The sequence below is a fragment of the Gymnoscopelus microlampas genome, assembly GCF_963454915.1.
Source record: "Gymnoscopelus microlampas genome assembly, chromosome: 5".
Classification (NCBI taxonomy): domain Eukaryota; kingdom Metazoa; phylum Chordata; class Actinopteri; order Myctophiformes; family Myctophidae; genus Gymnoscopelus; species Gymnoscopelus microlampas.
This window is the reverse complement of record NC_139942.1, coordinates 5453594-5518306: the sequence shown is the minus strand read 5'-3', so window position 1 is coordinate 5518306 and position 64713 is coordinate 5453594. Positions and strand designations below refer to the sequence as shown.

At 40.7% G+C, this 64713-nt stretch overlaps 2 protein-coding genes across 2 annotated transcripts; one reads left to right on the top strand and one right to left on the bottom strand.

Annotated features, from left to right (window-relative positions):
- Positions 1 to 3541: 3541 nt before the first annotated feature.
- Positions 3542 to 4652, bottom strand: LOC311044858 (uncharacterized protein; the record flags this gene model as incomplete). The annotated part of the gene is made up of 2 exons (XM_084056673.1): positions 3542 to 4066; positions 4602 to 4652. 2 exons carry the CDS (start codon positions 4650 to 4652, stop codon positions 3542 to 3544), a joined length of 576 nt encoding a protein of 191 aa, XP_083912799.1.
- A 25258-nt stretch (positions 4653 to 29910) lies between these two features.
- Positions 29911 to 63883, top strand: LOC311044857 (extracellular calcium-sensing receptor-like; the record flags this gene model as incomplete). Its single annotated transcript, XM_084056672.1, has 13 exons — positions 29911 to 30192; positions 30630 to 30768; positions 30961 to 31075; positions 35667 to 35769; positions 38145 to 38258; positions 49261 to 49383; positions 52513 to 52599; positions 53207 to 53476; positions 53869 to 54075; positions 54145 to 54420; positions 61775 to 62002; positions 62093 to 62216; positions 62970 to 63883. 13 exons carry the CDS (start codon positions 29911 to 29913, stop codon positions 63881 to 63883), a joined length of 2982 nt encoding a protein of 993 aa, XP_083912798.1.
- Positions 63884 to 64713: the final 830 nt, after the last annotated feature.

The following is a 64713-nucleotide window of genomic DNA, read 5'->3' as shown; positions in this document are numbered from 1 at the left end:
AATCCGCCGAACGTAGCGAAGCAGGCTGGCACCCAGGCTAGAGTGTTGTGGCACTGCAGTCACATTGGTTGTCAACTCATGTGTGCATGTCTCTAAGAATTATAGTTCATCCAATCTGGAAAATACCTTTTTGAAACTAGCAGTGTAGAAAGACAGCATCTGAGTTTCTCCCTTTAAGTTATACAACACTGAGGCTAGTTTGAAGAATTGGAAAACAATGGACCTCATTCACAAAGCTCCTCTCGAAGACTGACGTGTGATTCATTAAGGGGTGTGGATCTCAGGTGTATCAGATGAAGAATTCCACCCGTTCTTTAATCAAATGTTTGGTCATGTGCGTCCCATTTGCAATGTTCCATACCCCTTTAACACCATAAAAGGCAACAGGAACATCCAACCTGAAACCCATGTCAACGTGGTGAGAACTCCATAGTACAAGTTCAACGGCGTCACTCATCAAAAAGAAAAGATCTGCAAGCTTACGATGCTTCACATCGCATGTTTGCAACACCTTGACAGCACAAGCTATTCTCTGACACGATGGTTCAGCTGAACGTTAATAAAGTAATGCTCTCCTGTGTAGATGAGAAGAACAAAGTGTAACGTCACAGGACCAAATAATAGGATATCAAATAATTTAAGGATATAATATAAGCCTTTTCTGCTGAACAATTGCTCACCTATATACTGGCATACTGGAACGGTGCTATCTGATAGAATATGGATCAGATCTTTATGGATTACCAACAGTGTTGTGCTAGTTACTGAAAACCAGTAACTAGTTACCATTACTAGTTACTTCATTTAAAAGTAACTCAGTTACTTTACTAGTTACTTACACCAAAAAGTAATGCGTTACTGTGAAAAGTAACTTTTTTGTTACTTTAAAAAAAAAAAAGGCTCCCATTAATGCCCTTATAGCCTTCATTTCAGTACCGTTATTGCATTGGAGAAGAATACAATCTGTTGATCAACTTGACATGCATTTGCATCACTGAACTCTGCTAAGCAATGTGGTCTATACAAACACAAACACAAAGATATGTTTTAAAGTGCCAATTTATTTCAGGTCAGAACAAACTGACATAACTGTTTAGTTGCCATCAATCTACAGGTCATAGTTGGGTATAGTCTGCCACAATGAACACACAACATAGCTGTAAACCTGTTATGGTGGATCTGAACACACTCAACAATATACAACATTCCCAAGATCAAGGAGGGGCGGACACACACACATTTTAATCATTTATGTATGTCCACATAAGAGATACAATACAAGGACACAAATATTACAAGGTGCTGTCAAAAATGTACAGTCAGCAAATCATGGACAAATACTCCCACACCTTTTAGGGGTAGCCTATAATAACAGCATCTTCGCCATATTTGGCGGCTACCAAGAGTAGAAGAGATTCCAAAGAATTTTGCAAGCCGTTTAGCTGCTTTTATTGGCATCCCAAGTTGTTGGAAGTCTCTTACAACTAACCTATGTACATGTCCTAGGCTGCCAAAGATAAACACAAATAGATTGCACCTATAACCTAGCTCTGTGATGGTATGGAGGAGCGGCTGGTATTTAATGACTTTGGTCATAAAAGCTTCCTCTAAGCTAGAATCAAAGGTGCAGGCCATTTCAAGAATGGAAACTGAGTTGTTTCCTTCGTTGACAACAACAACATCTGGTGTATTAGCAGAGAGATGTGCAAATATTTCAGGATTTTCAGTACAGAGTTGAAACATGGAAGGTTTGACACAGGAATGTTTGTACATTCTCACTGACGGTGTAAAATCACACACACACACACACACACACACACACACACACACACACACACACACACACACACACACACACACACACACACGCAAGGTAGAATGAGCACCACACGTTGTGTTTAGCCCCAAAACATTCCTTCATATCTAAAATCTAGCAAGCAATGAACAAAAAGGTATCCAAAAGGTATCCTGAATTAAATAACTGCAAACAAAAACAATCTGAATATATTATTCAGAATCAGAATCAACTTGGAAGAATGAAGGAACTTTCACTCAGCACCAAATGCTGGTATAGACAACTGAACCATAAATGCATTAAAACAAAAAACATCAGCTCCTCAAAAATCTACGAGCAATACCACAAAATAAGAGTTGTATGCCGGGTTTTCTGAAACTAATGGAGAGCAAGCTGAATATATTATTCAGAATCAAAGTGCAAAATTAAAGTGCTTTCAGCACTATATAGAGGCAACTGCTGTTGTAGTGAAACAATGCAAAACTAGAAAAAGTGCTCCTCGGAGCACAGGTCTCCGCCAGGTCAGGTAGGTTATTGTGGCCTCCTGGTGGCGCTATAATAGGCCAATGTGAAAAGGTAGCCATTTCTTCTTAGGCCTTGCACGGCAATCGGACACTGCATTCATGATTTGAGGCATTTTGTTCAAAACAATTGTTTTGCTAAAGTAGACCTGCTGGTGGCGCTATAATAGGCCAATGTTAAAAGGGTGGCATTTGCTCCTCAACACATTGTGAATGTGCGTGCAAAGTTTGTCTGCAATCGGATGCTGCGTTCATGATTTGCGGCATTTTCTTCAAAACAAGCCACTACTGCAAACTTTAGATGTAAATCTTAGCCAATCAGTATGGAATATGAAAAATCTAACACATCCGTCTTGATCACATGACTATAGAGATCATGTGTACCGATTTGCGCGAAATGTGGATAAAATCGGAAGGAGTAATATAAAAAAACATGTTTTACATAAGTCGGCCTCCTGGTGGCGCTATAAAAGGCAGATGTGAAAAATGCAGGTAAAAACACGAATCGGCCGGTTATAGCGCCACCATGAGGCTGATTTAAAAAAAATCAAATGGTAGTTCTTCCTCCGCCTAATGGGAATGTGCGTACAAAAATTCACGGAAATTGCATGCTGTGTTCATGATTTGAGGCATTTTGTTCAAAACAGAGCACTCCTGCAAACTTTGGAAGCCAATCTTAGGCAACCAGGATGGAATATGGGAAATTGGATAAATCCGTGTTGATCACATGACTATAGAGATATTGTGTACCGATTTGTGTGATGTTTGGACAAAATCTGTAGGAGTAGTATCAATAAATGTGTTTTGCACATATCGGCCTCCTGGTGGCGCTATAACCGGCCAATTTGAAAAATTAAGGCCAGAGGTTCTGAATTAGCATCCAGGGAGTGTGCGTGCACAGTTTCGCAGCGACCGGGCCAACGGTGCCAGAGATTAGCTGCTAACGGACAGGACGGACGGACAGACGGACGGACGGAGGGTAAAACATACTCTCTCGCCAAGCCTTTCGGCCTGGCGGAGACAATTAAAGTGCTTTCAGCACTATATAGAGGCAACTGCTGTTGTAGTGAAACAAAATAAGTACAAAAACAAGTCACAGTGTTTTTCTTTAGTTCAGTATGAAGTCCAGCAAGCATAAAATAACAAGTTAATCAAGTTAATCAAAACAAAAAGTCAACAAAAAGTGCTTATTGGCAAAGACCTGAATTAATGTTTGTACAGAGGTTTAGTCTTTGAACCAGTGGTTGTACCTCATGAGAAGCAGCTTCTCAAACCTTTGGTTAGACAGCCTGTTCCTCTTTGGAGAAAGTACCAGACTTCCCAGACTGAAGAGTCTCTCAACTGGTGCACTGGATGGGGTAGCTGCATTTTGCTTCAGACAAATTTCCTTTATTGTGGGAAAGTTTTGGAGAATCTCCATGGCTGTTTCGGCTGTTTTCAAGTAGGCCATTACCTCAGTTTCCACAGTGCTGAAGGTTTCATCCTCATCCTCAAAGCAAAAGAAGTCCTGCTCTTTGTCTTTGGAGGAGCCTGAGTCTGGTGGAGTTGTCGGAGACACAGGATTCGTGGCTGGTTGCTGCACAGGGCCAGGGACAAGGACAACCTTGTGACACTCTGCTGCCAGGATTCCCTTGATCATCTCTTTCTTCCTCTGGTCTCTCACCCACCGTAACTTGAACTTGGGAAGTGTGACGGCTGCCAGCATTGCATCGTTGCTGACCAAGACGGATGCGAATCGTTTTTTGATAGCCTGTAAAACATACACACAGTGACACAGACATTACAATAAGTGGGATTCCCTTTTATTTATTCATTTTATTTGTGTACATTTCCATGAAAGCTGCACACCACCAGATTTTTAACTATAGTTATTAAATAATTTAAACTAAAACTAAAGCTTTATTTAGTTTATTTTAAAAATATAAATTATTTGGCTAAATAATATAAAATATTATTTAGCCAAAAACATATTACTATTTATTTCTGTTGCACCCTGCAGTCGAGTTTATAAATATCAGTCAGTTTATGAATATGTTTTTCAAGACTTATTGTGTCCCTTAAATAGAATGCATTGAAAATAACTTTTTGCACATTTCATCCATTTTCTTAGTGCTCTCTCTCAGCTAACAATATTAATGACATCTATTCTATAGTTAAATTAAACTTCTCCTTTAGTAAACAATTATATCCCGTGTTCTGTAATAAAAATGTATTCACTGATTAAATGCAGTCTTTCTCTACAGTGAAACGAGATAATTACAAAAGTGTTGATGAATGTTTCTTACCTCCACTATAGCATCAGGTAGGCCAGTTGCCACAGTCACACTGGCCCTCATTAATCAACGCGGTGCAGCCCGAATAATGAGCGTACGGCGTAATCGCCGCACCTTTCGGCATTTATCAATATATCCTGACGTGGGCTTCATCCTACTTTACGCTGAGATCTCACGTCTGGTCGAGACCAGTTGTTGACGTTGGCTGCGCCCGTTTATTCCATTCTAGACCTGCGGAGCAGCATTGTCTGACGGTCTGACAGGCATCTGGACACATATATCCACTCCAAAATGTAAATCTACACTAATAAATAATCCCTGTGAAAATATAACATTTTATAAAGTAATTTAAACAAACTGCTTTAACAGTCATTCAGATAAGATTGTAGATCTGTCTGTATTGAAAATAGCAGATCTACAAGCTCACAAGCCAGCGACGCGTTGTGAGCTTGTAGATCTGCTATTTTCAAAATATAAGGGCGCTTTCTGCGAGAGCACTCTTCTGCGCGAGCACCGGTCTAACAGGCGGCGCTGCTGTTATATTTTCATGGCCACCGGGAGATCAGACATTTAACCCATGGTCCAACACACCAGCCTTCATTCATTAACGTTCTCTCCAGGGGTGTTCACTCTCCATTCCGACATCTCACCACTCCGACTAGTGGCTTCCGCGTGCGGTTAGGGTTAGGGTTAGGGTTAGGTATAGGGTTCGTCAACGTCGGAAAGGCGACATGTCGGAAAGGAGAAATGCACCCCTCTCCAGGCTATCTCTCATTAATGCGGAGCGGGACGGGACTCGCCCGTCCGACGGTCCGAGTCTCACTGGGAAATGGGAATAGCCTACATGACGGCTTTATTTTAGTAAACTCGAACGCGCACTGCTCGGTATGGGTTAAATACATTAATATACAAAAGTATTCCATTCATGCCGATGTGATTGGTATCATAATATGTCATTCATGTAGGCTACAAGCCTATGTGACAATACGCTACGGGCGTGTGTGTGTGTGTGTGTGTGTGTGTGTGTGTGTGTGTGTGTGTGAGAGAGAGAGAGAGAGAGGGGCGTGTGCGTGTGTGACGAGCGAGGGAAACTCTTTCCTATTGGCTTTTCATGATGTCTTCTTTGGTCGTATTCTGGTTCTTCAATCTTCATGTCGTAAAATCGGGGCGTTTTGAGAATATTTAAGGGCGTGTTATTTAAATGACGATCGTTTCAGCCGTCACATTTATCAAAGCTGGGACCAAGTGTACGCTCGGATCAGCTGTGTAGGATGCGTTGATAAATGTGACTTCGACGTTGGTGTACGGCCGAATATATGGAAAAATATACGCCGGTTTATACGCTGCGTTGATAAATGAGGGCCACTGTCTTTTATCTCCAGGGTCTTTGACATTAACGTTTCTAGAGTGGGCAGGAGGGTGCCAAAGTAACAGTTCTCCTCTCCTTGCAGGATGTCCTCTACTTGCAGGATGTCTAGCTTCTGTAGATTCATTTAGTCCCAGGATTTGAAAGGATCCACTTCAGCACGTCAGCGCATGAAATTAAGTTTAGTGTGTGAGATGCACATCTTTGGTGCGGAGGTAAAACAATCTCTTCATCTGCGGCGGTGTCGAGACTTTTGTTGACACTCCATACAAAGAGTGAATGTGGTCAATCTCACTAGCAATGACATCGTACGTGTGCCTACCCTTCATCCTTTTACAGGCCAGTGCTGCTTTCTGGCGTTGTAAATTATGCCGAGGAAGCTTCTGTTATGGACAGACCAAATGTCTGCGGTGGTCGAGATGTAGTCCAGCCCCTCAAATGTTTTCTTTAGTTCGCTTTCCATTTTTGTGTATTCTTTCTCCAGGTAGTTGGAAAAAGTTTTCCGTGCCATTTGTCGTGTGGCGCCCGGACATGGTATCATGCTTACTAGCTGCCTGAAAGCGGGTGACTCCACTGTAGAAATAGCCGGCATGTTTTCCACAACGTACCGTGCAATGGCTTTATCAACTTTTCCCTGGCTTACAGTCCCACTCCCTCGGTTAAAATCCAGCCGCTGTTGCTTAGGTGGAGGTGGAGTGGCGTCGGATGAGTCTGGGTCTGTAGTACTCTTAGCTACTAGCTTCGTCGCAGCATGTTTGTTCTCCAAGTGTTTAAACAGATTTGAATTGCTGTTGTGGGCAGTAGATAAGATCTTTGACCCGCCAGGACACAACTTACATTTAACTAAAACGTTCTTTTTTGTATGCTCAACAAAAGTAAAGTAGTGAGAATATCTCCAGGCGGGGAAACTCGACTTGGACTCCGCCGCCGCCATGACAGTCTTGTTAGTAAACACAAACACGCCCACAGGCACAGCGCGTCTCCACATGTGGTGTAAAGTAAATAAGTACATTTACTCAAGTACTGTACTTAAGTACAATTCTCAGTCTCTGTTTGCCTTGCGGTATATATAAATAATATATAAATATTATATAAAAAATAACGGAGTAACGCACCATGTAGTAACGGTAACTGAGTTACTGAATTAAAAAAAGAATGCGTTAGAGTATTAGTTACTGAAAAAAGTAACGGCGTTACAGTAACGCGTTAGTCCCAACACTGATTACCAAGGGCAAATCCTGGACACACTAATTAACATCCGCTGTCCTGTATTGGAATTGGGAACGGACTAATGGACACAGCTAGATTACATCCATAGTATACTATTATGTTATCAATATTAGATATAAATAACTAGTGCAACATTGGAGGTGTGTGTTGCCTCCTGCGACATTAAGGCATGAGGCCAAAATAACAAACCCACTGAGGGTCATCATCACTATGTTCAGCTCTAAACTGAAACATGAACTAGAAAAAGTGCTCCTCGGAACACAGGTCTCCGCCAGGTCAGGTAGGTTATTGTGGCCTCCTGGTGGCGCTATAATAGACCGATGTGAAAAGGGTGGCATTTCTTCCTCGGCCTACTGGGAATGTGCTTGCATTCATGATTTGAGGCATTTTGTTGCAAAAATGTGTTTTGCTAAATTAAACCTGCTGGTGGCGCTATAACAGGGTAAGGTGAAAAGGGTGGCATTTCTTCCTCGGACTATTGGGAATGTGCGTGCACATTTTCACAGAAAGCGCACGCTGCATGCATGATTTGAGACATTTTGTTCAAAATGGACCAATCCTGCAAACTTTGGAAGCCAAGACTGGCGGAGACAATTAAAACGGTTTGATTTAGCCTCATGTCTCTAAGAAACTTTACTTCAAAACAGACATTTATTTATTGTCTCCGCCAGGCCAAAAGGCATGGCGAGAGAGTATGTTTTTGCACCCTGTCAGTCCGTCCGTGTGTGTTTTCTGTGTGTGTGTGTGTGTGTGTGTGTGTGTGTGTGTGTGTGTGTGTGTGTGTGTGTGTGTGTGTGTGTGTGTTTGTGTGTGTGTGTGTGTGTGTGTGTGTGTGTGTGTGTGTGTGTGTGTGTGTGTGTGTGTGTGTGTCCGTCTGTGACCAGCTAATCTCCGGCACTGGTGGCTTGATCGCAGCGAAACTGTGCACACACACTCCCTGGATGCCAATTCAGAACCTCTGCCCCATATTTTCACCAGGAGGCCGCTTTTTGCAAAACAAATTTTTTTAACAGTACTCCTACAGACTTTGTCCAAACGTCAAGCAAATCGGTACACAGAATCTATAGTCATTAAACAAAACAGGTTTTTCAGATTTTTCATATTCCATCCTGATTTGCTAAGAATGGCTTCCAAGTTTGCAGGAGTGCTCCGTTTTCAACAAAATGCCTCAAATCCTGAACACAGCGTGCAATTTCCGTGACATTTTACACGTACATTCCCAGTAGGCCGAGGAAGAAAAGCCACTTTAAATTTCTCAACTCAGCCTCATGATGGCGCTATAACAGGTTTATATGTGTTTTTACCTATATCTGTAATGATCTGTGTAAAACTTTCTATGTGCACTCTAGAGGCCTGCATTTTTCACATCTGCCTTTTATAGCGCCACAAGGAGGCCGACATATATAAAACACATTTTTGGATATTACTCCTTCAGATTTTATCAAAATTGCATGCAAATAGGTACACATGATCTCTAGTCATGTGATCAAGACGGATCTGTTTGATTTTTCATATTCCATTCTGATTGGCTAAGATCGACATCTAAAGTTTGCAGGAGTGGCCCGTTTTGAACAAAATGCTGCAAATCATGAACGCAGCTTCCGATTGCGGTGAAACTTTGCACGCACATTCACACTAGGTTGAGGAACAAATGCCACCCTTTGAACATTGCCCTATTATAGCGCCACCAGAAATATTCTGTTTTATATTGTCTCTACAAATATTGTCCAAACATCGCGAAAATCTCTACATATTATCTCTTTAGTCAAGTGATCAAGACGGATCTGTCCTATCCGTCATATTTTTCACATTCCAGCCTGATTGGCTTGAATTCCGAACATTGCTGGCTCACACTAACCTACCTGACCTGTGCTCGGAGGAGCACTTTTTCTATTTGATTTAATTTGTAATGTTTTGACAAATGTTGTGCATGTAAACATTTTGTTTTAAGTTTGGCACCATTGTAATTTATTTTGCTTGAAGAATAGAGCATTCTAACTCGAAAAACTGCTCCTCGGAGCACAGGTCTTCACCAGGTCAGGTTGGTTAGTGTGGGCCAGCAATGTTCGGAATTTGCCAATCGTGCTGGAATGTGAAAAATTGGATCCGTCTTGAGCACTTGACTAAAGAGATAAATGTAACAATTTGCGTGATGGTTGGACAAAATTTGTGGTGCTATAATAGGGCAATGTTGCAAGGGTGGCATTAGTTCCTCAATGTAGTGCAAATGTGCTTGCAAAGTTTCACTGCAATCGGACGGATTTGTGGCATTTTGATCAAAACGGGCCACTCCTGCAAACTTTAGATGTCAATCTTAGCCAATCAGGATGGAATATGAAAAATCAAACAGATAAGTCTTGATCACATATTGAGCTCGTGTGCACCGATTAAAAAAAAAATTGAATAAAATCTGAAGGAGTAATATCGAAAAATGTGTTTTCCATAAAAGTCAGATGTGAAAAATGCAGTGCAAAGGTTTTTCCCTGGCCTCTAGGGAGTGTGCATACAAAGTTTTACACAGATCGGTGCAGTTATAGGTAAAAACACAAATAGGAAATTGCACGCTGTCTTCGTGATTTCAGGCATTTTGTTCAAAACAGAGCACTCATGCAAACTTTAGAAGCCATTCTTAGCCAATCAGGATGGAATATGAGAAATCTGAAAGATCTGTTTCGTTTAATGACTGTAGAGATACTGTCTACCGATTTGCCTGATGTTGGGACAAAATCTGTAGGAGTACTGTAAAAAAATGTGTTTTGAAAAAAAAACAGCCTCCTGGTGGCGCTATAACAGGCCAAGGTGAAAAAAAGGTTCTGTTCTGGCATCCAGAGAGTGTGCATGCACAGACGGACGGACGAATCAGTGGAGCTCCCTCTGGTGTTGTGCCCGTGGTCAGACAGGTACGTGGGCACTGGTCCCTTCAGTATCTTGAAGACATGGCCCTTTGCAAGTTGCAGCACTCGTAGCACCTCCGTCCTACTCCTCCCGCCCAACACTCCCCGCAGACCGGTAACTCCCCAGCTCAGGTTCGCTCCCCCAAAAAGGGCCAATTGTGTTCATTTAGATGCTCAACCAAAACCGTGTGTGTGTGTGTGTGTGTGTGTGTGTGTGTGTGTGTGTGTGTGTGTGTGTGCGTGTGTGCGTGCGTGCGTGCGTGCGTGTGTGCGTGTGTCAAAAGCCTGGAAGCAGCTTTTTGTATCAGCCAGTAAAATTGGTAAAACACGTGGTTGTTAGGGTAAAAAAGTGGTTCTCTAATATTGACCAGGGACCAAGGTATGCTGCCGTATCTTGCCAAAGCCAATTGATGCCCCTGCCCACTGATAGACAGGTAAGTCGTAATGTCTAGTTTCTCAGGAACATATCGCTGTATTGAAAGACTGCAAGGCCAATGGCCAAGAGTTTATTTGCAATTGCCCGTGTTGATGTTAGAGCTGAGGTGGCTGGGCGGTGTTGGAGTGGTTGTGGATGAGGAGCCCAATTTGGGCCTGACTGTGATGTGACTCATCACCACATGACAGGGGCCTGTCAGGTTCTGTACATAACCTCATTAAATGGTCCAGTACAATACCACCAACTAGTGGGCAAAATATTGTATTCCAGGGCTAAAATGTCTTAGATGCACAAACAGATAGAAACATTGGGCCTCATTCAGCAACGGTACTTAAGAGGAAATTTATTCTTAAACCCACTTAAGAAGTTTTTAAGAAGATTTTGGTATTTCCCAATGTTTTCTTAGCTGTGATCTGTTCTTAGGTAAGAACAGAATCTACGCACACTTTCTTAAGAGGATTTTTTTTCTTAGACCCATTTAAGAGGTTTTTAAGAAGATTTTGGTATACTCCAATGTTTTCTTAGCTGTGATCTGTTCTCAGGTAAGAACAGAATCTACACACACTGATGAGCACTCTTAGGCTGGCCTTTGAGTTCTTAAGTGTGACATATTTGTTAAAAAATAATGAATTCTCGAAGTTTCTTCAATTCTACAGTTGTATAATATAGGATTTAAATTACAATAATATTTTTATCATATCTTTAGAGCAGTGGTTCTCACAGTTTAATCACTTTAACCCTATTTTATACTTTGTTTGAAAATAGCCGATCTACAGGCTCACAACACGTCCCATTACTGGCCATGTTGAGCTTGTAGATCGGCTATTTTCGAGACATTTTGATAAATCTTGAAACATTTTCCCTGGCAGAAAATATTTTCAGGTGGGGGTCTGCAGCCAAATGCATGTCAATTTGGGGGTCCTTGACATGAAAATGTTTGAGACGGGTCTGAAATTACAATCTAACCCAAACGGACCCCGTTGAGTTGAAGCCCAAGCACCATACCTACCCCATAACCCCCCACCCAACCCACCCTCATCACCCCCATACCCCCACCCCCATCTCCCCGACATTCGCCACACCCCCATTTCCCAGTCCCCTTCCTACACCCGTCATATACCCACCCGTCATACCCATCCCCATACCCCCCACATAGCCCCCTACACCCCTCCTTGCACCACCATATCACCCACCACACCCCTATTTCCACCCCATTACATACCAAGCAGCTGCTACCTTAAAGACCCTCCATATCCACCCACCAGCTTTCAGTAATAAAATGTTTTATATCCACTACTAACGCTACTCCTGAACATGAAATATGGATAACATTTTTAACTGCTAATTTCAGCAAATGTACATTGATGTCTAGTGGTGATATGTTGATTAATGTGAGAGAAATAATAAAATACATTCATTAATTAAATAAAATAATTTGCTGTTCACTTCAGTAGTACCTCCACAGAACTATTCATTTATTTCTTTTTATGTTTGGAGTCTGCTGTTCCACCATCTGTAGACTTATACAGTAGTTTAGGTATTCTTTACTTAATTCTCTCAATTTTATTTCTGTGTGATTTCCTGTGATTTCTGTGTGCAGCAATCACACACAGGTGTGACTGCAGGCAGAGCCATGCAGTCATGCCTTATATGGGGATTGGTGGGGTGGCTCCCTATGGTAATTAGGATGAACTGGCACACCCCTTGAAGTTACGAGGATTGGGATTCATCATCATCAAGAACATAGTTACGAACAATTCTGCCTTTTAAGAACGTTTCATGAATCTGACTCAACTTCTCTTAGGAATTCACTTAGGAAGACATGTAAGAGGAAACATTAGGAACTTATTGCTGCATGAGGCCCATTGGGCCCGATTCATGAACCGTACTTACGAACAAATTTGTTCTTAAACCCACTTAAGAAGTTTTTAAAGAGATTTTGGCATTCACAAGTGTTTTCTTAGCTGTGATTTGTTCTTAAGTTAAGAAGAAATCTACGCATACTAGAGAGCACTCTTAGGCTGGCCTTTGAGTTCTCATTTATTTATTGTCTCCGCCAGGCCAAAAGGCATGGCGAGAGAGTATGTTTTTGCACCCTGTCAGTCCGTCCGTGTGTGTTTTCTGTGTGTGTGTGTGTGTGTGTGTGTGTGTGTGTGTGTGTGTGTGTGTGTGTGTGTGTGTGTGTGTGTGGATGTGTGTGTGTGTGTGTGTGTGTGTGTGTGTGTGTGTGGATGTGTGTGTGTGTGTGTGTGTGTGTGTGTGTGTGTGTGTGTGTGTGTGTGTGTGTGTGTGTGTGTGTGTGTGTGTCTGTGACCAGCTAATCTCCGGCACTGGTGGCTTGATCGCAGCGAAACTGTGCACACACACTCCCTGGATGCCAATTCAGAACCTCTGCCCCATATTTTCACCAGGAGGCCGCTTTTTGCAAAACACATTTTTTTAACAGTACTCCTACAGACTTTGTCCAAACGTCAAGCAAATCGGTACACAGAATCTATAGTCATTAAACAAAACAGGTTTTTCAGATTTTTCATATTCCATCCTGATTTGCTAAGAATGGCTTCCAAGTTTGCAGGAGTGCTCCGTTTTCAACAAAATGCCTCAAATCCTGAACACAGCGTGCAATTTCCGTGACATTTTACACGTACATTCCCAGTAGGCCGAGGAAGAAAAGCCACTTTAAATTTCTCAACTCAGCCTCATGATGGCGCTATAACAGGTTTATATGTGTTTTTACCTATATCTGTAATGATCTGTGTAAAACTTTCTATGTGCACTCTAGAGGCCTGCATTTTTCACATCTGCCTTTTATAGCGCCACAAGGAGGCCGACATATATAAAACACATTTTTGGATATTACTCCTTCAGATTTTATCAAAATTGCATGCAAATAGGTACACATGATCTCTAGTCATGTGATCAAGACGGATCTGTTTGATTTTTCATATTCCATTCTGATTGGCTAAGATCGACATCTAAAGTTTGCAGGAGTGGCCCGTTTTGAACAAAATGCTGCAAATCATGAACGCAGCTTCCGATTGCGGTGAAACTTTGCACGCACATTCACACTAGGTTGAGGAACAAATGCCACCCTTTGAACATTGCCCTATTATAGCGCCACCAGAAATATTCTGTTTTATATTGTCTCTACAAATATTGTCCAAACATCGCGAAAATCTCTACATATTATCTCTTTAGTCAAGTGATCAAGACGGATCTGTCCTATCCGTCATATTTTTCACATTCCAGCCTGATTGGCTGGAATTCCGAACATTGCTGGCTCACACTAACCTACCTGACCTGTGCTCGGAGGAGCACTTTTTCTATTTGATTTAATTTGTAACCCAGCTGGTACACGACGTCATTTGACGTTGGTATTTAGTTGAATTTAGGTTGCGACGTTGGTCAACCAAAATCCAACGTCAAAACAACGTCTGATATTGACGTCGTATTAACGTATTTATTTGACGTCAACTGACGTTGATATCTGGTTGATTTTAGGTTGTGTTGGTAAGTAACCAATTCTCAACGTCTGTTCAACGTATCAAGCTAACGTCACACTGACGTAAAATACTGACATGCTGTTGTCGGGTATTGTGACCAAAACCCAGTGTCTGCTCAACGTTATAATGCTAACGTCCACACAATGTTACATTCTAACATCATTAAACGTAGATATCTGGTTGATTTTAGGTTGTGTTGCTAAGTAACCAATTCTCAACGTCTGTTCAACGTATCAAGCTAACGTCACACTGACGTAGAATACTGACATGCTGTTGTCGGGTTTTGTGACCAAAACTCAATGTCGTCTTAACGTTAGTATGCTAATGTCCACACAATGTTACATTCTAACATCATTAAACGTAGATATCTGGTTAGTTTTAGGTTGTGTTGGTAAGTAACCAATACCCAACGTCTGTTCAACATATTATACTAACGTTGAACTGACGTAGAATACTGACATGCTGTTGACGGGTATTGTGACCAAAACCCAGTATCTGCTCAACGTTATTATGCTAACGTCCACACAATGTTACAATCTAACATCATTAAACGTAGATATCTGGTTAGTTTTAGGTTGTGTTGGTAACAGGGTTTCCGTTAGCCGGTATATACCGGCCATTGACCGGTACAAATTCTAATTGGCCGGTAAATATAAACACCACCGGCCACCGTGGCCGGTTGGGAAAATGCTGTTATTAGGCTATTTTATCATTTAAGCCTATTATTAATATTATTATTTGCATAAAGTAGTTGGCTACAACCATTACAATCATAATCATTTAAAGTTTTTATCATGATCTGACTGTGTGGTTTAATTCCGACAGCCTGCTCGGCTGCTGCTGTGCGCTGCAGTTATAGAATAGCCTATTCGTTGTACGATGGTGTCGCGCGTTGAAAATATCAGAGCTACAAGCTCACAGCACGTCGCAACGCGCCGCTTTGTGAGCTTGTATGTCTGCTATTTTTGATACGACACAACACCGCTAAGAGACACAGCTGTGTCTCGTCCTGATCAGTGCTGAGTAGGGTGGTTCGCACGGGTGTTGATAAACAGAACCGGGATTTTCCGAGGTCATAGAATCTGAACCAAGCCAAACCCAATTGTCGATAAAGGGACCCGTCCCGCCCCGAACACGTGTGGGTCGTGAATATTATGCAAGCACAGTTACTGCAATGGATAAAGTGGTGAAAGTTGGTGAAAGCAACTATAAAGGCAAGTAATCAACCTCGCGCAAGGCCACATATATCATGACATATATAATTAACGTTAACAAAACAAAACAAAACCTACTTTGCATATCAAGGTTGAATGAGAATCGATGTAAAGCCCAAAATATATATTTATTTGTTTATACTGTGCGACGGTGTTGCGCAGGGAAACCACAGCCTGCAGGGTTATTAGGACTCGCCCCAAAACACCCTCGCCCCCATTTTTCAGGTGGACCAGCGGTTCTTGTATTCTTGTATTTGTTTTACTGAGGATATGGGTAGAAATAGGTTTAGGATTAGGTATAGTTTTACTGAGGTTAAGATCAGGAATAAGGTTAGGGTTAGGCATAGTTTACTGATATGTTTAGGAATACCAGGCGAATACCGCCGGATTTTCCCCGGGGCGACTGTGTATTGGGGCGAGCGTTTTGGTATTCGTCTGCTGCGTGTTCAGCAGCGCAGCAGCGCAGCTCTAACGTAACGAGTTGTAATGAGCCCAATCAGTTGTTGGGTGCATGTATGCAGTGCAAACACGCATGTGACGTTAATTATAATATGGCCGGTAAATTTATTCTTTGGCCGGTAAAATATAATCCTGCCGGCCATGGTGGCCGGCCCCAAAAATGCCTAGCGGAAACCCTGGTTGGTAAGTAACCAATACCCAACGTCTGTTTAACGTATCATACTAACGTCGAACTGACGTAGAATACTGACATGCTGTTGTTGGGTATTGTGACCAAAACCCAGTGTCTGCTCAACGTTAGTATGCTAACGTCCACACAATGTTACATTCTAACATCATTAAACGTAGATATCTGGTTAGTTTTAGGTTGTGTTGGTAAGTAACCAATACCCAACGTCTATTTAACGTATCATACTAACGTCGAACTGACGTAGAATACTGACATGCTGTTGACGGGTATTGTGACCAAAACCCAGTGTCTGCTCAACGTTATTATGCTAACGTCCACACAATGTTACATTCTAACATCATTAAACGTAGATATCTGGTTAGTTTTAGGTTGTGTTGGTAAGTAACCAATACCCAACGTCTATTTAACGTATCATACTAACGTCGAACTGACGTAGAATACTGACATGCTGTTGTCGGGTATTGTGACCAAAACCCAGTGTCTGCTTAACGTTAGTATGCTAACGTCCACACAATGTTACATTCTAACATCACTAAACATAGATATCTGGTTAGTTTTAGGTTGTGTTGGTAAGTAACCAATACCCAACGTCTGCTCAATGTATTATACTAACGTTGAACTGACGTAGAATACTGACATGCTGTTGTCGGGTATTTTGACCAAAACCCAGTGTCTGCTCAACGTTATTATGCTAACGTCCACGCAATGTTACATTCTAACATCATTAAACGTAGATAGCTGGTTAGTTTTAGGTTGTGTTGGTAAGTAACCAATACCCAACGTCTATTTAACGTATCGTACTAACGTCGAACTGACGTAGAATACTGACATGCTGTTGTCGGGTATTGTGACCAAAACCCAGTGTCTGCTTAACGTTAGTATGCTAACGTCCACACAATGTTACATTCTAACATCACTAAACGTAGATATCTGGTTAGTTTTAGGTTGTGTTGGTAAGTAACCAATACCCAACGTCTGCTCAATGTATTATACTAACGTCGAACTGACGTAGAATACTGACATGCTGTTGTCGGGTATTTTGACCAAAACCCAGTGTCTGCTCAACGTTATTATGATAACGTCCACACAATGTTACATTCTAACATCATTAAACGTAGATATCTGGTTAGTTTTAGGTTGTGTTGGTAAGTAACCAATACCCAACGTCTATTTAACGTATCATACTAACGTCGAACTGACGTAGAATACTGACATGCTGTTGTCGGGTATTGTGACCAAAACCCAGTGTCTGCTCAACGTTATTATGCTAACATCCACACAATGTCACATTCTAACATCATTAAACGTAGATATCTGGTTAGTTTTAGGTTAGTGTTGGTAAGTAACCAATACTTAACGTCTGCTCAACGTATTATACTAACGTCGAACTGACGTAGAATACTGACATGCTGTTGACGGGTATTGTGACCAAAACCCAGTGTCTGCTCAACGTTATTATGCTAACATCCACACAATGTCACATTCTAACATCATTAAACGTAGATATCTGGTTAGTTTTAGGTTGTGTTGAATACCCAACGTCTGTTCAACGTATTATACTAACGTCGAACTGACGTAGAATACTGACATGCTGTTGTCGGGTATTGTGACCAAAACCCAGTGTCTGCTCAACGATATTATGCTAACGTCCACACAATGTCACATTCTAACATCATTAAACGTAGATATCTGGTTAGTTTTAGGTTGTGTTGAATACCCAACGTCTGTTCAACGTATTATACTAACGTCGAACTGACGTAGAATACTGACATGCTGTTGTCGGGTATTGTGACCAAAACCCAGTGTCTGCTCAACGTTAGTATGCTAACGTCCACACAATGTTACATTCTAACATCACTAAACGTAGATATCTGGTTAGTTTTAGGTTGTGTTGGTAAGTAACCAATACCCAACGTCTGCTCAATGTAAATACTAACGTCAAACTGACTTAGAATACTGACATGCTGTTGTCGGGTATTGTGACCAAAACCCAGTGTCTGCTCAACGTTATTATGCTAACGTCCACACAATGTTACATTCTAACATCATTAAACGTAGATATCTGGTTAGTTTTAGGTTGTGTTGGTAAGTAACCAATACCCAACGTCTATTTAACGTATCATACTAACGTCGAACTGACGTAGAATACTGACATGCTGTTGTCGGGTATTGTGACCAAAACCCAGTGTCTGCTCAACGTTAGTATGCTAACATCCACACAATGTTACATTCTAACATCACTAAACATAGATATCTGGTTAGTTTTAGGTTGTGTTAGTAAGTAACCAATACCCAACGTCTGCTCAATGTATTATACTAACGTCGAACTGACGTAGAATACTGACATGCTGTTGTCAGGTATTGTGACCAAAACCCAGTGTCTGCTCAACGTTATTATGCTAACGTCCACACAATGTCACATTCTAACATCATTAAACGTAGATATCTGGTTAGTTTTAGGTTAGTGTTGGTAAGTAACCAATACTTAACGTCTGCTCAACGTATTATACTAACGTCGAACTGACGTAGAATACTGACATGCTGTGGTCGGTTATTGTGACCAAAACCCAGTGTCTGCTCAACGTTATTATGCTAACGTCCACACAATGTTACATTCTAACATCATTAAACGTAGATATCTGGTTAGTTTTAGGTTAGTGTTGGTAAGTAACCAATACCCAACGTCTACTCAACGTATTATACTAACGTCGAACTGACGTAGAATACTGACATGCTGTTGTCGGGTATTGTGACCAAAACCCAATGTCGGCTTGAGGTTAGTATGCTAACGTCCACACAATGTTACATTCTAACATCATTAAACGTTTATATCTAGTTAGTTTTAAGTTGTGTTGGTAAGTAACCTATACCCAACGTCTGTTCAACGTATCATGCTAACGTCGAACTGACGTAGAATACTGACTGACATGCTGTTGTCGGGTATTTTGACCAAAACACAATGTCTGCTAAACTTCAGAATGAAAAGATCCCCTCAACATTCAAACCTCATTAGATGTAGATATTTTGCTGGGTTAATGTTGCTGTTACTCAAACAAAATCCAACACAGTCTGGCTGTAGAATATGGACAATAAGTACTGAAGGTTGTGACATACAGATGTGCCACTTCAAAACTTCACATGTCCTGCCATCGCCAAGACAGTACATTTTCAGGGGATTCCCAGGGCAATAAGAGGGACAAAGAAGGGACATTGAATTAATGTTGGCCTCTAACGTTGGATGACCGTTGTGGGTTAGTTGAAAATGAAAGTTTGACTGACGTCATAACCCAACGTTGGTTTGACGTCAAACTCTGATGTTAGTTAGACATTGAATTAATGTTTATCCTCTAACGTTGGATGACTGTTGTGGGGTAGTTGAAAATGAAAGTTTGATTGACGTCATAACCCAACGTTGGTTTGATGTCAAACTCTGATGTTAGTTAGACATTGAATTAATGTTGGCCTCTAACGTTGGATGACGGTTGTGGGTAAGTTGAAAATGAAAGTTTGATTGACGTCATAACCCAACGTTGGTTTGACGTGAAACTCTGATGTTAGTTAGACATTGAATTAATGTTTATCCTCTAACGTTGGATGACGGTTGTGGGTAAGTTGAAAATGAAAGTTTGATTGACGTCATAACCCAACGTTGGTTTGACATCAAATTCTGATGTTAGTTAGACATTGAATTAATGTTGGCCTCTAACGTTGGATGACGGTTGTGGGTAAGTTGAAAATGAAAGTTTGATTGACGTCATAACCCAACGTTGGTTTGACGTGAAACTCTGATGTTAGTTAGACATTGAATTAATGTTTATCCTCTAACGTTGGATGACTGTTGTGGGGTAGTTGAAAATGAAAGTTTGATTGACGTCATAACCCAACGTTGGTTTGACGTGAAACTCTGATGTTTGTTAGACATTGAATTAATGTTTATCCTCTGACGTTGGATGACTGTTGTGGGGTAGTTGAAAATGAAAGTTTGATTGACGTCATAACCCAACGTTGGTTTGACGTCAAACTCTGATGTTAGTTAGACATTGAATTAATGTTTATCCTCTGACGTTGGATGACTGTTGTGGGGTAGTTGAAAATGAAAGTTTGATTGACGTCAAAACCCAAACGTTGGTTTGACATCAATTTCAGATGTTCTTAGACATTGAATTAACGTTTGGATCCAACGTTGGAGTCCAACCAAAAACCAACGTCTAAATAACATCAGAGGTTGACGTCAAACCAACGTTGGGTTATGACGTCAATCAAACTTTCATTTTCAACTACCCCACAACGGTCATCCAACGTTAGAATCCAACGTTGAGGCAACATCATATTGACGTCCTGTGCCAGCTGGGAATGTTTTGACAAATGTTGTGCATATAAACATTTTGTTTTAAGTTTGGCACCATTGTAATTTATCTTGCTTGAAGAATAGAGCATTCTAACTCGAAAAACTGCTCCTCGGAGCACAGGTCTTCGCCAGGTCAGGTTGGTTAGTGTGGGCCAGCAATGTTCGGAATTCGCCAATCGTGCTGGAATGTGAAAAATTGGATCCGTCTTGAGCACTTGACTAAAGAGATAAATGTAACAATTTGCGTGATGGTTGGACAAAATTTGTGGTGCTATAATAGGGCAATGTTGCAAGGGTGGCATTAGTTCCTCAATGTAGTGCAAATGTGCTTGCAAAGTTTCACTGCAATCGGACGGATTTGTGGCATTTTGATCAAAACGGGCCACTCCTGCAAACTTTAGATGTCAATCTTAGCCAATCAGGATGGAATATGAAAAATCAAACAGATAAGTCTTGATCACATATTGAGCTCATGTGCACCGATTTAAAAAAAAATTGAATAAAATCTGAAGGAGTAATATCGAAAAATGTGTTTTCCATAAAAGTCAGATGTGAAAAATGCAGTGCAAAGGTTTTTCCCTGGCCTCTAGGGAGTGTGCATACAAAGTTTTACACAGATCAGTGCAGTTATAGGTAAAAACACAAATTGGAAATTGCACGCTGTCTTCGTGATTTCAGGCATTTTGTTCAAAACAGAGCACTCATGCAAACTTTAGAAGCCATTCTTAGCCAATCAGGATGGAATATGAGATATCTGAAAGATCTGTTTTGTTTAATGACTGTAGAGATACTGTCTACCGATTTGCCTGATGTTGGGACAAAATCTGTAGGAGTACTGTAAAAAAAATGTGTTTTGAAAAAGAAAACGGCCTCCTGGTGGCGCTATAACAGGCCAATGTGAAAAAAAGGTTCTGTTCTGGCATCCAGAGAGTGTGCGTGCACAGACGGACGGACGAATCAGTGGAGCTCCCTCTGGTGTTGTGCCCGTGGTCAGACAGGTACGTGGGCACTGGTCCCTTCAGTATCTTGAAGACCTGGCCCTTTGCAAGTTGCAGCACTCGTAGCACCTCCGTCCTACTCCTCCCGCCCAACACTCCCCGCAGACCGGTAACTCCCCAGCTCAGGTTCGCTCCCCCAAAAAGGGCCAATTGTGTTCATTTAGATGCTCAACCAAAACCGTGTGTGTGTGTGTGTGTGTGTGTGTGTGTGTGTGTGTGCGTGCGTGCGTGCGTGCGTGCGTGCGTGTGTCAAAAGCCTGGAAGCAGCTTCTTGTATCAGCCAGTAAAATTGGTAAAACACGTGGTTGTTAGGGTGTCTCCAACCAAGGAAGGACTACAGCAGCAACTTGATCTCCTACACAAATTCTCACAGACATGGGCCCTGACAGTGAACCTAACTAAGACTAAAATCATGATATTTCAAAAAAGATCCAGCCGCCAAAACCATCGATTTTTCCTAAATACGATCCCACTAGAACAAACAAAAAACTATACCTACCTTGGCCTAAACATCAGCAGCACAGGGAACTACAACCAAGCTGTAAAGGACCTGAGAGACAAGGCAAGAAGGGCATTCTATGCTATCAAAAGAAACATCAAAATAGACATCCCAATTAAAACCTGGCTTAAAATACTGGACTCAGTGATAGAACCAATTTCCCTCTATGGTTGTGAGATCTGGGGACCATTAGCAAACCATGACCTTGAAAAATGGGATAAACACCAAACCGAGACCCTACACACAGAATTCTGCAAATCCATTCTCCGTACCCAGCGAAAAACACCAAATAATGCATGCAGGGCAGAACTAGGACGATACCCACTCATAATCAAAATAAAAAAGAGAGCACTTAAGTTCTACAACCACCTAAAAGAAAGCGACCTAGATGCACTCCATAACAAAGCACTCACACACAGCGAAACTCTAGAGAGATGCCCCCTCAGCCAGCTGGCCATGGAACTCCGGGCACAAACACAAACAGAGCCACGAGATAGAAAACCCATCGGACCAAACAAAATTATGAAACAGCAAAAGGAAAACTACCTGACACATTGGAAAGAAGCAACACAAAAGCAGAGTAAACTAGAATGCTATCTGGCCCTAAACAGAGAATACGCAGTGGCAGAATACCTGAGCACCGTGACCGACCCAAAACAAAGAAAAATCTTAACTAGGTACAGACTCATTGAGCACAGTCTTGCGATCGAGAAAGGTCGTCACAGGCAGACCTGTATCCCGAGAGAAGACAGACTATGCACCCACTGCACACAAAAGGAAGTGGAAACCGAGCTACACTTCCTAACCGTCTGTCCATTGTACCAAGACATCAGAGACACATACTTCCCACAGATTACAACCACACACAGAGATTTTGAAAACATGACCAATGACAAAAAACTCCCATATCTGCTGGGCGAAGTACAACAATGTGCAAACACAGCAGCAAGATTCGTGAGCTGCTGTGATAGGAGAAGGATATCGAACGGAACACAACCACCCTAAAGACGAATCATTGTGTATATTCCTGCACTATATTTGCACCCAGTGATCTTGGTACATAGAAATTGATCTATTGAAGATTCTGACTTTCAAATGTACATTTTTTGTCTTGATTGTATTGCTGTATTGTTGTATTGTGCTTTTTGCTTTGGCAATGTAAACGTATGTTTTCTCATGCCAATAAAGCCCTTTGAATTGAATTGTTAGGGTAAAAATGTGGTTCTCTAATATTGACCAGGGACCAAGGTATGGCAGCTGCCGTATCTTGCCAAAGCCAATTGATGCCCCTGCCCACTGATAGACAGGTAAGTCGTAATGTCTAGTTTCTCAGGAACATATCGCTGTATTGAAAGACTGCAAGGCCAATGGCAAAGAGTTTATTTGCAATTGCCCGTGTTGATGTTAGAGCTGAGGTGGCTGGGCGGTGTTGGAGTGGTTGTGGATGAGGAGCCCAATTTGGGCCTGACTGTGATGTGACTCATCACCACATGACAGGGGCCTGTCAGGTTCTGTACATAACCTCATTAAATGGTCCAGTACAATACCACCAACTAGTGGGCAAAATATTGTATTCCAGGGCTAAAATGTCTTAGATGCACAAACAGATAGAAACATTGGGGCCGATTCATGAACCGTACTTACGAACAAATTTGTTCTTAAACCCACACAAGAAGTTTTTAAAGAGATTTTGGCATTCACAAGTGTTTTCTTAGCTGTGATTTGTTCTTAAGTTAAGAAGAAATCTACGCATACTAGAGAGCACTCTTAGGCTGGCCTTTGAGTTCTCAAGTGTGACATGTTTGTGCAAAAATAATAATATTTTTTTTCTTCAATTCTACAGTTGTATAATATGGGATTTAAATTACAATAATATTTTTATCATATCTTTAGAGCAAAAAAGGTTCTCAAAAGTGTGGTCTTGGGACCCCCAGGGGTCCTTGAGGGAGTCCCAGGGGGTCCACAGGAAAGAGGAACCCGGTTGAGTTGAAGCCCAAGCCCCATACCCACCCCATAACCCCCCACCTAACCCGACCCTCATCGCCCCCTCCCACCCTCATCGCCGCCCCCCATACCCCCACCACCATATCCCCGACATTCGCCACACCCCCATTTTCCCGTCCCCTTCTTACCCAAAAGCCCCCCTATACCCACCCGTCACCCCATCCCCATACCGCCCACACAGCCCCCTACACCCCTCCTTGCACCACCATATCACCCACCACACCCCTATTTCCACCCCATTACATACCAAGCAGCTGCTACCTTAAAGACCCTCCATATCCACCCACCAGCTTTCAGTAATAAAATGTTTTATATCCACTACTAACGCTACTACTGAACAAGAAATATGGATAACATGGTAATTTCAGCAAATTTACATTGATGTCTAGTGGTGATATGTTGATTAATGTGAGAGAAATAATAAAATACATTCATTAATTAAATACAATAATTTGCTGTTCACTTCAGAAGTACCTCCACAGAACTATTGATTTATTTTGGAGTCTGGTGTTCAACCATCTTTAGACTTTAGTTTAGGTATTCTTTACTTCATTCTCTCAACTTTATTTCTGTGTGATTTCCTGTGATGTCTGTGAGCAGCAATCACACACAGGTGTGACTGCAGGCAGGGCCATGCAGTCATGCCTTATATGGGGATTGGTGGGGCGACGTATGGTAATTTGGATTAACTGGCACACCCCTTCAAGATACGAGGACTGGGATTCATCATCATAAGAACATAATAAGTTACGAACAATTCTGCCATTTAAGAACGCTTCATGAATCTGACTCGACTTCTCTGAGGAATTCACTTAGGAAGAAATGTAAGAGGAAACATTAGGAACTTATTGCTGCATGAGGCCCATTGTAGCCTATCACTGTGTACTAAACAAAATCATGAAAATAAATCCAACAGTATAGTTTGTGAGTTCGTAGGTCCCCCCTTGTCTAGTACACACCCCTCCACCAGCATCAACCAAGTCTTAAGGGGTAACAAAAAAACAACAACAACAAGGCCACACACACACGCACAGGGTGTTATTGCTAAATGAAAGAACACACCGGGGCAGGAATTTCACGGCAGCCACGTTGCCCCTCTCTTTGTCCATGTGCCACTCGAAAAACGATGTGCCCTCACAGCCACAGTGGCCCAAGTTGCGCCAGCAGCTGATTTCACAGTTTTTCCTCTGTGCGATTTTCCTGTCAATACTTTCTTTTTTTAGACACCAGTGCCTTTGGTTGAGCTGCGCACAGGTACAACTTGACCAGTGGTAGGTAGGTTTGATTTCGAGCCTCGTATGAACCGTCGGAATCCCGCAATACAGTCTAATACGACACAAAAGCATCAGCCGGCCAAACAGGAGATATCATACAAAAGTAGAATGACCTCACCACTCTGATGGACAAGAAATAAATAATCATTTTGTAAACAACATCCATGTTCTGTTCGTTTGTCAACAATGATCCAAATGGGAAGTTGATTTCAGCAGCTATGTGACAGTTTGAGCACGTCTTTGCTGCATAGCTCCTCATTGAAGTTAATTGAATTCACTTGTTGTGCTGCTGCGCACCACAGGGCAGATCTCCGCCAGGCCAGGATGACCTACCCAGGCCCATGAAATTCACAGGCAGTCATAGTAGCCAATTAGAATGAAATCTGCTAAAACTGACTCATATACAGTACTGATACAGAACCATATATAGGCAATATATAGTCGCTGTTGGGTGGAAAAAACGTTCCTTTTTTTTATTATTATTTTAAAAACTATTTCAAATGGTGAAATCTACAAGCCATAATCCTAACATCCTAACATCCTAATCCTAACATCCTAACATCCTGAGGGGAGGGGAGGAGAGGAGAGGGTAGGAGCAGGGGGAGAGAAGGGGAGAGGACAGGAGAGGGGGGAGAGGAAGGAAGAGGAACAACTCACTATATGTGAGGGCCGCAAAGCGGCCCAAACCTCCAGTTATTAATAATTAAACATTTTAAATAGTGAAAAATCTATTAAAGTCATTATTAGTGCAAGTTCAATCGCATTTCATTTGAATGAAAATAACTACATACAATCTCTAATCTGTGAATCTAATGTGATTAGTGTGACCCTTACCTACAGTCAGTGAAGTCTAGGGCTGAATGTGACAAATATTGAGAATAATAGACTATGGCTTTGTACAAATATTGGTAATTCGCCAAAACATTCTTTTGTGAAATAAATGGGTTATATTTAACAGATAGTTATACAATTCTTGTACTATCTTAACATTAAATCAATCTTAACCTTCAAGTTCAATTAAAGGTAGGGTAAGTGATATTTTTGGGTTAAAACAAAAAGTATTTTTTTTAAAGGTTAAAGCACTATATTCTGATAGTAATCATTGCTATAGAGTGTGTGTTCAGAATCTCGCCGTCTCTCCAGCTCTTTAATAAACAGAAAATACATTGTCTGGTAGGTGTCCAAATCTCAGCCAATCAGGAGAAAGTACCCATTTTAAGCTTATTTTTTTATAGTGTTCCAGTTCTAATTTTGCCTGCTCATTTCTTAGTGTCATCACTTCCAATTTCACTTGTTTAATCTATATCCTGATTGAGTTCTCTATCCTGATTGGATAAAATTGGAAATGAAACTGAAACTGAAACGAAAATGCATTTTCTGTTTTATAAAGAGCTGGAGAGACATGGAGACTCCTTATATGGACAGGACACTCTATTGTAACGAGCACTATCAGAACATAGACCCATTTTGCAATTATTTGAATAATTGCAAATCACTTACCCAACCTTTAATTATTTACGTGGACTTAAAAATCATTGTTTTATTTGATTGCCTTCCTGCCCTGGCATTTGGCCTTCGTGCCCTAAAACAATTTACAACACCAAAGGCCAAGTGGCCTTGCCCCTAAAATGACGAAATTCCAGGCCTGGACACACACAACATTATTTTGGTAAGAAAGGCTTGCTAATGTACATTAAGCCCTGCCTCTACTGCCTCTGCCAGATAGGTGCTGTGAAAGATTACGTAATGGTGGTACAGGGGATGGCATAGCATTGACGCGTGGTGTGAAAGATTACGTAGTGGCATCAGATGGCACAGGGGGCGGCATAGCAGTGTGTATAAAATGTAGCTACTGGACAATGGATTTAGAATGGGGGGAGGGTGTTAGACAGAGGAGGACAGTCATGAGGGTTTCTCTAGACACACACCTGCTTTCATACATGTACTTGACCTTGATATTGTTCTCTTCATTCTCTGCTTTGTCTTCCTCCCCTTCCTCTACTTGTGAGTTACAGGAACAGTTTAATCTGAACAGAGTTTATAAGGCTGGAGACTTTATTCTGGGTGGCTTGCTTCATATCCACCAATTCTCTGTCTACTCTGAGTTGTCTTTCACCTCCAAGCAACAGGATCCCACTTGCTATGGGTGAGTATCACAAATACAATAGCAAGCAAGACAATAGGTAACTTGTTTTGATTGATAGTATCTAGTTGATTTTGTATATTTCTACCAAGATAAACATGTATGGTTACAGTGGATTTTTGTGTTAGGTTTCACCTTGAAGGCTTCAGGTGTGCACAGACCATGGCTTTTGCCATTAATGAGATCAACAGAAACAGCAGCCTACTACCCAATGTCACTCTGGGATATAGTCTCTATGATACTTGTATGTCGCTTGGAGTTGCATTCCGTACAACATTGTCATTGGTCACTGGGAGAGAGGATAAGTTTCAATTGGATGAGAGATGTGTTGGCTCCCCTCCAGTGCTAGGAATTGTGGGTACTGCTTCCTCGACAACTTCTATTGCTATTGCTAGAATATTAGGTTTATACAGAGTGCCCCAGGTAAGTTTCCTATTTGAATCCCCTTTTACCATGACATACGTCATGCCTAATTTTGGTTACTTCGCTATTTACTAATCTATTTTTTTACAGCTTGAAAGACATAGAACATAATCATTGCTGTCGAGGAGAAACCTTTTTCGTACACAAATGCCCTACTTTGTCATACTACAGTGTCACACAAAAGCACCACAAATAGCCGATCTACAAGCTTACAACCTGACACCATATGACTTTGTGATCTTGTAGATCTGCTATTTTTGTGTTTCTGTGGGTTTTATGAAAATTGAACCAATTAAAAGTATTAAAAAGAGCTTGCGACTAAATAATAACTACATTGGATCCCTATTTCCTGAAAAGTAATCGTTTTGGACAGAAGAGTTTTCCACCCGACAATGACAATGTAACTTTCAGCTATAGAGCAGGGGTTTTCAACTGATGTTGACCCAGGGACCACCATCCTGACTAAGAGCAACCTGGGGACCACCACTATTGTGCGTGGTGGGTCCATCATACACCCACCCCATTTTTTTTCCCGATATTCCGACATTGTCCAACTCCTAATTTCCGATACCGATATCAACCGATACCAATATATGCAGGCCAAAAGTCAACTAATTGTCAGGAACATCACATATCTAATCAAATAAATATACCTATAATATCAACATAATATCTAAAAAACAGTGATTTTGTTTGTTTTCAATGAAGTGAGTCCCACTACTCTTAGATTAGATGTTGGCCTATTTGACAGTGCAGAAGCATAATTGCTTTTGGTCTGTCTCTTTTCTCAGCAAAAGCCCTTGCATTATTATGGAATATGATTAAGGATTACTGTGATTATGGAAAGCTCACATTTCATATCACACACACTATTAAAACTATTATTTTTTCAATTCTGAATGCATGGCCAGGGACCACCTGCAATACCACGGACCACCGGTTGAAAACCCCTGAGCTAGAGCATGTGAACAGAGCTGGCAGATTGTGACTGGAGTGTGAAGCAGCTTTCAGAAGGTTGGAGCAAAGAGAGAGAGAGAGAGAGAGAGAGAGAGAGAGAGAGAGAGAGAGAGGGGGGGGGGGGGATTATAAAACAGGGATTATTGTTATATTCTTACATGCTCATACGCTCTTATTCTCTGTTTGCAGTGGACAGTTGTTAATTATTTAATATATTAGAGAACAGATGTTTTGTACCTTTTTTAGGTCAGTTACTTTGCCACCTGTGCCTGTCTGAGTGACCATAACCAGTTCCCATCCTTCTATAGAACAATCCCAAGTGACGCCTTTCAGGTGATTTTATATAGACTATTGGATATTATGTTGGTATATACTGTAGTAGTACAGTGGTTCTCATATACTTTTTCTTGTCATATTTTTCCACAGTATTTCAAAATGTTCACAGATTAAAGAAAAGAAAAAGAAAAAAGCTCATATAGTTGTGATCTTGTATTTTATCTCTTTTCAAATAGTCAATGTATATGAGGATAAAACTGATTTTGATGCTATTAACTGAATTTGCTGAGGACCAACCTAGAACACCCTCAACGACACTTTGACAATCACTGTAGTAGTACATATTTCACACTAGGCATGTAACGATTTATCGTAAATCGATTTAAATTGATTCAAACTGGTGACGATTTAAACCAATTTAATAAAAAATGAATTCCGATGCAAAAAATTGCCAGAGTAAAATTTTGGACAGGTGGAAAACCTTAGTTAAACTTGTACTTGAATGTTGACATGAAACAATGATCCTGTTTAGTGTTTCGTAAAATCGTAAAATACAGCTGGTAGTGATGCCGCTGAACAACACACGTTGAAAGGCTAGGATGAAGATACCAAGGATTCGACATGATGTCATTGTTATGCAACACAGAAGTAGCACGGACGTACGCCATTATGTTAGAAGCTGGTTAAAAAGATACCAAGGATTCGTCAGTGATGTCACTGACATGTGAAAAGACGTGCAAAAGAAAATACAGGATCTTTGTAAGAGAATTGATGAAGAGTTTTCAGTCATTTGGTAGAATTGCTACTGTATTGAAAAGAGGATAAGCCAAAGGGATATCCCTTACGCTAAGGGGAGATATTAGACTTTCAGGCCATTAGGCTGAGGTAGTGAACCACTATGTTACAATTACATGCCTATTCCACACACTTGACAAATACCTCCCTCTATTGAGTTTATTACGGTATTGCATATCTTGTTAGTATTGCTGCTGGTGCTGAAGGTCTTTATTGACAGCATCAAAAGAGAATGATTAGACCTTTTCTATTGTGGAATCTGTGTAGATTCACTGATGTGAATATTGTAGCCTAAGCACATATCCCTCCATTATGTCCAACCAGGTGCGAGCTATGCTCCAGATTATGAGGCGGTTCAGGTGGACCTGGGTAGGATTGCTGTTCATTGATAATGACTATGGACACAATGCTGCCAGATTATTCCAGTCTGAGCTGGTCCAGTCTGGTTTGGCTTGTCTAGCGTATGTGGAGGTTGTGCCCATGGACTCTGACCCAAATGAACTTCAGAGGATTGTCTCTGTGATGAAGAAATCCACAGCTCGTGTGGTCATTGCATTTGTATTTGGTGGCCGTTTGGCTAAACTTCTGGAGGAGGTTTGGTTTATTATTCATGATGCATTCATAATTATAAGAAATATGATATTAGCTTTATTGAAGTACACATTCTTTCAGAATAAAAAAACATTTTTTAAAGCTTTTTTTATGCAATGCAATTTAATCATTCTCCATATTCATCAATTTAGATGCTCAGCAATTGTGTGCTTATTTTACATATGTTCGTATTTCCCTTTTGATCACAGTGATTCTGTATGCAATGAGCAAACAGATAACACCAATCAAACATCTTACTGCTATAACCAATTCTTAAAAAATCTGTCTGTGGGTTTTGAACCTAGGAAAAGTATCAAAAAGAGCTTGTGACTACATAATAACAATATTGGACCCATTTGAACACAGGTTCGGTTTTGGACATACAAGGTTTCTGTCGAACAGAAATGATATATACTAATATATTGTGTTCAACACAATAGGTGGTAAAGCAGAATGTGACAGGTCTGCAATGGATGGCCAGTGAGGCATGGACATCATCGGCCATACTCCAGACTCCTAACTTCATGCCGTACCTGAGAGGCACCCTGGGTATCTCCATCCGTCGTGGAGAGATACCAGGTCTCAAAGACTTCTTGTTAAAAATACATCCTGACAATGACCCTGACAACAGCCATGAAAATAGCATTGTGAGTATTTTGGTTCATTTAATTTCAAACTTGTTTATTTATGTTTAAGTCTAAATTGTGTTTCTTCAGGTGAGGCAGTTTTGGGAGATCACATTTCAGTGTAAGTTTGCACCCCTTCCTACAGAGTGGGTGGATAATGGTGGAGGGGTGTGTACTGGACAAGAGGACCTAGGGACAGCAGAAACTTCACTGTTGGATGTGTCTGACCTCAGGATAGAGTATAATGTGTACAAGGCTGTGTATGCTCTGGCCCATGCCCTCCATGACATGTTGCAATGTGTGACAGGAAGAGGGCCTTTCATTGGGCACAGCTGTGCTAGTTTGCACACAATACAACTATGGCAGGTATGATATGAATTCACAGTTTACCTGTTAAGTTTTTCTAGTTGGACTCACATTTAGATTAATAGTGAATAATGTAAATATGCTAAAAAACATATGAAAAATGGACACAGTAGGATGACAAATGTATTATGAATAATACATTCAATTCAATTCAATTCAATTCAATTCAATTCAATTCAATTCAATTCAATTCAATTCAATTCAATTCAATTCAATTACTAATGTTCTTATTGTGATGTATAGTAATACTGATTGCCTGGCAGTAAATATATTTCAGTGTTTGTAGCAGTAACTTGGATACTTTGTGTGTGTGTGTGTGTGTGTGTGTGTGTGTGTGTGTGTGTGTGTGTGTGTGTGTGTGTGTGTGTGTGTGTGTGTGCGTGTGCGTTTGTGTGTGTGTGTGTGTGTGTGTGTGTGTGTGTGTGTGTGTGTGTGTGTGTGTGTTTTTAGTTAAAGCTCTTTATTGTGATATTAATCAATGCTATAGAGCAGGGATGGGATCATGACCCACTTTAAAATCGTTAAACACACACACACACGCACGCACGCACGCACGCACGCACACACACACACACACACACGCACACACACACACACGCTTGACCACTTACAATGTACAATCAATTTACAATTTAAGTTTCACTTTGATTACTTGTAAGTACTTTCACTCAAATAAGTTACTTTTTACTCACTAATCAATAATCACTTAGGTACTGAACTATAATACTATTAAGCATTAGATAAGCATTAGTTAATACTTATTTCATCATGAATTCATTGTTTGTAAAGCATTATTCATTTTCATTACTATAAGCATCAGTAAACAAAGTGATAAACGCTTCAGCTATATACTATTTAGCTCTAGTAAAGGATTAGAGTATACTTAATTCACCATGAATTCATCATTTGTTTAACAGTATTCATAAATGACTAAGCTTACTTACTATGCAGATTGCATATGAATAAGTGTTTATAAACGTGTATTGACACACTCACTAACCGTACATCATTATTTGTATAAATCTACACACTTATACATAATCAAACTTGTGATTTATTAAGGTTTATTAAAGTTACTAGTCGTTAGTTAAGTATTTTGTGTGAGCCCATCTACAGTCAGGACTGTCTATGCCTTATGAAGCATTTATAAATTAGAAAGAAGCAGTGATATGGAAAATATTAATACCATCTTGAAGCACATTAAGATTAGGCTATTCATTGGGAATAAAACACATATAACTGTGTTTACTAATGATTAGTAATGTATGGATAATGCTATACAAATGATAAATTCATGATGCATTAAGTATTTGCTAATGCTTAACTAATACTAATTTGCTACCAAGTACTTGTACTCAATTACGGTACTTTTAACTCAATTTGATTACTAGTTTCGGGTCTGTACAACCACTTCCTGGTGAAACTAGAAGTGAAGAGATCCACTACATGGTTGCATCATTGAACTCCACACCCCTCAGAGATTGTGAATTTTCAAGGAAATCTGACAAACCGGAAGTAGGAAGGATTATGTTTTTAAAGGAATTGGAAATCCTGTTGCATGCTGGGAACTGGAGTTATCACTGTTTAAACCAAGCAAACAGAAAGCAGAGGGGCAGGGCTTTAGCAATTTTCAACCCATCCCGTAAGACCACCCACCAAGTGTGGGGCCTTTAGCAAGCTGGGAACTGGAGTTATGGCTGTTTAAACCCCAGCCAATAGGAAAACAGAGGGGGCGGGGCATCAGCAAGTCCCCCTGGGAACCCATCAAGGACCCCCCAGACCACACTTTGATAACCAGTGGGACGTCTGGCCAATGAGAGCACAGATGGACTGTTTATCGCTATTGGCCTTGTTCCCAGGATTTACTCATCTGCCAAGAAAAAAGCCTGGTCACGACCTAAAACAGAGAGTGTCTATAGGGGCTGGAATTACGTCGTACGTATTTCCTCCGGGACCAATCACAACACTCGTTTCATTCACAGAGAATGTAAACAGATTTGTAAAGCGTAAAGCTGGAAAATTGCCGATCTTCAAGCTACAAATAAACTGGAGTTGGCCAATCCTCAAGGAACCCTGGGGGTCACCTATCCACACTTTGAGGATCACTGGGACGGCTGACTGCTGGCCTACGGCCACTGACTGCTTTCAGCACTGTAATTATAGCATATTTGTAGCATTTGTCGCTACAGGTCGCAACGCTCTACAAGCTTGTGGTAGATCTGCTGCTTTTAAATTACCCGTAGACCTGTTTACGCCAAGAAGAATGGCAAAAGGCTATATCACAAAAAGTTAAAGTCAAATGCAAATTATTTTACTGTGAGTGGCCTGAGATGCTGAGGCACAACATGTGCGATTTTTGTGTTGGTACAATCAAAATCTTAGTTATAAGAGCGAGTTAAGACATTGTGTTTGTGAACACCTTTTTGCCAAATGATAAATACATTAACATGAGTCACAATGGAGGAGCCTGATGGAACTCCTGTCACTCAGAAGGCTGTAGTTCACATTCTGTATGTCTTTGTGCTTTGGTAGTCACATTGTGTGAAAGAAGACAAGTGTGGCTACAGTACATAATGCCCAAAACACATGCGTGTAAGGTGAATATTTTGGCCGTGAGAACGACTTTGGTAGATTTCCGGGGGAGACCTCAGACGTGTCCGCCCTCTCCTTAATGAGGTGACACACTCTAAGTTTGAAACTTAGCTTAAAATGCCCAAACTTCAAATGCCTGAACTGTGATTGCAGAAAAAACATGTGACGTATTCGAATACAGTTTGAACCACGATACAGTCCCTGTTAGCGTGTGCTAACAGGGACTGTTCAAATCATGTATCTGCGTAACAGTATGCCAAAGTATTGTGGCTCCAAAGTGAGGTGAGGTTTTCTGATTATTATTTTTTTACGTTGTTTCTTGCGTATTACGTCACCGTGGTAACGCGTAACGGGTAAGTTTGAATTCTGGCCGGGTTCAGGGCATCTGAGAGCGGAGACAGACACATAGGCTCTTGCAGGGGCGGACTTAGGGATCTGGAGGCCCTAGGTAGGCCTGTGAGGCCCCTGGCTGCGGCTCTGTGTCCCTTTCCTCGGGAATCCTCCCCATGGCTTCGGAGAAAATGGCTTGGGTTTACTCATTTTGAAGTGCCGTTGTATGGGTTAGCTCTGCTGTGCTGAGCTGGCTAGCGCATAGAGCTACTGTGATTCAGCTGGAGGGAGGGACGGGATGTAGCCAACTGGCGCTGGCTGGAGATACAATGTGTGTATTTCTCCCCGACCAGCGGCAACACAGAGCGGCCCCGGGGAGCTCTCAGAGCCCCTTCGGAGAGACGGAGACCCATGCAGCGTTCAAACTATAGCGATTTTTATCATTTCAATAAGCTTTAATATTTACAAATAAAATACAAATAATGTTGAGATCACTTCCTCATTTTGCTGGTCTATTTGATGTGACTGCGAGAGGCGAACTCAGAGCATATGCCAATCAATCTGTGATACGTCCCACCCTGTTTTCAGACTGTTTTCAGAGAGACCACATGACGTACAGTATGATAATTTCTGGCCATGGCATAGCACCACGGTTTTCTTACCTTTTCTATGATGTTATGATATCTTAGGATGAATGATAACTCCATCCTAGGTTCGCCACCGCTTAAAACGTGCGGGCGGGGAAAAAAAGAGAAAAAAAACAGACGTCTCGCTAGACGAGATTGAAATCTCGTCTAGCTGGCGTCTAGCTGGCGTTTAGCGTCTAGTGTCTAGCGAGACTTCCGTTTTTTTTTGTTTTTTTTTACATTGTGTTCTGTCACTATGAACGTCAGATCTCACAAAAAAAAAAAAGCGCTATCTAACGCAAGGCCTATGGCGCACGTTTTAAGCTGTGGCGGACCCGGGATGGAGTTATGAAAATGTTCTACTGTACCATTCATCCTACGATATCATAACATCATAGAAAAGGTAAGAAAACCGTGGTACAAAATTCCCCTTTAAGTTGACAAAATATCTTCGCTTTGCAAGTAAATCATACCTGTTTACAGTATAACTTTATGGGATATAATTATATTTGTTTTCACAAGATGTACAGTACTTGTATACAATATAACTGACTTGACTGAAAAGGCTCTAACAAGTACGTAGGATTATGTTCTAGCCAAGCCGTTTCTGCTGGAGGTAAAATCACCATGTTAGACTGCTGGCTGGCTGACTAGGGTGGGCCACAGACGGCTCTTGCCGTCGTCACTGATCACATTACCCGAAAAATAATCGGTTCCTGTGCTCTTGGCTGCAAATCATCCCTAAATTATATAAATGACATGGTTGAATGTTGACAATGAGTGGTAATTATTTTCCTCATCGCAATTTCTAGCTTGTCTATTACCTGGAAAGGGTCAACTTCACGACTTCATTTGGTGATGATGTATCATTTGATGAGAATGGTGATCCTTTACCAATCTATGATGTCATGAACTGGGTGTGGCTCCGTGATGGAAGCATGAAGGTTTACAATGTGGGTGTGGTCAAGAAGTCAGCCTCCGGAGATGAAGAACTCATCCTTGATGAAGACAAAATCTTCTGGAACTTTGAAACCAAAAAGGTCACTTTGGCTTTCTAAAATTACTAATGTTGAGCTCATGGTGTGAATGTAATTTAGTTTAGACTGAAACTGATCATTGTTCCTTTCCTCTGTAGCCTCCTCGGTCAGTGTGCAGTGAGAGCTGTTCCCCTGGAACCCGTGTGGCCAGAAGGAAAGGAGAACCTGTCTGCTGCTTTGACTGCATTGCTTGTTCTGAGGGAGAGATCAGCAATGAGACAGGTTAATTGATTGATTGATTGATTGATTGATTGATTGATTGATTGATTGATTGATTGATTGATTGATTGCTTGCATCTTTTGATTCATTAATTGAGTTGTGATTGATTTGGTTGTAGCACATAAAAGAGCACGTTAGTACATATCAATATACAGACACATTTGTATCATCACCGAGGATAAAAAGAAAGAAACAAGAATAAATATGACGTGACAGTCATATTACAAGTAAGGCGCGCGCACGCGGGAAGCGAACGCAAAAAAAAATAAAAATAATGAAAAAAAAAATATTTCAAAAGAGGTAAGAAAAAATTGATTGATTGATTGAAAAAAAAAAAAGTCTGTGTTAAAAGGAGCATCTTAGAAAAATACAAATTCACAAAAAAATGTTTTTAATGTTTTTGAACAATTCAACAAAGTGTTTGAAGTGCCTGTTTCACCCACTTCCGGGGGGCGGAGCCAAAATCCGAGGCCGACGTATTTGTTCGTAGACCCCCACTAAGGGGGGGTAGAAAAAGTTTGGGAGCGATTTGGGCACTTTTCATTTAACATGGGGTTTCAATGGGGAGTTTTTAGGAGCCTTCTCCGGGGCGTGGCTTCCGGGGGAAGGGGCGGGCTCAAACGCAACCTTGACAGGTCTTCCTAACAATAGCGAAGATTAAAGTAACGGTGAACATGGCCAAATAATAACTCAATAGGCCAACTAGGTCTGAGGAAGCACGCTAGCATTTAGGCTAACTCTATAGCCTGACTTCTCGCCAAACCTGGCAACATTGAATGTGTGCCGCTAAACGCTAATTATGTTTTGGCAACCTTCTTAGACAACACACGGGTCTTCCCAACAACAGCGAAGATTAAAGTCAGGTTGAACATGGCCAAATAATAACTTAATAGTCCAACTAGGTCTGAAGTAGCACGCTAGTATTTAAGCTAACTCTGTAGTCCGCACCGTCTGAAGCTAGCTACGTTGCACTTGCAGAATACTGTTGTTGAAGAAACTAAGGAGCCTTGATTTCCTCAGGGAGGGGAGGGCAGGGGAGGGGTGGTACTGCAGAGCACGGGCCGTCTCCCCATTTGCTTAAACGGGGAAGTGTCCTCATTGGCTTAAAGTAGTGAAGGACAGCCAGGGCAGCCAATGACATATAGGTGTCGCGGATGACAGCCAATGACAAATAGGTGTCGCGGATGCAAATGTCTCTGTATCTTTGTAGAGCAGCTTTGCAGCTGCTAAAAACAATACACCTAACACCTAACTTTGATTCTGCCTATATGTGGCCGTCTTTTTGCAATGGTTTTCAATTGGAACGGAGCAGAGCGAAATCAGCACAATGGCAACAAAATACTCCGTTCCGATTGAAAACTATTGCAAAAAGACGGCCCTGAAGGCTTATTTCCATTGTGGTCCGCTCTGGACATCAAACAAAACAAACAACATGAAATGTAAGAAATTGAGGATAAAATCCAAACAATACTGTTATAATAATTGATAAAGTTAATCTAGTTAGACCCAAAAACATTTCCGTATTGATTATTTAAGTATTCTTTTGTAGTAATTGTTGTGAGTTTTTTTTAAAGGCAATGAGGGAAACACTCAATTTTATTTCCTTTGACAATTTGTTCCAATCAACTGCTGCGCTGTACAAGAAGCAGTTTTTACCCACTAGGCCTAGAGTGTAATACTGGTGAGTGAAAGTAATTTGACAGATACTAGCATTATTTTAAGTGAGCAGAATCTGTATGTAGATTGTGCAATTTTCAACTACTTGTCTGTCCCTTCAACCTTTCCGTCTTTGTTAGACTCTACAGAGTGCACCAGTTGTCCAGAGGACTTCTGGTCTAGTCCCCAGCGTGACCACTGTGTCCCTAAGAGCGTGGAGTTCCTCTCCTACCATGAGCCCCTGGGTATTGCCTTGACAACCATCTCATTGCTAGGCAGACTTATCTGTGCCATTGTCCTGGGAATCTTTGTCTATCATCGTGACACACCCATGGTGCGCGCCAACAACTCAGAACTCAGTTTCCAACTTTTGATGTCACTGCAACTATGTTTCATGTGCTCACTTCTGTTCATTGGCCGTCCCAGGCTCTGGACATGTCAGCTGAGGCATGCAGTATTTGGGATCAGCTTTGTGCTGTGTGTCTCATGTATCCTGGTAAAGACTATGGTGGTGTTGGCCGTGTTCAAGGCCTCCAAGCCTGGGGGTGCAGACATTATGAAGTGTTTTGGTGCTATGCAGCAGAGAGGAACAGTTCTGGCTCTTACTTCCATCCAGGCAATAATCTGTACAGCCTGGCTTGTGTGTGCCTCACCAACTCCTCATAAAAACACACAACACAACAGTGATAAGATAGTCTATGAGTGTGAAGTGGGATCAACAGTTGGTTTTGCAGTGTTACTAGGTTATATTGGTTTACTGGCACTCCTCAGCTTCGCCCTAGCATTCATGGCAAGGAATCTTCCAGACAACTTCAATGAAGCCAAGTTAATCACTTTTAGCATGTTGATCTTCTGTGCCGTGTGGATAGCCTTTATCCCAGCATATATCAGCTCTCCAGGCAAATATGCAGATGTAGTGGAGGTATTTGCTATTTTAGCATCTAGTTTTGGCCTTTTGGTGGCACTGTTTGGACCAAAGTGTTATATAATGATTTGTAAACCTGAGAGAAACACTAAGAAGTCCATCATGGGTCGCGGTGCCACCAAGATGTAGAAGCAGAAAATATTTTATAACAATAAAATATAGATTAGATTGATGATAACCTTGTTAGTAATATATTTCGTTTTCTACCTAAGTAATCTAGTAGCAGTAACTGGTCAGAGATGCAAACACCAATTATCTGTCATGAATAAACATTGGTAAAAGGTTTGGTGATTGTGGTGACCTACATACAGTGGTTGTACCTTCATAATGTCAGGGGTGGTGCCTCTCTGGTGCCTCTGTGGTACCACCTACTTTTGTGGTACCACCTTTTTGTATGTGGTGCCACTAGATGGCGGTAGAGAGCAACTAATGCCCAGACACAGGCATGTTGTGTCTATTTGAGACAGGTCCAGTCAACAGATTTGTTGAGAAGTGAAACAAATAATTGTATGGGTTATATTATCAAGATGTATTTTGGTAAATTGCACTCAGTGGGCTATTAAATATAACCCTCAGGAATGAAACATTTAAAAAAAAACATTTTACTTAAGTAAAAGTAGCAATACCACAATATAAAAAATACTCTATTACATCTAAAAGGCCTGTGTTCAAAATGTTACTTGAGTAAAAGTACAAAAGTATTGGCTTCAAAATATACTTAAAGTACCAAAAGTAAAAGTACTAAAATGCTATTTTCAAATGGTATAAAATAGGGCTAAAGTGGTTAATGTATATGTTTTATAACAATTTATATCTGCAAAGTAACTAAAGTTTTCAAACAATTGTACTGGAGTAAAAGTACAATATTTGCCCCTGCAGATGTAGCGGAGTGGAAGTAAAAGTACTGTAATACTCCAGTAAATTAAAACACACCATCATTTTTCACAAGGTTCTAGGCGAACCAAGTAGGAATCGTACCCCAATCTCCAACTTTACAGATCACTTTCACTAACCCACTACACTACTGGTATAGTTGATGTGATGGCTGTATGAGATCACAAGACACTACACACAGAAGGGGCATCTCACTTCAGCTGAAACAGAGAAGTGTTATTTGAGTAAAAGTACAAAAGTATTGGCATCAAAATAGACTTAAAGTACCAAAAGTAAAAGTACTAAAATGTTTGAAAGTAGTCAATCTACAAGCTTGTAGATCGGCTATTTTCAAATGGTATAAAATAGGGCTAAAGTGGTTAATGTATATGTTTTATAATATAATCATTTATATCTGCAAAGTAACTAAAGTTTTCAAACAATTGTAGTGGAGTAAAAGTACAATATTTGCCCCTAACCCTAACCCAAGATGTAGAAGCAGAAAATATTTTATAACAATAAAATATAGATTAGATTGATTATAACCTTGTTAGTAATATATTTAGTTTTCTACCTAAGTAAACTAGTAGCAGTAACTGGTCAGAGATGCAAACACCAATTATCTGTCATGAATAAACATTGGTAAAAGGTTTGGTGATTGTGGTGACCTACATATAGATGAGAAAGAATTGCACTTCTTCATGGGTCAAAGTAATTCGGTTGTTAAGACGTGAAGTTGCGCCCACTAGAATAACTTCCGGGTCCAAGTGTGTATTTTCCCAATATGCGCAGTGCTGTGTCCCTCGCTGTTTTAACAGATCTGAGGCTAAAATAACGACTAAAGTGTCATTCTACCGCTTTCCTGGCAACGACAAAAAGAAGAGGAAATCGTTTTTTTTATATACATCTATATATAAATATATATATATATATATATAAATAAATATAAATAAATATTTATTATAATGTTAATAATAGTAATAAATAAATACAAATGTAAATATATATATTAGCCTACTTTTTACTGTCTATGAAATTAGCATTAAGACCCTTATTAACCCTCAATGGTTCATTTCTGAAAAAGGAGGTTATTGTAAATAGATTTACGGGTTCCAACATGTTTGTTAAGAATGAAGAGTGGACGGCACTGGTGCCTTTTGGACCCGGATGTGACGTCGGACTACAAAATGACGTCAGACTTAAGAACCGAATACAGGTTTGTAAGCGGCATGTCGTTTTAACAATTTTTTGGCGTTCCGTCTTGGGTGTTAGAACTGCACTTCTGCATTCCTGGAGTGCGGAAGTGCCCGGGAAGGCACCGTTTGACTGGAAGGGTACCCTTCAAGTCACCGATGGACGTTTGGTCAAGAATTCACAATATTTTTCTTTTGGGGAGTGAGACAGTGTTGGCAAGGGAGGGCAAGGCCAGGTTCCTACCGTGGACATAATGCTAATGGGAAAAAAACTCCCCAACCCTTAGTTTGATGTTTGATTTGCTATGTCACGGATAAACAGTACTTTTTACCTGTAACTCTGGGCGCCACATTTTCCCCCATGGGATAATAAAGGTATCTATCTATCTCAAATATTTTTCCTACAAAAACACGTTATGACTACTCACAATGCTCTGAAACACACCAGCCATTAGAATACTTTAGTCTATTTAGATATAACTACAATTGGGGTATTTTTTATTAACAACAATTTCCATGTGCTGCTGTTCATCTTATTCTGTATGACCCTGTACAATAGACGTAGCAATAGTAAACATGGCAACTTGTGTCCTTGTTAATTAATGTTAGCATGTTTTGAAACAATCTCCAGTAACTCAATGGTCTCATTGGATCTGAAAATTAATTATTTTCCAACAGTGCACCTGTTTAGACACTATTTCATCACCCCTGGGCCAGATGTCATCACTGGGAAACACCAGCCTTTGCTTGTTCAGCTGACGTTTAATTTGTATCCACCTGGGTATTGTCTGCTGCCAAACGATCAGAGATGTCCGCCTACCAATACGTCTGGACACTTCTGAATGCAAGGTAGTAGCAAGAACACCAGCGACAACACAAAGCTACGCCCACTGCCAGTGTTGGGAAAGTTCACTTAAAATATGAACTAGTTCAAAGTTCAGTTCACAAATTTTAAAATGAACTAGTTCAAAGTTCAGTTCATAATTCAAAATTTTGAACTAAAGTTCATGGTTCAAAAAATGAACTAGTTCAGTTCTTTTTCGTTCTTTTTTTTCAAAAAAAAAAATAAATAAATATATATATATATATATGTATATATATATATAATTATAATTTATATAAAATATATATTATTTATTTATTTATATATAATATATCATTAATATGGGTTCCTTGACTTGAAAAACGTTGAATACCCAGGCCTGTGTTATTATATTATATATGAATATAATCCAGGATTATGCCATTTGTAGCCATAATGTTTTAATAGCAGCAGACCTAAAAGCTCACAATGAGTTGCATCCACGACGCATTGTGAGATTGTATATCTGCTATTTAGGCACGGACACCGTCGTGCTGCGAAGTGTAAATTAGGCTTTATCCCAGAGAGAACAACGGCAGCAGAAGCAGCAGCAGCAGAGAGAAAAAGAAAAGGCATCAATAGCTAAAAGTTGTGAAAAAGACTTGTGTGTGTGTGTGTGTGTGTGTGTGTGTGTGTGTGTGTGTGTGTGTGTGTGTGTGGCTAATACAGCGCAGAAGCTTTCTTTAATTACAAAATGATCTCGCGTCGGAGACTCTGCTAGAAACAGCTGTGGGTCATTATCACTCAGCATGCCACAGTGACACAACAACTTATAAGCGGACATTTATTTTATAAAGCTAAGCGTTGCTTCTCTTGCATTTTTAACCGAGGAGATATGTGTAATCATGGAGGAGCTGTCTCTACGAGTGCACGTAGACTGAGTTCACTCCACAATGCGCTCTGTGGGCAGAGGAATTGTTTTCTCTTTTTTTGGCTGATGGTGAGTTCAAGACGCCTCGGAAACACAGAATAGGATGAAATACAACATGACAAACCGATGTAACCATGGAATTTTGGGACACTCTTGAACGAAGTTAAGAACGCGAGAGAACGCCGTTCACAAACGCCAGAATGAACGCGTTCACAATAACGTTCATCTAGCGGATATACAGTACGTTCAGTTCACGTTCGCCCAAAATATGAACGAGTTCATGAACGATCGTTCATTGAACGCGTTCAGGCACAACACTGCCCACTGCTTTACAAACCAATCATATCATCGCCTCAATAAGGACCGCCCTGAAACTTTTGGATTGGTTCTGCAATGTAGTTTTATCTTTTTAAAGATTTGTTTCCACCAAGTTTTAGCAACGAAAGCTGAGAGATTACATCATTCTCTAGTTGAGTGTTTAGAGACTCACTGGTTATTTTCCAGGTGCTGGAGCTCACTAACAACCTGTTCCTCTTGGGACACATGGGATGAAACAAAATGTAAGTTAGATAAACATGAAGCAATATATCAAAATCATGTATAAAATCATGAAAAAAATGCATTAGTAGTAAATATTTTTTTTTTTTAAAGTACAATACAAGGCAAACACAAGGCCCGTCCACACAGCAAATAGGCAGATACTATTAGATTTAACTGATTTTAGAATAACTAAAATGGTTAATACTGTTGTACTGTACCCGCCGAAACAAAGGCAACTATTCACAATGATTATATTTTATATATGATATTATATTGTATAATGGCTATAGGAGCTGAAATAGCTTTTTTTTGGCCATATCGTGATTTCCTAGGGAAAACAGGGGCTGTGTGTTCCGCCTCACTTGTCCGAAGCCCTAAAACTGAGAAGCCCTGTTAGGGCGCGCTCTCACCAAAAGTTGGCTGGCCGCTGTTAAACGCAGGTTGTGCGCGGGCACAGTTTTTTGCAGCCAGCGGATTCTAAAAAAACGCTGTGACGCACCTGTCACTCACATTCAAGACCATCCCCGTAGCCCGCACCGCCACTAGACACGAGCCACTAGACAAAAAATGTCTTTGCACTTTCACACTTGGGGTTCGTACATCTACGTAAACATTCAGATTTCAAATATAAAGTACTTACCCCATGGCCACGGATGTTACAATCATGTACGGGCCCTCATAAGTATCAGTATCTTCCGTATTGTTCAATAAAAAGCATTTTAATCCAATCAGTGGTAATTTTCTCCGTATGCTTTCAACTGCGCGACCCTAGCGGTTGAGAAGTGTATTGCACTGTTGGTACATTATAACTCTATGGGGAAATGGCCACCAATTGGATTAAAATGCTTTTTATTGAACAATACGGAAGATACGGGTACTTCTGAGGGCCCGTGCATGATTGTAAAATCCGTGGCCATGTAAGCACTTTATATTTTAAATCTGAATGTGTATGTAGATGTACGAACCCCAAGTGCACAAATTATAAAGCACTGGGTGAGATGCAACAGCTACAACCAGTTGGTCCACTGAGAGCACCATGTTGCTTCCTGAGTCTTGGGACGGTCCGCCTTCGACTCACCCGATTGGACAGAGGGTGAAAATCAGCTCCTGCCTCCAGCAGTTTTATGCTTCTTCGTGTAGAGCGGATAAACGCAAGGTCTGCGCGACAAGCGGAAAAATCTGCTCTTGCGTGAATCCACGCATTTGCATTGACAAAGCATTGGCAGATTCTGCCCCAGAGGTAAAATAAAAGTGCGGTGGGAGCGCGCCCTTAGTCCAAAATCCCGGCTGAAAAAGCGAATTTGACACAGGGACAACCAAGCGGCGCTGTTTCCGGGCCAGGGACCCCCGAGGGGTCCTTGGTCCACCTCCATGCAGCGGCGGACTGGCCATTTGGCGTACCGGGCAAATGCCCGGTGGGCCGCTGGGCCAGTGAGCCACTGGGCGCAAAAAAAAGTTTAGTTTTTTTTTTAATATTTTTGCTCCCGTTTTAGGATTATTACGCTAATTTCCGGGTCACGGGGCCCAATTATTAGTCGCGTTAATGTTTGGGCTGGGATGCTTTCCAGCAGGGGCCTCAATGCGGCTGCAGAGTTCATGTGCAGCCGCACTGCGCCACCCCCCCCCCCCCGTTGACAAAACGGGGGGGGGGGGGGGGCGGGGGCGGTTCGGACCAAAATGCCAGGGCTACATTTTGGTCCCAGTCCGGCCCTGCCTCCATGCCCGGGACGGTGGCTCCCGGGGTGCACATACACACACACACACACACACACAGACACACACACACACACACAAACACACACACAAACACACACTCCTCCGAGTCGCTGTACCGGCGCCTGTCTCCTTAGGTCTTGGTTATGGGGATACTTGAGTATAATTATGTATTAGGTACAGTATGTATTATGTACGTAGTTTCTTCCCACCGCTGAGGCTGTTATGGGGATTACAGGGCCGTGGGTTTGAGCCACAGTGCAGGACCTCTGTAACTTCAGAGTCACCGTGTTGTGGCACTGCAAGGCACATTTCAGGTTTAGGTCAAATTAATGGTTGTCAACTCATGTGTGCATGGCTCTAGGAACTATAGTTCATCCTATCTGGAAAATACCTTTTTGAAACTAGCAGTGTAGCAAGACATCATCTAAGTTCTCCCTTTAAGTTGTACAACACTGAGTCTAGTTTGAAGAATTGGAACAATGGACAAAGCTCTTCATAAGTATTGTATCATCTGGGTAGTTTTGCGACTAAGTAAAGACTGACGTGCGATTCATTCACATTGGAGGTGTGTCTGTTGCCTCCTGCGACAGTAAGGCATGAGGCCAAAATAATAAACCTGAAGGTCATCATCATTATGTTCAGCTCTAAATAAACTGAAAAATAAATAAAAACAGTTTGATTTAGCCTCATGTCTGTAAGAAATGTATGCAACTTTACTTCAAAACAGACATTTATTTTATTTTTTTTACGTTTTGACAAATGTTGTGCACATAGAAATGTTGTTTTAGGTTTGGCACCATTGTAATGAATTTTGCATGAAGAATAGAGCATTCTAACTAGAAAAAGTGCTCCTCGGAGCACAGGTCTCCGCCAGGTCAGGTAGGTTAGTGTTGGCCAGCAATGTTCCGAATTCGCCAATCAGGCTGGAATGTGACAAATCGGACGGATAGGATGGATCCGTCTTGATCACTTGACCAAAGAGATAATATGTAGCGATTTGCGTGATGTTTGGACACAATTTGTAGGAGTAATATAAAAATATTGTTTTGCCAAAATCGGCCGCCTGGTCGCACTATAATAGAGCAATGTTGAAAGTCATTAGTTCCCCAATGTAGTGCGAATGTGCGTGCAAAGTTTCACTGCAAACGGACACTGCGTTCATGATTTGCAGCATTTTGTTCAAAACGGGTCAATCTTAGCCAATCAGGATGGAATATGAAAAATCAAAGACATACTGTGTACCGATTTGCCTGTTGTTTGGACAAAATCTGTAGGAGTACTGTCAAAAAATGTTTTTTGCAAAAAGTGGCCTCCCGGTGGTGCTATAACAGGCCCATGAGAAAAAAATTGGGGCAGGTTCTGTTCTGGCATCCAGGGAGTGTGCATGCACAGTTTCGCTGTGATCATTTCAATGGTGCCGTAGATTAGCTGTCCACAGACGGAGGGGGCGGGGCGATGGACGGGCGGATGGACGGACGGACGGACGGACGGACGGACGGACGGACGGGGTGCAAAACATAGTCTCGGCCAGGCGGAGACAATAACAATGAACTAAAAAGTGTGCCTGCAGCTCGCGACGTCTCTTGTATGTGGTTCCTATGGTAAAGCAGGTGGTTGCTAGGGTAAAACTGTGGTTGCTAAGGTCGTTAAGGTAAATCAGGTGGTTACTAGGGTAAAACTGGTGGTTGGTATAATAATAACTTCGAACAGCAAGTGCCTTATAGTAACAACAGTGAATGATTCCATGGTCTATATAAAATAACATAACAATTAATCAATTAGAAAAAGCTTTGTGATAGAAGTGAGTTTTAAGAAGATATTTAAGAGAGGAAGTTCCACAGCCGAGGGACCAGCACACAAAAGCCTGTTCACCCTTTATGACAAGGTGATTGATTTATTGATTGATTGATTGATTGATTAATTGATTGATTGATTGATTGAATACTTTATTAACAGTTTGCAAAAGCGCAGAGGTACAGTTACAATACAATACAGTCAATAATGCTAAAAAGATAACACAAAAAGCCCTGAGGGCTTGTTTCCATTGTGGTCCTGTGTATTCAATTCATCAAGACATATAAAGACATACCGGTACAATACTATACAAGAGATCATCAACACTAGGAGCAGTGAAAGTATATTTACAGAAAAGCATTGGGTGGTAATTTCTTCTCTGCTCTTCTGTGGCAGTTTTGAAGGAGGTATAGGGAGTCGCACTTTTTGATGGCTGTTGGTAGGGCATTCCACATGTTGGTGGCATAATAGTAGAATGAATTCATCCCCATTTGTGTGCCGTACATGGGCACTGGTCCCTTCAGTATCTTGAAGACCTGGCCCATTGCAAGTTGCAGCACTCTGTCCTCTACCCATCTACTCACCTAACTAAAGGGCCCTGCTGGAGGATCTCAGGCAGTGGCTTGGCTCTTAGGGACTTAAAACAAAAGGTCACAGATATAAGCAGTAGCATGACAATTCGGGGCTTTAAAAACAAGCAGTATTTTTTTTTGTATTATCTTTCTATAATTGTTCAGCTTTTTGCCCCCTTTTCTCCCCAATTTATGACAATTGATTCTTCCCCACACTTTTGTTTTCACTGCTGTTGTATCCTACTGGCTCTCCTGGCAGTGAGGAGACTTATAAGTGAGGATAACTTTGCAGAGCGAAAATCCCGGAAGGTTATCCTACAAGGTAAGCAAAGGCAGAGCCTCTTTCATTTATTTTGATAATCACTAAGAACTTTAATCTGTCGTTGTGGTGTGCCGTCACCAGATTTTCATTTATTTTTTCTTCTCCTTTTTTTTCTCCTCTCAACCCAGTGACTCTGTTCAAGGTGCTGAAGTGGGCGGGTGTTGGAATGAAGCTTGTGTTATGGACATTATTGTGTTATTTGGCACTTTGTACTTGCCATGAAGGACTTTATTATATCCGTGCGAAATTGCGCATTTGAGATTTGAAAAGCACGCTTTGAGAAGCGCATTCAGTGTTTAGTTGTTGAATGTCGGAGGAAAATGGAGAATTTAAAATAAAATGTAATTATTTTTGCATTATTATCTTGTTGTTTACTTTATTAAGCATTTCTAATGGCTTTTTTATACTCAGTTTTCTTTGCCCACCGTGGACTTATATAGGATATATAGACCGTCCGATAGTATATATTTGTTTTGGCTGTTTTCTTATCGTTTATTTTCTTAATTGGTACACAGAAAATAGCCAAATAACGAAATGAAATCTTATTTGCATCCATGCATTAGGATATGCAAGCATAATGAACTATTTTTTACCACATTTAAAATAAGATTTCGTTATTTTGATCAAGCAGTTCTAATGACCGTTATATAGATGTTTGACTTGTATGGACGTTTTTGTGTTATTCCTTCATTCAGTAGTGTTTGGTCGGTTACAAAACAATTGTTTAGGTACCCGGAATCCGTCACAAACCCGCATTTTTTTTTATTAAAACCCGCTAATAACCGGGCGCTCATGCGCGTGCATAACGGTCTGCTGTGACCATGCACCCCGCGTCAGGGCCCACTGTTGCCTCGTTACGCCACTGTGTAATACGACACAAAAGCATCACCGGGCCAAACAGGAGATATCATGGATGGACAAGAAATAATTAATCTTTTTGCAAACAACATCCATGTTCTGTTCGTTTGTCCACAATGATCCAAATGGGAAATGTATTTCAGCAGCTATATGACAGTTTGATCTCGTTTTTGCTGCACAGCTCCTCATTGAAGTTAATTGAATTCACTTGTTGTGCTGCTGTGCACCACAGGGCAGATCTCCGCCAGGCCAGGATGACCTAACCAGGCCCATGAAATTCACAGGCAGTCATAGTAGCCAATTAGAATGAAATCTGCTAAAACTGACTCATATACTGATACAGAACCATATACAGGTATAGGCTTTATATAGTCGCTGTCGGGTGGGAAAACGGTTCCTTTTTTAAATGATTATTTAAAAAGCTAATTATAATGGTGAAATCTACAAGCCATAATACTAACGTCCTAACATCCTAACATCCTAACCCTAAAGGCCTTTGCACACAGGGTGCGATTAGTCAATCAGTTTTTAACGCATGCGAAAAGATGCACAAATCAAACTGGGTTCGATTGAGAAAAAAACACGCATCGCCGCACGGGGTGTGCATGAGAAATTTTAAAAAATATATATTTTCAGTTTTTTCCGTGCGGAAAATCGCACCCTGTCTGCAAAGGCCTTTACATCCTAACATCCTAACATCATAATCCTAACATCCTAACCTAAGCCTGGCTTCCTAAAATAACTAATGTTGACTTCAGGGTTCTGAATGTAATTCAGACTGAAACTGATCATTGTTCCTTTCCTCTGTAGCCTCCTCGGTCAGTGTGCAGTGAGAGCTGTTCCCCTGGAACCCGTGTGGCCAGAAGGAAAGGAGAACCTGTCTGCTGCTTTGACTGTATTGTTTGCTCTGAGGGAGAGATCAGCAATGACACTGGTCATTTTATATTATGTATGTACTTGAAAATGTTTTTCAAAATAGTAAAAAATGGCAAAGAAGTTTAGGGATAATGGGTAAGACGGCACCCAGAATAGGGCCGCAGTTGTCCAGAGGACTTCTGGTCCAGTCCCCAGCGTGACCACTGTGTCCCTAAGAACATGGAGCTCCTCTCCTACCATGAGGCCCTGGGTATCTCCTTGACAACCATCTCATTGCTAGGCACACTTATCTGTACCATTGTCCTGGGAATCTTCTTCTATCATCGTGACACACCCATGGTACGCGCCAACAACTCAGAACTCAGCTTTCAACTTTTGCTGTCACTGAAACTGTGTTTCATGTGTTCACTTCTGTTCATTGGCCATCCCAGGCACTGGACTTGTCAGCTGAGGCATGCAGTATTTAAGCTTTGTGCACATATTTTTTTTACACAATAACACGTCGATTTCTTTATTATTATGTACAGTAGCTCTTCTAGCCCCCAATAACTCACACCTGGCCATGAAAGACCACAGGACCTTTTTTATTGTGTAAAAACATACATTTAGCCACCTGCCCAAATGCCCGCGCCCACTGAAAATTGCTTAATTAAGCTATAGAAAGCAGTAAATTAAAATGTTTTAACATTCATCCTTTATTTACTTTAAGCTAAAACATAAACCTTGGTTGTAAAAAAAACAAAGTTGAAACATTGTAGCCTACCACTGTGTCCTAAAAGTATCATGGGGAAAAAACAAACAAACATCAAGGCCTCATGTGGGGAAAAAAGTGTGTGTGTGTGTGTGTGTGTGTGTGTGTGTGTGTGTGTGTGTGTGTGTGTGTGTGTGTGTGTGCGTGTGCGTGTGCGCGTGCACATGCGCATTGATTGACACATTATAGGACAGACACAACATAATGTTTTGTATAAAGCTGTTTCTAGGAACAATAGAATCATTGGGCAGGGCCTTGAAAGTCAACACAATGGATTTACACAATCTGCCTTAGTTTTAGCACATAACATTTATCTATCAAACTGCACTTTTACACAAGCTCATATTATGAAATAATTGTTTAACATCTTATTAGCTTCAATATAAGACCACACATATATGTATTCTACCTTGTATGAATGATTTAAACAAAAAGAGATGATTTAAAATAACATGACATATTCATCTTAGCCATCACCCTTGCATAAAAACAATAGTATTGTAATCAGCCTGCTAGGTGACAAAAGACTTGGTCCGGTGACTTGTTGTAGTTCACACTTAAAGCTGGGAGCTTCTGCTCAAGGACAAAAGGGCAGGATCTTCAGGGTGTGACTGATTAAATCAAAATGCAAAAACATACAGTACTCAAATCTAGCTTTTTCAGCCTCTTATCTCAAATCGGTCACAGCCTCACCTGCAAATTCCCACACTGTTTAAACCAATAATAAATGATAATATTAGTTTAGATAGTCCTGGACTCCTGGATATACCATACTAGTGTATGTTAAGCCCTGCCTCTACTGCCTCTGGTGTAAATGATTACGTAGTGGCATAAGGTAACACAGGGGATGACACGGCACTGTGTATAAAATGCAGTAACTGGACAATGGATTTAGAAAGGGGGGAGGGTGTTAGACAGAGGAGGACAGTCATGAGGGCTTCTGTAGACACACACCTGTTTTCATACATGTATTTGACCTTGACATTGTTCTCTTCCTTCTCTGCTTTGTCTTCCTCCCCTTCCTCTTCTTGTGAGTTACAGGCACAGTTTAATCTGAACAGAGTTTATAAGGCTGGAGACTTTATTCTGGGTGGCTTGTTTTATATCCACCTCCGCTCTGTCCACCCTCAGTTGTCTTTCACCTCCAAGCAACAGGAGCCCACTTGCTATACGTAAGTATCACAAATATAAAAGCAAGCAAGACTATACTGCCCTGCCAAGGTAAAGAGCAGTAACTACGTTTTGGGACACGCCGACTTATTTTTGTATCCCAAAGGTCAAATTAGCCTTTGTGATTTTGGGGGATAAACAATTACCTCAAGAACAGATGCAAAATTAGTGTAATATCACTTATATGCCGATATCTCATTTGGCTGACCAGTTGAATCACTTTTAAACCCATTTTTCTGTTTTGTTTTTTTTTCGTAGTTACTGCTCTTTACCTTGGCAGGGCAGTATAGGTAACTTGTTTTAGCACCAGAGGATTAGTTGATCTTGCATATTTCTACCATCATATTAATATTCAAAGTTACAGTGGAGTTTTGTGTGCTAGATTTGACATCGATGGCTTCAGGTGTGCACAGACCATGGCTTTGGCTATTAATGAGATCAACAGAAACAGCAACCTGCTACCCAATGTGACTCTGGGATATAGTATTTATGATACATGTGAGACACTTGGAGTTGCATTAAATGCAGCACTGTCATTGGTCACTGGAAGAGAGGATACTTTTCAATTGGATGAGAGATGTGTCGGGTCCCCTCCAGTGCTCGGAATTGTGGGTACTTCTACCTCAACAAGTTCTATTGCTATTGCTAGCATATTAGGTTTATACAGAGTGCCCCAGGTATGCTTTCTACTTGAACCCGTTTTTACCATGACATATGTTATGCTTAATTTTGGTTATTTAGAAGTATAAAATATGTGATGCATTTTGTCACATTTTACAGCTTGAAAGGCAGAACATATTGTCGCTGTCTGGCAGAAACCTCATGTCTCCATATTTCGGCTTATTAGGTGTGAGCGTAAATAAGTGTGAGCTTGTAGATCAGCTATTTTTTTATATTTTGAAACTAAAAGTTAAAGTGCTTTGTGGGTTTTAAAATATAGAACCAATGAAAAGTCAAAGGCTTGTGACTACATAATAACTACATTGGATCCACTGGGAGAGATCTCTTTTTCCCATTTCCTGAAATTAGTTTCCATCCGACAACGACAATATTTACTTTCAGCTAGAGCATGAGAGCAGAGCAGACATATTTTGAATGAAGTGTGAAGCATGGTTTTCAAAAAGTTGGAGCACAATGCATCTGTTTTAGAGGTTCAATTCTTTGCCTGGACCTGAGAGTAGGGAATCCTACAGCCCTGAGTCAGGCCTGTCTCATGGTCAGATGTAATGTCTTTTTTTTATATAAAGGGGTGGGTGGGGAGTTCACCATTTGGAGTGATATTCAGGACGTTACATGTATTATGATAGTGTAACGTTAAACCTAATGTATCAATCACTGTGATAAATACGTAATAAAGTTACAACAATGTTATAATACAAGATACATTGTAACAGGTGTGCAGATTGCAGAACGTATTTTGTCATAAAAATGTCTCTGTAATCTGGCTTTATTGTTATATGATCAAATGCTCATATTCTCTGTTTGCAGGGGACATTTGTTAAATAATTGAGTAGATTAGAAAACATTATGTTTTGTACCTTTTGCAGGTCAGTTACTTTGCCACCTGCTCCTGTCTGAGTGACCATAACCAGTTCCCATCCTTCTTCAGAACAATCCCAAGTGACGCCTTCCAGGTGAATTTATATATAGACAATAGATCTGCTGATATATAGTAGTACAGTGGTTCTCAAACTTTTTCATGTCAAGGACCCCCAATTTAATATGTATTTTGACCCCCATCTGAAAACATTTTCAGCTAGAGCATGTGAGCAGAGCAGGCAGATGTGAATGGAGTGTGAAGCTTGTTTTCAAAAGGTTGGAGCGCAATGCATCTGTGTTAGAGGTTTGATTATTTGCCTGGACCTGAGTGTAGGAATCCTACGGCCCTGAGTCAGCAGAGCATGAATTAAGTTTGAAGCACGGTGCTGTTGAAATGTTTCCAAAATATGTCACTTTTCTTTCTTGTGAGTTCGTAGATAGTAGCCGATGTAAAAGGTTAAAGTGGTAAAATATATAAAATATTTTGCTGGGGACCCCATGGAACCCCTCAAGGACACCTGGCCGTCCCCGGGCCCCGCATTTCACCTCCGATTGGCTTGTTAGTATTACTGCTGTTGCTGAATTTCTAATATTGACAGCATCAAAAGAGAATGATTAGACCTTTTCTATTGTGGAATTTGTGTAGGAGATTCACTGATTCACTATGTGAATAATCTAGCCTAAGCACGTTCTCTCCATCAGGTACGAGCTATGCTCCACATTATGAGGTGGTTCAAGTGGACCTGGGTAGGAATGCTGGTGATTGATGATGACTATGGACACAATGCTGCCAGATCCTTCCAGTCTGAGCTGGCCCAGTCTGGTTTGGCTTGTCTAGCGTATGTGGAGGTTGTGCCCATGGACTCTGACCCAGATGAACTTCAGAGGATTGTCTCTGTGATGAAGAAATCCACAGCTCGTGTGGTCATTGCATTTGTATTTGAGAGTCGTATGCCTAAACTCCTGGAGGAGGTTTGGTTTGTTATTCATGATGCATTCATAATTAAAAGGAATATGAAATTAGCTTTATTGAAGTGTATACATTCTTTAAGAATACATTTTTAAAGCATGTTTAATGCAATGCAATTTAATGACTCTCTAGATTCATCAATTTAAATGCTCAGCAATTGTGTGCTTATTTTAAACATGTTCTTATTTCCCTTTTGGTCTCATTAACAGATAATAACACAAATCAAACATCTTACTGCTTTAAGCAATTCTTTAAAAAGTATCTGTGGGTTTTGAACCTATGAAAAGTATTAACAAGAGCTTGTGACTAAATAATAACTAAATGTATCCATTTGAACACAGGCTTCTGTCGAACAGAAATGATATATACTAATATATTTTGTTCAACACAATAGGTGGTAAAGCAGAATGTGACAGGTCTGCAATGGATGGCCAGTGAGGCCTGGTCAACATATACTGGACTCCAGACTCCTAACTTCATGCCGTACCTGAGAGGCACCCTGGGTATCTCCATCCGCCGTGGAGAGATACCAGGTCTCAAGGACTTCTTGTTAAAAATACATCCTGACAATGAGCCTGACAACAGCCATGAAAATAGCATTGTGAGTATTTTGGTTAATTTCATATTAAACTGGTTTATTTATGTTTAAGTCTTAATTGTGTTTCTTCAGGTGAGGCAGTTTTGGGAGATCACATTTCAGTGTAAGTTTGCACCCCTTCCTACAGAGTGGGTGGATAATGGTGGAGTGGTGTGTACTGGACAAGAGGACCTAGGAACAGTAGAAACTTCACTGTTGGATGTGTCTGACCTCAGACCAGAGTATAATGTGTACAAGGCTGTGTATGCTCTGGCCCATGCCCTCCATGACATGTTGCAATGTGTGCCAGGAAGAGGGCCTTTCATTGCGCACAGCTGTGCCAGTTTGCAGACAATACAACTATGGCAGGTATGATATGAATTCACAGTTTACCTGTTAAGTTTTTCTAGTTGGACATTTAGATTAATACTGAATAATGTAAATATGATAAAACACATGAATGGACACAGTAGGATGAAAAATGCATTATCAATGTATTATGAATAATAATGATTGTATGGATACTGTTGACAATTATCGAATTAAAATAAAATAAAATATATCAAAATTAAATTAAATACAATTAAATAACAAATGTTCTTATTGTGATGTATAGGCTAGTAATACTAATTGCCTGGCAGTTCAAGTGGTCAATGTAAAAAGAAAAAAAATCCTATCACACAGCATTACTTTGTTAAATCAAAATGTGTGTTTCTTTTTTAGTTAAAGCTCTATATTGTGGGAGTCATACACCCTTCCAGGCCACCCTACCCAATATTAGACTACATGAACACGAACGTGCCTGCCGCCCGCACTCACACACATGCCTTGCGGCACTGACAGTGCTTCAGACCATAACAATAGTCAATTTTGTCTGAGATGTTTCTTGTAAAAAAAAAACTAAATATACAAACATATACCACACACTGTATGCAGTAGTAGTCACTACAACACTCGCTTTTACTTTACAGTATCAGTATGTCACAGGAGTGAATTCAACAGTTATAGCTTTATTCCTTTCCACATTCGCAAAGTAATCACCGAAAATCATTATTCCATATATTGTATACCAACAGTCACACAAAAGTTTTATATCCAGTCCAGTGCTTTTCTATTCCCTACATACATACAACATACCATCACATATTGTCAACCAAATGTTTCCCTCAATACAACCAGCCTGATCGCCAGAGAATTAGTATACATTGCACGGATTTGTGCACGTCATTCTGTGCATAGTCGCCTAGAAACCCCCAAATTCCGTGCATATGTACGGGGAGTCCCACGGTGGGCGTAACCAGTCGCAACCCGGAAAAACCAGGAAGTAGAGCAGTCCCCACAACAAAATTTACGATTCTGTGCCTATCGGTACGTAACTCAAACGCCGCTGAGTAGGCTCAAGGGAATGTCGCAATGTTCAGGACGGCAACTCGCGCGCGACAATTCCCTTGAGACTGCGCGGCTCCGAAATGGTTTAGTCACAATGGGGGAGATGCGAGGCGGCTATGCACAGAATTTGTGGTTTTCCAGTAGTCTATGCACGGATTTTGAGAAACGTTGAAAAACGTTCAATGAGAACGTTTCCTCTGGCGATCGGGTTGATACAACAGTCACAACAGTCAACTCACTCAACTATATGTTTGTGATGAGAGAAATAATACCACAACAAACCACATCTAGCACTAAATGGAATAAGCTTTGAAAGTAACAAGTAGCCTAATGCCAAGGTTATTTATTACAGCTAAACATTCAGCCAGTGGTGAAAAAAAGTACTCAAGTTGTAGAAATACTCTGTTTCAAGTAAAAGTCTGGAATTCAAAATGTACTTGAGGAAAAGTAAAAAAGTATTGTTATCAACATGTACTTAAAGTATCAAAAGTAAAAGTAGTCATCATTATGCAGAATGTCCCATTTCAAGTTTTCAAATATACAAAAATCTTTTGAAAATAGCAGATCTACAAGCTCATAATGCTTTGCATTGTGAGCTTGTAGATCGAAATTGCAGAAATGTAAATTGCCGAAATGTATATAGGGCTGAAGTGGGTAATGTATGTTTTGTAATAATAATCCAAATCTACAAAGTAACTAGTAACTAAAGTTTTCAAATAATTGTAGTGGAGCAAAAGTACAATATTTGCCTCTGAGATGTAATTGGATAGAAGTAAAAGTACTGAAAATGGGAAGTACTCCTGTAAAGTAAAAGTACCTTTAAAAAAAAGTACAGTACTTGAGTAAATGTACTTTTAAGTTGCTTTACACCACTGCATTCAGGAATAGCCTACCAATTCGGTCATGTAAGGAGCTAAATCTTTACAGCTTGTTACAGGCTGGTGAGAATACAATGCTTAGTAACATAATTCCCCCCTAGGAACGTACATATAACTCAATATTATTTCAGTTATGTCCAACTGTGGAAACTTTGTTGTGGCATCTAGGTCTGTGATTCTCAACTTTAATTTTAAGTACTCTCAGCTGCAGTGCATAATGTATTGATTAGACCATGGACCTGCAGAGCTGCTAAACGATTCACTGTTAATCATAGCTGGTCTAAAGCAGGGGTCTTCAACGTTTTTCAGGCCATGGACCCCCTGGCTGAGAGAGAGATGAAGCAGGGACCCCCTCTAAATTGAATAAAATTGTGTTACAGATTCAACTTTTTTTTTAAATTCCTTCTACAACTACAACTATACCTCTTTGCAAAAAATAGCCGATCTACAAGCTCACAACACCTCACAGTGGGAGGCGTTGTGAGCTTGTAGATCTGCTATGTTTGGTTAAAGTTCTCCTCAGAAAATGGATGCTAGGGTTCAAGTGGTTAATGTAAAATCCTATCACACAAAGATTTGGCGGCCCCCCTGTAGTAACTCTGAGGACCCCCTAGGTCCAGACAGGACAGGCAGGCCAATCAGATGGCAGGCCACCGGGAATTCTCCCGCTCCTCCCGACGGCCAAACCGGGCCTACACACACACACACACACACACACACACACACACACACACACACACACACACACACACACACACACACACACACACACACACACACACACACACACACACACACACACACACACGACCACTTACAATGTACAATCAATTTACAATTTAAGTACTGAGCAGATCCTCTCATCCAGAGCGACTTACAATAAGCAAGGTTATCACATACATAGAATGCAAACAATGTACTAGAAAATCAGTTCCTGCAGAAACTGTGTGGGCTCACTGAAAACATCCGCAAGTTGATGTACTAGAACATGTATTTAAGCAGAATATGCATTTAAAGGTACAAACAGTTTAAATAAAATTACAACTTTAAATGGAATAAAAATGTAAAAGCATTAATAAGCTTAACAGAAATTGTATTGAATAGAATACTTTTGTATACATATATGTATACATATGTGTACAAAAAAAAATCAAATAGAATCAGCAATTCAGTGGACTAACTTTGAAAGTCCAAAACGTTTGGTAAAACCATGGTTGCTACGGTCTAATAGACGGTTGCTAGGGTGAAACAAATAAAGTATTTTTTAACTCACTTTGATTATGTGTAGTACTTTTACTCAAATAAGTTACTTTTTACTCACTATAATCACTTAGCTACTTAACTATATACTGTACTATTAAGCATCAGTTTTACTCACTATAATCACTTAGGTACTTAACTGTACTATTAAGCATTAGTTAATACTTATTTCATCATGAATTCATCATATTAATCCATAACTAAACTTACTCTGTAAACAAAGTGATAAAAGCTTCAATAATACACTATTTAGCACTAGTAAAGGATTGTGTATACTTAATTCATCATGAATTCATCATTTGTATAGCATTATTCATAAATTACTATAATACTTACTAAGCAGTTTGCATATGAATAAGTGTTTATAAATGTGTATTGACACACTCACTAACCTTGTCTACATAATTATGTGTACAAATGTACACACTTCTACATACTCAATTTTTATGATGAATGATGAATTAAGTATTTACTAATGCTTAACTAATGCTAAATAGGGTATAGTTATCATAAATTGCTAACAAAGTACTTTTATTCAATTAAGGTACTTTTAACTCAATTTGATTACTAGTTTCGGGTCGACCACTTCCTGGTAAAACTAGAAGTGAAGAGATCCACTTGCACCATTGAACTCCACACCCCTCAGAGAGTGTGAATTTTCAAGGCAATCTGACAAACCGGAAGTAAGAAGGATTATTTTTTAAAGAAATTGGAAATCCTGTCGCATGCTGGTAACTGGAGTTATGGCTGTTTAAACCAAGCCAATAGGAAAGCAGAGGGGCAGGGCTTTAGCATTTACAGCCCATCCTGTAAGACCACCTACCAAGTGTGAAGCCTTTAGCATGCTGATAACTGGAGTTATGGCTGTTTAAACCCCAGCCAATAGGAACACAGAGGGGGTGTGGCATCAGCATGTTGCAGCTTGTCCCTATTGGCCGTCTCAGAGCACCCAAAACGTTTGGGGCCTTTAGCAAGCTGGGAACTGGAGTTATGGCTGTTTAAAACCCAGCCAATAGGAAAACAGAGGGGGCGGGGGTTCAGCAATTACAGCCCGTCCCTATTGGTGGTCTGAGTCCATAAACCAAGTTTGGAGTTGGTAGCATGCTGCAAACTGGAGTTATGGCTGTTTTACTAGTTCCCTGCCAAAGACGTCTTTTGATGTTTGTAAATCAAAAGCCCAGACCGCAAAAGACGTCTTTTGACGCCTGTTTTTTTTTTCTTTTCTTTTTCCACTAGAGGGCGCAAAATATTTGGAAAAATCTTTTTTTTCCTGCTTTTGCTGTTGCTTTCCATATCTATGGAACGGATTACACCGCACCATTATTTTTTGTCCGAGTCTACAAGACCCCACTACGTCTTTTAAAGCGATCGGCCGGTAGATCGTTGTAAAGAATAACATTCTATGATTTCTCAAAGGTTAGTAAAAACACTCGAAAATTGCTGGCAGTGGCGGCTATAGGTAATGTTTTTTTCTGGCAGTGAATGAGTTAAACCCCAGCCAATAGGGAAATAGAGGGGGCGCTGCTTCAGCAATTACAGCCTGTCCCTATTGGTGGTCTAATCCAATCCAATCCTGGATTGGATTGTGTCAATGAACTCTCAGACTCAGTCACTGGTTATATCAATAAGTGCATATACATATTTCCAAAAAAGACAGTTCGGATCTATCCCAATCAGAAACCATGGATCGACAGCACCACGCTGCCCTAAACAGCAGGGGCGTCGTTACGCGGGGGCTTCGGTGGCTATAGCCACCAATGTTTTATCCAAAGCCACTAATAAAAAAAAATACAAAAAGAAAAACGTTTTTTATGTTTTGTTTTCTTAAATATATCTATAAAAGTAGTACACACTTACAATGTACAATAGTACCCAAAAATAGTACCCAAATCCGCCGAAATACAACCAAAAACGTGCACGCGGGGTGTCCGTTGCCTGGGGGGCTAAGCCCCCAACCTAGTAGAGACCTACATAGCAACGCTTCTGCTAAACAGCGCCATCAGGAAGGCGAAAAAAGCCTACACTGCAAAGATGGAAGACCAATTCAATAATGGCGGTACACACCTTGACGAGAGGCAAAGCAAAAACCAGAATTGAAGTGAACCCGCCTGCCTCCCTCCACAACGAACTGAACACCTACTACGGAAGCAAAGAGACCAGCCCTCTAATCATCTCGGAGGACGACATGCGCACAGCCTTCACAAGGGTCAACATCCAGAAGGCACTGGGACCTGATGGGATGGCTGTTTAAACCTCAGCCAATAAGAAAACAGAGGGGGCGGGGCATCAGCAAGTCCCCCTGGTAACCCATCAAGGACCCCCGGGGGTCCCCAGACAACACTTTGATAACCAGTGTCTGGCCAATAAGAGCACAGATGGAATGGTTATCGCTATTGGCCTTGTTTCCAGGATTTACACATCTGCGAAGAGAAAAGCAGAGAGTGTCCATAGGGGCTGGACTTCTGTCTGGCGTATTTCCACCGGAAACAATATTCTTTGACCAATCACAACACTCGTTTCATTCACAGAGAATTTAAGCGTTTACATTCGTAGTGGCCCGAGATTTTGAGGCACAACATGTGCGATTTTTGTGTTGGTACGATCAAAAACGTGTTTATAAGAGCGAGTTAAGAAACTGTGTTTGTAATCATCTTTTTGCCAAATGATAGATGAATTAACATAAGTCACAATGGAGGAGCCTGATGGAACTCCTGTCACTCAGAAGGCTGTAGTTCACATTCTGTATGTCTCTGTGCTTTGGTAGTCACATTGTGTGAAAGAAAACAACTCTGGCTACAGTGCATAATGCCCAAAACACATGCGTGTAAGGTGAATATTTTGCCAGTGAGAACAATTTGTTTGGTAGATTTCCGGGGGAGACCTCAGACGTGTCCTCTCCTCAATGAGGCGACACACTCTTAAGTTTGAAAGTTAGCTTAAAATGCCCAAACTTTGAACTGTGATTGCAGAAAAATCGTTTTCAAATCATGTTTTTGTGTAACAGTATGCCAAAGTAATGTGGCTCCAAAGAAAGGTGAGGTTTTCTGATTTTTCTGAAAAAAACCCATAGAAAGTCACGTTTTTTTTTTTTGCGTTGTTTCTTGCGTATTACGTCGCCGTGGTAACGCCTAACGCAAGAAGTCTCACCCCTCTAGCTTTTTTCTAATTGGAATTATTGAGTGTGTTACTTTTGTCCCCTGTTACTTTTGTCCCGGTCACCCCTACTATACATCCGCTTTATCTGCTGGTACCAGCGTTTTTTACCTGTTTTAACGATCTTTGGAGAGCCGCAGAAACCACTGTGTGCACGCGGATGTAAAAATAAAATGTCTGTGGGGTGGGGGAGGGTCTTGTCTATCCACTGGAAAAAAAAAACATTTCTACCGTATCGGCCATTTTGTTGCTATCGCCTGTTGAAAATGCCTCGTTTCCACAAAAAAAAAAACTGAGCTAGAATAGTTTTTCTACAAATCTTAATATAGGAATGGACGGAATGGAAGTTTTTTGGGATGACGTCACATGCATCCAGTCCTTCTGTCAGCGCCGAGGGATCATTCATAAGTTGCGTTAAAGAGCCGCCTTGTGGAATAAAAAATAAATAATAATAATTGAATCGAAATAGATCTACGTCAATGGCGGTCGACGGTTGGATCTGAACGGGCGTAGATCTAAGATCTAAGTTGGTAGGGAATGTGTTAAGGGGTAAATTGGAGTATGAAGAGGTGAGTGTTCAGCGAAACGTTGGTGAAAGTAGAAACCCACTTGAGAATCCCTAAGAAGTGTCTGTCGAGCTGTCTCAACATCACAGTGCAGCGGCCAAGTGCAAGCCTGGCTCAGGGAGTAGGACGCCCGTGCCAGCCATGCAGAGTCCTTAGGCACTTTGGATCTTTAACATCATGTCCTGTGTTTTCGAAATCATATGGCATATGATTAGTTTTCACAAGACATACAATATAACTGAATTGGCTGTAAACGCTCGTTTCTGCTAGAGGTAAAATCACCATGTTAGACTGCAGGCTGACTACGGCGGGCCACAGGCCACTCTTGCCGTCGTCACTGATCACATGACCCCCAACAAAAATCGGTTCCCGTGCTCTTGGCTGCAAATCAGCCCTAAATTATATATATGACATGGTTACATTTTGACAATGAGTGGTAATCAAGTTGTTAATTATTTTCCTCATCACAATTTCTAGCTTGTCTATTACCTGGAAAAGGTCAACTTCACCACCTCATTTGGTGATGATGTATCATTTGATGAGAATGGTGATTCTTTACCAATCTATGATGTCATGAACTGGGTGTGGCTCCCTGATGGAAGCATGAATGTTCACAATGTGGGTGTGGTCAAGAAGTCAGCCTCAGGAGATGAAGAACTCATCTTTGATGAAGACAAAATCTTCTGGAACTTTGAATCCAAAAAGGTCACTTTGGCTTTCTAAAATAACTAATGTTGAGCTCATGATGTGAATGTAATTCAGACTGAAACTGATCATTGTTCCTTTCCTCTGTAGCCTCCTCGGTCAGTGTGCAGTGAGAGCTGTTCCCCTGGAACCCGTGTGGCCAGAAGGAAAGGAGAACCTGTCTGCTGCTTTGACTGTATTGCTTGTTCTGAGGGAGAGATCAGCAATCAGACAGGTTGATTGATTGATTGATTGATTGATTGATTGATTGATTGATTGATTGATTGATTGATTGGATATTTTGATTCATTAATTGAGTTGTGATTGGTGGTGATTGATTTGGTTGTAGCACATAGGCAATATACAGACACATTTGTATCATCACCGAGGATAAAAAAAAAAGACCTAACTTTGATTCTGCCTATTGTGGCCGTCTTTTTGCAATGGTTTTCAATTGGAACGGAGCGGAGCGAAATCAGCACAATGGCAACAAAACACTCCATTCGGTTGAAAACTATCGCAAAAAGACGGCCACAAAGGTTAAGTGTGACTGTACCCTGAAGGCTTATTTCCATTGTGGTCCGCTCTGGACATCAAACAAAACAAACAACATGAAATGTAAGAAATTGAGGATAAAATCCAAACAATACTTTTATAATAATTGATAAAGTTAATCTAGTTAGACCCAAAAACGTTTCCGTATTGATTATTTAAGTATTCTTTTGTAGCAATTGTTGTGAGTTTTTTTAAAGGCAATGAGGGAAACACTCAATTTGATTTCCTTTGACAATTTGTTCCAATCAACTGCTGTGCTGTACAAGAAGCAGTTTTTACCAACTAGGCCTAGAGTGTAATACTGGTGAGTTTTATTTACAAGTGAAAAGTAATTTGACAGATACTAGAATTATTTTAAGTGAGAAGAATCTCTATGTAGATTGTGCAATTTTCAACTACTTGTCTGTCCCTTTAACCTTTCCGTCTTTGTTAGACTCTACAGAGTGCATCAGTTGTCCAGAGGACTTCTGGTCCAGTCCCCAGCGTGACCACTGTGTCCCTAAGAGCGTGGAGTTCCTCTCCTACCATGAGGCCCTGGGTATTGCCTTGACAACCATCTCATTGCTAGGCACACTTAGCTGTGCCATTGTCCTGGGAATCTTCCTTTATCATCGTGACACACCCATGGTACGCGCCAACAACTCAGAACTCAGTTTCCAACTTTTGATGTCACTGCAACTGTGTTTCCTGTGCTCACTTCTGTTCATTGGCCGTCCCAGGCTCTGGACATGTCAGCTGAGGCATGCAATATTTGGGATCAGCTTTGTGCTGTGTGTCTCATGTATCCTGGTAAAGACTATGGTGGTGTTGGCCGTGTTCAAGGCCTCAAAGCCTGGGGGTGCAGACATTATGAAGTGTTTTGGTGCTATGCAGCAGAGAGGAACAGTTCTGGCTCTTACTTCCATCCAGGCAATAATCTGCACAGCCTGGCTTGTGTCTGCCTCACCAACTCCTCATAAAAACACACAATACAACAATGATAAGATAGTCTATGAGTGTGAAGTGGGATCAACAGTTGGTTTTGCAGTGTTACTAGGTTATATTGGTTTACTGGCACTCCTCAGCTTCGCCCTAGCATTCATGGCAAGGAATCTTCCAGACAACTTCAATGAAGCCAAGTTAATCACTTTTAGCATGTTGATCTTCTGTGCCGTGTGGATAGCCTTCATCCCAGCATATATCAGCTCTCCAGGCAAATATGCAGATGTAGTGGAGGTATTTGCTATTTTAGCATCTAGTTTTGGCCTTTTGGTGGCGCTGTTTGGACCAAAGTGTTATATAATAATTTGTAAACCTGAGAGAAACACTAAGAAGTCCATCATGGGTCGCGGTGCCACCAAGATGTAGAAGCAGAAATTCAATGATAACACATTTTCTGTGTATTTTATAACAATAAAATATAGATTAGATTGATGATAACCTTGTTAGTAATATATTTAGTTTTCTACCTAAGTAAACTAGTAGCAGTAGCCTAATCTGGTCAGAGATGCAAACACCAATTATCTGTCATCCTATAATACATTTCTAAACCCAAAACCCCCAAAAAAAACCTGCCACTGTGTGGGACTAAACACAAAAACAACATATCAATGTCACTAACAAGACACGCCACAACGTGCAGAATTACTACGCGCAGTCTGTAGGCCACTCCATACTGCTCAGCACACATCTGCCCCCTCGCAGCATAATTAATTGCGGCCAACACAAACTCACAACATTACAGTCGGCCATGTTGTTCCTTAGCGTCATCGGGTCGGGGCGCTGCGCGCCCCGACCCTCACTAGAGTCTAGTGAATAAACATTGGTAAAAGGTTTGGTGATTGTGGTGACCTACATATAGATGAGAAAGAATTGCACTTCTTCATGGGTCAAAGTAATTCGGTTGTTAAGACGTGACGTTGTGCCCGCTAGAATAACTTCCGGGTCCAAGTGTGTATTTTCCCAATATGCGCAGTGCTGTGTCCCTCGCTGTTTTAACAGATCTGAGGCTAAAATAACGACTAAAGTGTCATTATACCGCTTTCCTGGCAACGACAAAAAGAAGAGGAAATTGTTTTTTATATACATCTATCTATATATATATATATATATATATATATATATATATATATATATATATATATATATATATATATATATATATATATATATATATATATATATATATATATATATAT